Below are 72,089 nucleotides of genomic sequence, written 5' to 3'. Positions count from 1 at the left end.
TTCCACTGTGCCCCCTCATGGCCAGGGGTGGACTCTGCAGCAGTTCTGCCTCAGTTTCCTCTCCTAGACTTAACCCTTCAGCCATTCCATTAACAAGAAGTCCATCCCTTCCAGTCCATACAAGTCCAAAACAAGCACAAGACACAGAGTCTTTGCCCCAGTCTCAAACTGGGCCCTTCTTACCAAGGGCTCTGTCTTCTCTTCTCCAGTTCACATGCTCGTCTGCCCAGTCTCTGGGCTCCACTTTCAACCTTTCCAGGCTCCTCTTCCTCTCTCTCCTCAGCCCTTCCCTGGCTCCTCTGGGTGGCTCTCTACTCCTTCCCAAGTCTGGAATCATCTATGAGCCACTAGCTCCTCACTGCCTTCTGCTTCCCTCTCCAGGCAGCACTCTATTTCTGGACTTCCTTCCTTATGGCCAACTCTGCACTGGTAGGGCAGGGGCTAATAGACCAGTGCTGACTGGCCCAAGGCCTCTGGCCCTTAAAGGAGCAGGCCACCCTATTACATCCCCTAATATCCTTCTGTAGCGCAGCCCTAGGCCTCCTCTCTGGTCTTTTCTGGCTGCTTACAAAGGGCCCTTCCTGGGCTCCCTCTCAGAGGAAACCACCATTGATCCTTCTCCAGTCTCTGAAAAGCCTCCAAACACAGTGCCAGTCCTTGTGCCAGCTCTCCTTCCTACTAACAGCAGCCTGCCTCTCGGTCACTTGCTCTCTCAGTCATACAATCCAAGGCGGGGGGGAGATGGGTCATGGACTAGGCCTAGGACCCTTAGAAAAACATGCTCAGCCTGTGACAATCCACAATATGTACTAGTACAAAATGTAAAGATTTTACAAAGCACACGGGGGGAGGGAATGGGGCACAATACATAGAGTCCAAAAGAGACAAAGTTAAAGGGACAAGCACAGCAAACTGTTCAAACTGTAAGCATATTCTCAAGGAAAACAAAATAAACAAAACCAAAACAAAAAATGTACAAAAGTGCCCAAACATGAATATGCCTAACCTCAGTAATCATGTGATCCTATTGCTGTAACCCTCATCCCATCTCCAGGGCTGACAATCCCAAACATTCAAAAATCATGAGATTGGCCCCAAAAACCATGAGTGTTTTTTTTTTTAAAGACATCACTTGGCAGCTGACATTTGATTTTTGAACTCCCCCTCTATCCATCCCCAACGGATGTGACATTTAGTGTCGCCCACTCTCCCAAGTGTATGGAGCAAGGTGATTTTTGTCCCCAAATCTGCAGGAGTTCTCCCTGCCTGCCTGAGCCCGCCAGATGTAAGGAGCTCCAAGCTTCTCCACAAACCCCCAAATTCTAATTAATTAATTTTTCCCCTCAGCCCTCCAATTAATTATTCACCCTCCAGTTCCCACATTAATTATGCACCCCCTCAGTCCCTATATCTGCACTTCCCCCAGCTTCCCCTCTGGTTCTTTGCTCTCCCAGGCCTGGGGGCAGCAACTCCTGGGGGTCTTCACTCCCCTCTTCTCCTCTCCATGTTGCCAGTTGTTGCCAGGACAGACAGGGAGAAGCAAAGGAGCCATCCTGGTGCTTGTAGAGGGAATGGAGAGGAACAAAGAGCAGAATGATCCACTGTTCACATGAGGGGAGTACAGTGGAGGGAGCAGAGCCACTTGGAGCTGCTAGATTCTTTCTGCTCCCTCCTAACCACCACCATGAGAATGGTGTGGGCTTCTCCCTTCCCCTAACCCAAAACTTCTTTCGGCTCCTGAGGGGATGGGGAAAGCTCAGCCTACTTGCTGCAGCAGCTCTGATTGGCTGCTATGCCCCAGGTGCTGAACAGGTACGGCAGGCAGCCAGTCAGAAAGATCTTTTTCCCCCAGACAGGGTTGAAACTTCTAGTGTCATTGTGAGACTGGCTCCAACCTTGGCCAAACTCAGCAACGCTGTATCCTGTCCCTCATATCTGTCATCCTTGATTGCTGTGTCAAGTACAACATTTGAAAGCTGTTAGGGACAGGGTTTGTGTCTACCTATGGCTTTTTTGAGTGTCCATCACACTTCCTGACACATGAAATAATGAGGGATCTGAAAAAAAGAAAACCAAAATTAAATTGATTAAAGGAAATTCTGTCATTGTTTCATCTACTGAATTCAAGTTCTGCTACCATGCTCTTGTATAACTTGCTTATGGAGGTGAAAATGAAGATAAAAAAATAAATAACATTTACCTATGGAAGGCAGCCAGTTCTGTTTAATTTACAGACAGTGTATAAGGAGCTATGAATCATGTCAGAGATTTAAAGGGATTACTGACAGAAAAGAGTGCAACCTTTCTTCTGATACAACAGCTGCACTAAGAAATTTCCATAATAACAGTTGCTTTTAATTACATAAAGAACTGCAAAGCCCTTTTAGCTTCATATCAATAATGCAGCTTTGATTCTAAAGTTGCTAAAGAGATAATCCTGGGCCCTTTTGTCAAGGCCATCTTGTGAATAATGATTATTTAAATCCTAGTGTCTTAAATCTCTTGAAATGGAAAAAAAAGTAGGTTTCTCTTCCCCCCCCTCCCCGCCCCATATGGAGAGCATAATTATAAATAATGGCTAGGAGGCATATTTTTTGTATATGAGACCTCAAAAAAAAAATACTACGGATGCCTAAATAAATACAGTAAAAATAAAAAACCAAACACTCCATAGGCACCAGGCAATTTTAACCTAAACCATCTATTTTAAATCCTCTGACAAGAAATATGTGTATGTGTAAAATTGGTGCAATTTGTTAGTAAAAATGAGCGGTGGTTGTTTTAGGGGGGGGTCCTTTTGTTCGTTTGTTTGGGTTTTTTGTTTTTAGTAATTTGAGATCCAAAAAGTCAGTGAAAAACCTGCTTGCTTATCTTCCATTCTTCTAGCTCCTCTCTGTGATTGAACAGTGCCCTCTGACTGCCTATTACCTTATTCATTCCTCATTTTCTGGGCAGATCACTAGTTCGTGAAGATAATTATGGACCCCTGCTATTCCATCTAAGCCTTAAATCTTGAGGCTAATTAAAATAGAGTGCTGCACACATGCAGGCAGCTGATAAAGGCTTGTAGCAAGGACCGAGAACCAGAATATTCATATAACAGAGAGGCAAAAAGAAGATGTATATGCTAACCCAGAAATTCCTATGGCCTTATGGGCAGCGGGTATAACAGGCCAGGGGAGATGCCTGGGACATGGTGGTGCCGCCTTTTCTCCTCCTTGCTCCTCCCATTCCCGAAGGTCCCCAACGGCTGCTGCTGCCTGTCTGCTCCTATCCAGCTCTCCTCCACTCCACCCCCCTCTCCAGAGGTTCCCACTGCCCCTTGCTGCTTCCCTCCTCTCCCCACCCTGCTCCACCCCCTCCCTGCTTGTCCCCCGCTGCAGCATTTGCTGCATCCGTCCTCTTTCCCCCCTCCCTCTCTGCTCAGTCCCCTTGCTGCCACTCGCCCTGTCCCTCCTCTCCTCCTCACTCGACCCCCCTGCCGCCACTCACTGCTTGCATCCCGTAATGGCAGCTCCTGGTGCCAGCTATGGGGCCAGAGATGGTTATGATGGGCCTTGCCCAAAGTTGTTCAGGAAGCGCATTTCTGAGTGATGGGGCTCTGGGGCAGCAGGGTCCCTGGGCTGGCCAGTCAAAGACATGCCCTGATAGTGCACTGGAGGGTATTGCAGGAGTCACAGCTCTGGTGGATCTGGAGTGAATCCTGTCAGCTTTCCCTCAACCCAGACTCACAGCAGGCTCAGCAGCTTCACTTCCTCCATTACTGGGTCCAAATGTTAGGCCTAAGCCAGGCTCCTGCCCCCAGAGAGAAGCACCAGTCAATGGCCCTGGCTTGCAGAGCTGGGCAACAAGCCTCCGCCAGTATCAAGCCCCTCAGAAATCCAGTCCCAGTGCCCAGCCCTAGGCTGCCCAGTTGGAAAGCAAGACCCCCTGCTGCCACCAGAACAAGAGGAAAGGAGGGACACACACAGCGAGCGGTGGGGGGGGGGGCAGGGGCAGGGGAGGGGCCAGAGCCTGGGACAGAGTGTAGAGGGAGTGTGGGTGGGGCCGCGGGCAGAAAAGGCGGGATCAGGAGCTAGCCTGCCCCAAGAGAAGCTTCACCCCCCACCCATGATGGACCTCCTTGTTTGTATTTTGCAAGTAATAAAGCTCTATTATTAAAGTTTTTTGGATCTTATAATATATTTGTGCTGTTACTTTCAATATATGCTTTTCCCCCTGGTTTTTCTGGTGAGTCTTAAAGCCCAACCTTTCTATTCCAAGTAGAAACAGTGGATTCTTCATCCAAAGTTCTCCTTCTCCCATCTCTTTGTATTTTCTCTAGAGGATGTTAACCCTCTGACATAGAACATTCAAGATAAGTGAACCCAGCTCAGTACAGCACTATCATTCACCTGGAATGGTTTGAATACTATGCAAGTATGCTGCATAGAGTGGTTGCTCTCTGTTTCTGCATCTCTCCAGTTAGCAAAGACTCATTTTTCTATATACTGTCTCTTTCAGCATGCAGATAGCCTGGAGGAGCTGCTTCTGGCTTACTATTTTATCCTCTGAATTAAATTATTCCTGTGTTGATTTTAGGTGATGGGCTTTTTTTCCAAACACAGGGTATAACTCTTAGTTAATTTGGGTGGTGCTATTGGCTGCATCCCTGATTTGTTGACATACAGCACTGGATTGGGCCTCAGGATGCATCAGAAAGTCAGGACGCTGCTCACAAAGCTATTCTGTGTGGTTTGTCCATTTGTACCCTGTGGATCCTCAGTTTCAATAATTCTGCTGATTGCACCCCGAGGCAGTTGCTCATCAATGTCAGCTTTCCTTCTCCAAATGAATTTACATTGTGACTCTGAATTAGACTATGGCACTGTGAACAGGTGGAGGGATCTGTGCTAATGGGCCTGTGGTGAGTCAGATCCCCATCCCAGTCAGAAAGGAGTTAATGAGATCCTTTGGGCACAGTGAGCACCAACCCCCGGGCACCTGTGAGGCCTGTCAAGCCTGGAAGAGTCCAGGTCCTTAAAAGGGAGGTCCTGCGCAATTGCACGTGATATGCTAACGAAGCAAGACTGTAACTCAGAGCTTCCTGCCCTCTAGAAGATGAGTAGATTAGGGAAATGGCTGGAAGGCCTTGACCCTCTCGGAAAGGAGAAGAGCTTGTACTTCTCTTCCCCCCCCCCGCCCCACCCTTTAGCTCCTGAAATCCTAGGACTCTGCTTTTTTGTGGGCCATGTGTAAGGGGACGGATGCCCTGACCATCACAGTTTCAAACAAGATGGATACAGATATTCTATCTGAGTGTTTTCCTAATGAAATACAAAATGGTAAGGATACAATCAAGCCAGGTTTCAGATCTAATATCCGAAAAGCACTCAATCTCTTGGGGTTCATACATAACCAAAGTGTGCCAGACTGAATGAACATTGGTTCAGATATCCTAGTTCAGCAAGGGGACAAAAGGAGGTTTACATAGCACAGAGGTTCTTTAGGAAATAAATATGATTCTCAGTGTTTGAAAGATAATTCACTGCTAATTTACTATGCCAGTTTTAGAGTAACAGCCGTGTTAGTCTGTATCCGCAAAAAGAAGAACAGGAGTACTTGTGGCACCTTAGAGACTAACAAATTTATTAGAGCATAAGCTTTCGTGGACTACAGCCCACTTCTTCGGATGCATATAGAATGGAACATATAATGAGGAGATATATATACACACATACAGAGAGCATAAACAGGTGGGAGTTGTCTTACCAACTCTGAGAGGCCAATTAATTAAGAGAAAAAAAACTTTTGAAGTGATAATCAAGCTAGCCGAGTACAGACAGTGTGATAAGAAGTGTGAGAGTACTTACAAGGGGAGATAGAGTCAACGTTTGTAATGGCTCAGCCATTCCCAGTCCTAATCACATCAGCCATACCATCAGGGGCTCGTTCACCTGCACATCTACCAATGTGATATATGCCATCATGTGCCAGCAATGCCCCTCTGCCATGTACATTGGCCAAACCGGACAGTCTCTACGCAAAAGAATTAATGGACACAAATCTGACATCAGGAATCAAAATACTCAAAAACCAGTGGGAGAACACTTTAACCTGTCTGGTCATTCAGTGACAGACCTGCGGGTGGCTATATTACAACAGAAAAACTTCAAAAACAGACTCCAAAGAGAGACTGCAGAGCTAGAATTGATATGCAAACTAGACACAATCAACTCCGGTTTGAATAAGGACTGGGAATGGCTGAGCCATTACAAACGTTGACTATCTCCCCTTGTAAGTACTCTCACACTTCTTATCACACTGTCTGTACTCGGCTAGCTTGATTATCACTTCAAAAGTTTTTTTTCTCTTAATTAATTGGCCTCTCAGAGTTGGTAAGACAACTCCCACCTGTTTATGCTCTCTGTATGTGTGTATATATATCTCCTCATTATATGTTCCATTCTATATGCATCCGAAGAAGTGGGCTGTAGTCCACGAAAGCTTATGCTCTAATAAATTTGTTAGTCTCTAAGGTGCCACAAGTACTCCTGTTCTTCTTTATGCCAGTTTTATATGCTAAGGTTACCATACTGAGAACTAACTTATGAAACAAGCATTGATAAGGATTGCCAGGGATGATTATTGATTTAGTAAAGAAAAGACAGAAGCTGAGGTAGAGACCTGACTTATAGCTATAAATATGATTAACCCTTTACTTAATATAATAAATTAACATTACATTACTGACATGTCAATATTTAGGGGTTTGAACAATATACTTACTACTGGTGAATAAGAAGATTTTTCATTCCAAGTGCAGTATCTCTATCCCTGCAAAATTTTCGCAAAGTTTAAGATCACACTTTAAAAAAAAAAGTTCCTGGTTCTCATAATTGACTCATCCATAGGGCCCTACCAAATTCATGTCCAGGAAAAACACATCACAGACTGTGAAATTTGGTCTCCCCCTCCACCCATGAAATCTGATCTTTTGTGTGTTTTTACCCTATACTATACTATTTCATGGGGGAGACCAGCGTTTCTCAAATTGGGGGTCCTGACCCAAATGGGAGAGGGGGGAGGTTGCAAGGTTATTTTAGGTGGGGGTCTTGGTATTGCCACCCTTACTTTTGCACTGCTACCTTCAGAGTTGGGTGGCCGGAGAGCAGCGGTTGCTGAGTGAGGGCCCAGCTCTGCAGGCAGCAGTGCAGAAGTAACACTGGCAATACCATACCATGCCATCCTTATTTCTGCGCTGCTGCTGGCAGTGACTCTGCCTTCAGAGCTGCGTTCCCGGCCAGCAGTCACCATTCTCCAGCTGCCCTGCTTTGAAGGTAGTGCTGTCACCAGCAACAGTGCAGAAGTAAGAGTACAGTACTGCAACCCCCCCTACAATAACCATGTAACCCCCAAAAAACTCCTTTTTGGGTCAGGACACCTACAATTACAACATCATGAAATTTCAAATTTAAATAGCTGAAATAATGGAATTTATGATTTTTTAAATCCTATGACCGTGAAATTGAGCAAAATAGACCCTGAATTTGGTAGGACCCTACTCATCTGCATCTCTTCTTCTCCTTCATTTTTTCCTAAAATAGTATATATCACTATAGAAGACAATACACACAATTTTTATAAATAAATCTTTTCAAAGTGTTTTAGTGGACCCATTGAATTTTGGTATTATTTAACATGTAAAGTTTGATATGTTGCAATCAAGCTTTTTTAAAAGATGTGAAAATACAGTTAGTGAGAATTTTTGTTAAACTTTCATTTTTAAGCATCAAATAATTTGAATAAAATTTGCCTGGAGGGTTAAAAAAACTAAAAATTCTTCTGTACTATAATAAATGTATTCAGAAAATAGTTTAGTTAAAAACATTTTTTCAGTGCACCTGTCAGGGGTTTGAAGACATAGTCTATCATAAAACTGTGGCTGCAATATGAATTATGGAGCCATTACTGAGTGGTTCCATAATCAGGGTAATTTTTAGACACCTGTAATTCAGCAACAGTTTGACTAGTTTTCTACATATGTAAAGGAACAGTAGGTGCCTTTCTGTAATTAATCAGTGCTAAAAATTAAAAGAAAAACAGCACTATTACTAAATAAACCATACAGCCCTGTTTGGTTGTGACTAGAACCTTGAGCCGCTGGCTCCAAAACAAGACATTATGATATGAGCTATTGTTTATTATTTCTTTTACCATAGTGCCCATGAATGCCAGCTGTGGACCAGGATGCTATTGTGCTATCATCATCATGGCAAATGACAAAGGGATGTAGCTTCCTTGCAGTTCAAGTGCCATCCAGTTTGATCTTTATCTGTGTCTGTCATCTGCAATCTTATTATGTCACCAAAGGTATGTGATCGCCAACCATATGGTCACATTCCTTGGTAAATGCTCTTTCATAATTAGTTCATCTTCCATCCTAATAATATATTCAAATCAAGAAAGCCACCAAAACCAAACCACTGCTGATGGAGGTTGCTGATGGGTTCAGCTACAAATATCCTCATTGTTGATATTATCCTGGCACTTAATATGAAGCAGCTGCTGAAGATGACAAGAATTGAAAAGGTCAATCCAGTGTTCTTTAGCCTTCCTCAGTGTCCACATTTCACTGCCATACAATAGAGCTGTTATAACTGTAATCTAGCTTTGTAGTAAGCTTGATGTCCTGATGCCTCCACAGAGCCTGCTGAAGGGCCCAGAACATGGTGCTGGCTGCTGCTAAACCACTGTCCACATCTTCTGAATATTGTGCTAGGCACTGTGCAAATGACATATCCTATCAGCTACAGGAGGACCAAAAGTAGGTTTTGTTAAAACTCTTTGGGTGAAATCCTGGCTTCATTGAATTCAATAACAAAACTCCCATAGACTTCAATGGAGCCAGGATTTCACCCTAGATATTTAGTAATAATCTAAACCCCTTGCATATACTGGTTTACTTCTTCAAAACACTGTACAAACATAAACTAATTAATACTCTTTAAGGAAGGTAAATAAATATGATCCCTATGTTACACATGGGGACTTCTATGGGGGAAAGATTTTACCTAAAGAGCAATAAGTGACTTGATCAAGGCCACACAGGGAATCACTGTCAGCAGAGATTAGTCCTGCACTGCATCTCAAGTGTTATATTGTTAATCATGAGCCCATAGCTCAAGGAGGTGGTTATGAGAACCTAAAAATAGGAGTAACTTTGTATTACATAACTGAATGCTTATTTATATTGTATGGGTTTCCCTGTGGGCCCTTGATCAAGGTGGATATATAAACCATGACTTTTAAAATTAAATGAGAAAGTTCTGGTCTTTAATTTATCAATTAGAATCCTAAAATTATGTTAATCTGGGGCCAGATCTTCAGCGGGTGTAAATTGTGATAATCCATTGATGCAAATGAGTTTTATTACTATCAGTATAAAGTCATATTGATGATATCATATCAGTTACAATTACATTTTATCTTGACTGCAACATTTAAAAAATACAAACTAGCCCACACTGAGCTTGAAAATCACAACACAGTTAAACTCTCTATTTCAGCCATAGAGATTTTACTGTGGTTTAGTCGGAATCTCCTATCTCCACTTTTTTTTAAATTTACTTTACAATAACTACTGTATTATCCTTCAACAACAGAATAAGTCAGAATAGTATAGTTTGTGTAATAGAATAAATTGGCTTTCCACAAACAGAGGTTCATACCATACATGCTGTCATTTATATTATGGGCTAATAACCAAAGAGTGATTTAACTTTGCATCTCTGTGGACTGTACATAACCTTCAGCCAAGACGGGCAGGTTCATGGCTCCATGAACAGGGTAAACTGCTTTAACACCACAACTTTGGATTAATTGCATTAACAGACTTCATTTAGAAGGATTTGGGAATGTTTTTACAAGGTTTAGAAAGGATTTCATTAGGATTACGTGGTATGCAATTCTGTGTGTGTTTCACCCCTCTCATAAGCTCCCTAGGCAACCATGTAATGGATCATGTCAGCCTTGCTTATGCATTCTTACCTAACATTTTTTTCACCCACATGATTGCCTGCTCTGACTATATACTTTCACCATCCCAGAAGAAAAAAGGTTATGGCCATATGAAGGCTCTCACTGTTAAAATTGCCTTTATGACTATTAGGTTTGGAAAAGTCAATTCTGTGTGTGTGTTGTTTTCAGAGAAATAGAAGAGATTATACATTATTTTAAAATTATATTAATTTAGATTTCTCTGTTTCAACATGTCCCTTTGCTTCTCATTACTTCTTTTTAAACTTTTGATAAATTGTACTTTTTATGGATTTTTAATTGTTTTGTTCTTAGGACATTGATGAACTAGAGAAAATCAAAGTAAGGCAGTGGAAATGATTTCAAGGTTAGAGGAATTAGCTGGCTTTATTCTCCACTATGTTACACGAGTTTTATGCCCGTGCTATACCAACATAAAACTTTTACAATAGAGCGGAGAATCAGGCCTCATGTACAAATCTTGGGAAACAGACAACAAAAAGGGATACATACATTTTCTATATAACTCTGGGAAACTTGATTTTCAAAAAGAAAAAATGTCATTCTATTGTGTTTTTTCCCAGTGAGCTCATAAATGGGATAACATATTCACGGTTTGTTTTCAAAAACCATATGCATGCAATTGTGTGTACAAAAATGTTTGTGCAGTGTATGCACAATTATTACAAATGCCTACACAAATTAGGTAACTGCATCCAATTTCCAGTTAGATACATACATGAGCATTTGCACAGTTGCACAATTTTCACACACAGTTACAATAATTGTGTGGAACTGTATGCACATTTGTGGAATTCCTCACTTGCAGATTTAAAAAGTAGGTCCTAAAAGTAGGTTTACTGAAATAGTAAACATTTAGGTTTGCCACCAGTTTCCACATCTGTTATCACAGTACCTCTGAATGATGTGGTCCTGCTGATGTAACAGCAGAAAGGAAGGATATCATTATGTGAAATGGCCAAACAATTAAACTTGTTCGTTAAATTCTGCAAGTAGACTTACCCTTGGGAAGGGCTGTTTTTCTTTGCCACTGGATTTTGCAGAGCCAAAATACAGTGCCCTATCTCTGTTCACAACAATAATCTACATTTTAACAATGGACCACAGAAAAAGTTGTCAAAGATATTTTATTTGTGTTCTGATAATACTAACAATTTGGAAAAAAATACCCCCCCCCCTTCCCCTGTAGCCCAAGTAAATGCCAAGTACATGGTTAAAACTTGAGGACCACAATTTTGAATTTCCTAACATTCAAAAGTATTGCAGTTATCACAGCAGCTAGGATGATTCTACTTATCACTCTGTAAAACACAAACAGTTTTACATGTTTGATCTTCACTACACCTCCAATGTAATTAGAAAACTGTATGACCACTATTTTCACTCAGCTGCTGTTGTTTATAAAACTGCTGTCATTGATGTACTTGTACTTTTCACCGTGGAACAAAAACAGAGATTTACAAAGTTCAATATTTGGCATTTGTTTTAAAGTATAAAAGTGTCAACCCAGTGTGTCTGTTGCAGTGCTTTTCATTGCATCCTTTCCCTTTAAGGTATTTGTATCCTTAAATGTTTCTCTTAATGAGACAAACTCCAGACTGTTTACAAAGTATCACCAAATAATATAATGCTCACTAATAATGGTTTGGATACAACTAGAGTTCAATCAGAAAGGGAATGAAAGTGTATGTGAAGGGAGGGTCACTACAGATCACCTAGTTAAAATAAAATTAATTAGTGTATGTGAGAAGAGTAAGAAAGTAAAGATATCCTTATTAAATGGTTCTTATTGAAGCCATGGATACACCTCCTTCCCTGTAATTGGATGTGACCATTAAAACCTGATCTGTTGTAACATGTCATAACAGGACAGTTATTGCCATTTATAAAATGTCCAATAATAAACTATTTTTTCGGGGGGGGGGGGAGGAAATTACATTTTGATTAGCAAGTAAATGGGAGCTGCTGGTCTCAATACTTCTTAAGATGCTTAAATATGAATTTAGGAACCTAACTTTAGGCACCCATTTTTTTTTGTAAATCTTGGCTGGAGCCCCAAAGTAGGGTGCAGGGAAAGCAGAGAGAGAGAGAGAGAGAGAGAGGGCTGAGATTCACACATTGCCCCTGAATATTGGTGGTTGCTTCCTCTGGCTAGTGAGTTTAATTCTTTGGCCAATAATTGTCAATTTGTCAAACCTTGTTTTTTCAAGTACTAGTTAATCTCAATAGCTTCTGAATCAGCATGTTTAATAAACAACCAGCTATAGATATACATAGTGATGTACACCACATTATACACTTTTTAATTTTCTGGGCAACATGTTGTATGCTTTATTTATAGGGAATATTTTGCATCTTCAGTTGGGTTTTGTATAATAGCTGACTATGATATAATGCTGCCTACAATGGCTACATAACCTTGAAATAGAAGAAAACAGACAGCATAAGCAAAATTATCCATATACTATCTTTTCTGACCTGCTTCTTTTGGAAAGTACTGTATTTAGCAATTTATTCACACATCCTTGAAAATTATAGGTATATGCAGGGGTATGGAGAGGGTCAACAAGTCTCCTAAGGTATGCACAAATGCATGAGCAGTGTTGCCCTGTGTTTAGCATAGGGGACTAGAAGTCAGAATTCTTTGGTTCTGTTCCCAGTTCTTGTGCCAGGTCACATACAGTCCAAATCATGTTAATAATTTCTAAAGTATATTTTCCCTTAGTGATTATTAAAACATATATGGTGATGCTCCTGAAATTGCCAGGGATTTTTTTTTTAAATACACATTTAAAGTTTGCCTGTTAACACTCTTGATTTGGCTATGAAATTCGCTGTTCCATGCAGGTGTCTCCTCTTCTTTTCAGAGGGCCCTGAGATTGTGTGGATAAATGCGTGCAATAGCAGTGCTTATGTCACCATTCAGGGATTCATATGATAATATCTGGGAATAATTATCTAGGATACAGCATTACAATGAAAATAGGAAAGAATTCATGAGTGAGCCACAGGACCTGGGGGGGAGGAGGAGGAAATGATGTGTTAGGACAGTAGCTCCAGTCCTTTTTTCTGGAACCTTTCATTGTGACAGATCAGCAAAACGCCTGTATGGATGTGCCTTCCTCACCATGTCCCACTACAGTTTCCACCTTTTCTCATGCTAATGGGACCAAGACCCAAAAGCTGGATGCTGGCTGACATGAAGTTCTGATGGTGGGAAATTCAGATCCTGCATTTTGCTTTGTTCCTTTACAGAGACGGACCATTTATGACATTTGAACAGTAGCCTAGATCCCAGCTGAGGCTGAGGGTGTGCAGACTGGGTTAGGCTCAGGTTTGGGGTTGAAGCCCATTAGGCCACTTCATGGGTGATAGGGATGGAGAGAAAGGGATCCCATTTGGTCCCTGTGCACTGATCCAGGGCAGGAAGCCACCTTTGACCGTTGCACAAAGATTACGGTTTCCAGGTGTCCAGTTTGGGACTGGAATGCCTGGTTGAAAAGGGATCCTGGCGGCTCTGGTCAACACCAGTGACCGGACCATTAAAAGTCTGGTCGGTGGTGCAGAACCTAAAGCAGGCTCCTTGCCTGCCGTTGCTCCACGTGGCTCCCGGAAGCAGCAGCAGCAGCATGTCCCCCCTCTGGCTTCTACGCATAGGAGTAACCAGGGGACTCTGCATTCTGCCCCTCCCCAAGTGCCAGCTCTGCAGCTCTCATTGGCTGGGAACCATGGCCAATAGGAGCTGCGGGGGCAGCACCTGTGGATGGGGCAGTGTTCAGAGCCCTGACCATGCCTCCATGTAGGAGCCAGAAGGGGACATGCTGCTGCTTCTGGGAACTGCTTGAGGTAATCACTGCCTGGAGCCTGCACCCCCTCCTGTGCCCCTGATCCCCCTCTGAACCCCCCATCCCCTGCATCCCAAATCCCGCACCCCCAGCTGGAGCCCTGGCACCCCAACACCCTGCCAGAGCCATGGGAGGGAATGGAGTGAGTAGGGGGTGGAGCCTGGGAGGAGGGCCGGGGCAAGGGTATTTGGTTTAGGGGCAGTAGAAAGCTGGCAAGTTCCCTAACACAGATGGGGGTTCTATCTAGACCCTGGACACAGAGAGATCGGGCGGGCCTCCAGTTTGCCCCACCCCAGTCCTAGGCTACGGGCCTCCTCCTCCTGCAGGGCGCTGCGAAGACAGGGGCGGAGCAGACACCGAGCGGGAGACTTGAGCGGCTCCGGGATGGTGGAAGGTCCCGGCTGCGCCCTGCACGGGGAGAGGATCCGGGCCCGGGTGCGCCGGGGCCAGGCGGTGCGGGGCGTGCGGGGCAGCGCGCTGCTGCCAGCCCGACCTGGGGGCCCGGGGCTCGCCGCCTGCACCGGGGTGAGCAGCAACTGCGGCGGGAGCAGCTCGGACGGCGTGCGCCGGACGGTAACAGCCGCCCCATGGCCGGCGGGACAGGAGAGTTGCTCGGGCCCGTCTGGGGCCACGGGGGGCGGCAGCGACACGCTGCTGGTATCCCCAGGTTGTAAAGGGGGCTGGCGTAGGGGCGACCCCCTGCTGAGCCCCGCAGCGTGGGAGCAGCTGAAAGGGGAAAGACGCGATGTTTATAGACACGCGAGGGGTGGGGGGAGCTCCTGCCAATCCTTCCGGCCCCCCATGTAAATAAAGTGCAGGGGGAGAGCTTGTCCCTTGCTGCACTCCTGCCTGGCTCTGGCGCTTTTCAGTGTCGTCATTCATTTCCCTTGTCTCTTTCAAGCGCCGAGCCCAAGCGCTGGGCATTTTAGGACACTTACACTAGAGAGCGTTACACAAGTTTCTGAATTTTGTCATGAAACGCTGAGCCCTGTTGCAAGGTGTCAGGACCTGATGCTCCGTGGCAGTTGAGGAAAATGTGGCGGGATGTGCACAATCTCCTTTGGTGCTTATGCAAGAAAGCCACTCTCCTACTGTGCAGATAGCCTGACTTCATTCCCCCAAGTGTAAATATTCTCTGTCTGCTCAAAACAGGCATTCTTTTGATAGCGCCCTCCTCCTGTCTTTGGGCACAGAGAAGAAAACGATTGCACTGTAATCTTTCAAGTAGGCCGATACAAGGGCTAATTATTTCGCTGCTTCCCCACTAATTCCATTCAGGGTAAAGTTTTCAAAAGTACATGTTCATTTTCAGAAGAGATGTAGGCACTTAGAGGGCCAGATTCTTAAAAGAATTCTGGTATCTAGAGATGCATCTAATGGGGTTTTAAAAAGTGCCTAGACCCTGATGGCCCATCAAAAGTATTTCAGTGGGAATTACATTCCTAGGTGTGTGTGTGTGTGTTTTTTTTTTTTTTTTAATTCCACTGGGTGCCTATCTGCATCTTTAGGTACCTAAATACTTTTTTAAAATCTTGCCCTAAATATTTTTAAAATGACATTCAGGCTCCTAAGCCACTTAGTATTTTTGAAAACTTTACCTTCTCTGTTTAATGCTAGGAAACCAGAATAAGTGCACTGAATTTTAAATAAATGTTGAGAAGGCATTTGTTGCACTGGTGAGCTGTATCTGATATAAAGGTTTTACACCAGTACAAGTGATGCAGTTGACACTCCTTTTAAGTTTTGAAAGAATGCAAGAAAGCTTTACTAGATTTGTAAAAATTCTGTTGTAGTTTTGGGGATGATAAAATGTGCCTGACTGATCTGAACTTCAAACAAGATCATCAATGTGACTGACATAATTTGTTTCTGCAAAAATCATGGTAGAGTTAACTACAGCAGAGGTTTCTGGCAGTTTTGAGATTTTTCACATTTTTTTTTAAATCAGTGTACCATAACATATTCTTGTCATCAACATAATAAATCAGCCATAGCAAATCTGATGAATTTGAAGAGATAGAGCTGGAGAAACATGAACCCAGGTAGGAAATAATGAAGGAAATCTTTTCAAGTCATTTTTTTGTCTAATCAAACAGATGGTAATTTTTTTAATATCATTTGAGTTCAGGAACCCTGTAAGGAAAATCATAGAAGTTGTTGCTGGCATTAGTTGCTTTTTAATTATATAGGGTTCAGAAGTGTACAATACAAAGCCTACAAGGAGAATGATACACATTAGCCCACAGAAAAGGATTTTTTACTTCCAGAATTACTTTGTTTTTTTAAAAAAAACACATTAACCAGACAAATTATTTAACCAAATAAAGATTGGGGTATCTGCTTTCCACGTACTCTGTATGTAATGTCTTGGCTAATTTTTACCCATTTTTGTTGCCAATATAAAACTATTCAACAGCGTACAACTTTTGGGGCTTGTGGGACCTTTTTGTAGAAAAAGTTAAAATATACATGAGCAGGTCTGGTTACTGAGCTGTGAAGATTCAGTACTCCATTCCTGATTGTTGAATTGGCTTTTTTTTTTTGTCAGTTTCTGCACTAGTGTGGGAAACTTGGTGCATACCTTATGTTCTAAGCAACAGGAAAGTCACAGAAGGATTTTTTCTTATGTTTGATATGTAAGTCTAGACACAGATTAATGTTTTGCCATAAGTCTGTAAAAGGTTCTACAGCAGTGCCCTTGCCCACAACTTTAAAAAGAATGTAGTGCAAGAGATTGTGTCATAAATTAATTCTCATAACCTTCTGGTTTCAGGACTTAAATAGTATTTTTACTTTTTATGCTCTCATGAATTTAGCAAAGGGGAAAAGATAGTAAGAATCATATTCTCAGCTGGTGAAATTCATCCCAAGATGAATTTTCTCTCTGGACAGAGGATCATGACAAGTGACACATCATGACAAGTGATCCACTTAGTCCTTGTGATGGTCCTCTGCATCATGGCCCATGTAAGGACTTAAGTGGGGCATAAAGGGCCTCTGCTTTGGGAAGAATGCAAGACCTTATCTAAGCACAGAAGTTGAAATGGTTTAATTTAAATCCTTTAAGAAACCCATTTAATTGAACTTTTTTTGTGTGGAAACTCTTGTTCTGATTAAACTGATTGCTAATTGGCTTAAGATAAACTATAATAAACTTTGCCTATCCCAAAATAACTGTCTATAAGATTTGCACGAGTTTAAATATATTGTTTAAAAATCACAGTCTTATATAGGCAAAAGCTCATACATTTTCTTTTCTCTTTGTCAACAGGCAAAGTGATATTGAATATAATAAACAATGGGCTGTCCAACTTATTTTGATTGAATAGGTACTTTATAATTATAGTTAGGAATACTAAGTTACAGGATAATCTATATATAACTTAGTTATTTCACAAAGCTATTTAAAAAGAAAAGATAGTGAGAAATAACAGTCTGTTAATTACTCATAATTTTGACACTTCTGTACATATCTCAAAAATAGAGAGAGGATTTTAAAATAGTATGGCAAATGAATTAACTAAAAATGTCAGCATGGTTTTAACAGAATTTTTTTTGTTAATAAGGAGCAATTGTACCATACTGACAAAACAGCTAGTCATCTAAGGCACAAAATGTAGGTCTAATTGTGTATTCTTTATACAGACTTGAAGTTTTGCCTCAGACCTGTGTCATAACTGTTCACTTGGGCTTCTGCCTGTTACGAATGGAAAAATGTTATAGCACTGGCTTTAGAGGTTTTGCAACAATGATGACAGAAGTCCTGGATACTTGTGAATTACAAATGTAGCTTTGAAACTAGTCTGATTATGCTAATGCTTGATCCATACACCAAAACATAAGCTCTGAAATGCTGTCACTAAAAAGTAGTACCCTGGGCCAAATTAATCATTAGTGTAAGTACTTACGTCTCTATTTGAATAAATGGAGTAACACTTACTATGTGAGTAGTGAATTTTGACTCAGACCTTGAAAATGATCCATTCCCTTCATTCCTTCACCAGTGTCCCCACCCCAACACCTTTGTGTCTTGCTGTTGAAAATCTGATCTTTGAAAGGAAAGGTACTCCTGTGGGGCTGTATGCAGATTTTTGCTGGACACAAGTCTCATCTAGTACATAGAACATATATCATCACTGTCAGTGGCTCCAAACAGTGGCATTTTGAAAAGGTTTTTGCTTTTAAAATAACAAAAAATGGTATCACACACTTGCTCCTACAAAATACTCTTCTCAGAACTCCTGAATGGAGTTGGTGATCTGGCAGGACACTCTGTAAGTGTCTGTTAGAGATTTAAGGTGACATCTTATCTGTCAAATTATGTTTTTACATAAATGATGAATTACTTATATTTTTTTCTAGGATAATATTTTCTGGAAATCAACAGGGCAGAGTAAAATGGGCGAGTGTCTGATGGCCTTAGTTACACTGAATAGCAGCTTACTTTGCAAGTAGTCCCATTGATTTCAGTGGGATGGTTGGAGGAATAAGGTTGTACTCAATATGATTAAGGGTGGCAGATTTTGTCTGTATAGTTGGGTATTAACTGATGACTGCGAGATTTTGAATTCGCTTTAGGACTGTTTCTTTTCTAAATGTGTGTGTGTGTGAATTTATTTTCAGAATGCTGGGACTGGGAATAAAACCTCCTGTCAGGATTTCCTGAGATTGCTGAAAGGATGTGTGTATACTGGTGTAGAAACTTTGGGGAAGGAGCTTTTTATGTATTTTGGACAGAAAGCGTTGAGGTAAGAGAAATTTCAGTATTCCCTCCGTATATATTCTCTATCCATTTTCAGTTTTTTTTTCTCTCGGTACTATCATTTTAAATTATGTTAAAGTTAATTAGTATTGTAGAGAAGTTTCTCTGTGCAGTTTGCATCTAGGTGCTGTATATACTAGACCAGCGGTTCTCAAACTTTTGTAGTGGTGACTCCTTTCACACACTAAGCCTCTGAGTGTGACCCCCCCCCTTATAAATTAAAAACACTTTTAAAATATTTAACACTATTATAAATGCTGGAGGTGAAGCAAGGTTTTGGGGTGGAGGCTGACAGCTCACGACCTCCCCCTCCCCCGGTCATAACCTCGTGACCCTATGTTTTTAACCAGTTACCAATCCTTCGCTTTTATCCCATGACAGCTTACTTTGCTTAAGAGCCTTTGATGAGGGACCTTGTCAAAGGCTTTCTGAAAATCTAAGTATTCTATATCCACTTGACCTTGTCCACATGCCTGTTGACTCCCTCAAAGAATTCTGGTAGATTGGTGAGGCATGATTTCCCTTTACAAAAATCATGTTGACTCTTCCCAAACAAATTATATTCATCTATGTGTCTGACAATTTTGTTCTTTACTATAGTTTCAACTAGTTTACCTGGAACTGAAGTCAGGCTTACCAACTTGTAATTGCCAGGATCACCCCTGGAGCCCTTTTTAAAACTTGGCATGACATTAGCTATCCAACACTTCTAGTCATTGGCAAACCGTGTCAGATTCCCTTCTAGTGGCTGGTCCACATACAAGGCAACAGCATACTGTTGCACCCAGTTCTCTTAGCTCAAGTAGTTGAGTTCTGTGCTGTGGATCTAAAAGTCTTGAGTTCCATCCACACTGATAGACTTTCTGTTTGCTTAAAAAAAAAAAAAAACTAGAAAAATCACATACAAAAACATTAAAAGAATACTTAGGTGGTAGAGTAAAGCACTCAAAAGTTAGGAAATAAATTACAGAATTGAGGCAGAGGGTTGTAAGATGAGAAAGAATATTTTCTTGTTGCAACGTCTGAGAGTTGGCAGAGCTGGGTCCTATTCCTTGCTTTGCTCCAGATTTTCTATTTGACGTTAGGCAAGACTGGATGATATTACTTATGCACAAGGAGGTCAAATCAAGTTTGCATAGTCAGTGTTAATTCTGGTACTTCTTAAATGATGCGTGTTTGGTTTTGCATTCTTAACATTCCTTTTTTGTGTAATAACCAAATACATTATAGTAGTCCCATGGGATGGTAACCAAAATGAGCCCACCCAATTTTTAATAAAAAGTCCTCCACAGACTTCACAGCACAAAAGTCAGACCTCTAAAATTGGTAACACTTACATGACATTTGTTGTAATTTTCTAAACTTAAATGGTTTGTTCATAATCAATATACTGAAGAGTCTAAAAATACCTTATGTAGATAACTCCCAATGATTTCCATTCAAATAGTGGCTACTCAGCACCTCTGAAACTTGGGCTCATACTGTCTAAGGATCTAATTATACTTCCTTTTTCCAACGTAGCATGCGGTATGTGTATTGCAAATGTCTACTGCAATGCAAGTGAAATGTGTCAAACCTAAACTAAAACGTTTGGGATGACTCATTTGAAAAACAAACAGAAAACCTAGTTTATATGGTCCGTAGTGTAATATAAACAGGTAGAGTTCTCAGATATTTAACATGAATATGAAGCATGCATTAACTAAAATTTTCTTTGTCAACGATACCATTTTGCAAAAGTTATTTTCATTGTATGTCCATTAAAAAAAGAGAGGGTATGTGCCCTCATTGTAGTATTGGACTACAATCCTATGGCACTGCAGGATTTTAAGTAATCTTCATTTTTAAACTACCTTTTAAATTAGTTACTGAAAGTATGTGATCAAAGCTGTAAGTATAACAACAATTAAAATTATGTAGATGCTTCATTTAACCCCATCTGTTACTTTTGAATCCTGATCTGAAAATTAAAGGATGTCTAACAAGGGAAACTGTTGTCCCTTGTTGTTGTTGGTTTTTTTTTTTTTTAATGTTGGTCCACTCAATCACATCACTAACTGCTCTGAAATGCCTTTATAAATTGCACCTATGAAATTCACCCTGTAGCTAGCAGGCAGAAGTTCCTTATTACCATGGAAAAATGACCTTAAAATTGTTCTCTTAAAGCTGGACTGTGTACAGCTCTAACACAAGTGAGTGTGCAAGGAAGGAGCTGGGAAAGGGCCCAAGGAAACACTTGCTCTTTGGCCAAAGAGCCAAACACTGTAGATTTCTGTCCCCCTGGCTAGCATCACTTCAGAGAAAAGGAAGATCTGGCCATCCTGGAAATCCTTTATGCTGATTGAATGACTTATAGATGAACGTGGTTCATCATGGATAACAAGTAGCACATGAGGGAAGTCCCATTTTTTGCTGAATTTGAGATCCATCTATCACTGATAAATGGGACAGTATGATCCACTTTCTGATTAATGAACAATAATGTCAGGGAATAATTCTTTTGAGAAATTTCTTTCATCTGAGAACAAGCATCCAATAGTAGTAGTAATAGAACAGGTGCAGTGAATTCACCGAAGGCCACAGTGTAAGCAGCAGCCTGGAGAATTTGAACTTATCTCCTATGTTTTCCTTGATTTTTGTATTTCCTCTTAGTTGATTTTTGAGGATTACCACTAGTTATCTTTGTGTTTATGGTAGTCTCTTAAAACTAAAAAAAATGAATCAGTTAAAACCTGAAGAGGTGAGTGGTGGGGAATCTTGTAAATCTAGCACAGTTTGTAGTTGCATTTTACCAGAGACTAGAGAATAATTTGCTCTAGAGTGAAGGAAATGACAATTAGGGATGTGAGAGATACTATATAGAAGATATTCCGACAATCTATTTTCTTCAGAATAACTATAAATGTACCCTTGGACCTCGGCTGAATAATTCCACCTGGAAATCTTCAAGAACCTATAACAATTCATATATTTTTATTTTCTTTAAAAAAGGCAAAACTTAGACACATTCCACATGGAAAGGATTCTCATTTGTAGAGCCCAAATAAAATGCTATTAAAAGTAGTGGAAAGATTCCCAGTGATTTCATTGGGAGTTAGATCTAGGACTTTACTGCACCCTTCTAATAAAATTCTGTTACCAATTTTTTTTCTTATGCCTATAATATAGTTTGTGCTGTTATTGAGCAACTATTTTCTAGGAACTAATGAGAGCTTTGCAATTAAAAAACAAACAAAATCCCCAAGAACTTAAGTCTTGTACATAACTGAACAGTTACAACAGCTCAGTTTTTTTCTGTTAAAAATATTGAGCTTTTTAACACAAGCTGTCATCAGACAGCAGAACCAAGATTTCAATTAAAGTAGCTTCCATCCTACTTTCTCCTTAATTAAAATGACAAGAATGCTATTTTTCATTGTTTCAGCACATAAGGGATAATGAGGTACACTGGAGTGGAATTTGTAAAGTTCTTAAGGCTTTTAATATAAAAGGAATTTATGCATAGAAGTGATTGTGAAATATTCTATTACTGTAGCCATGAACTGAGAAGTAGTTATGACCGCTAATTGTTGTGACAGTAGTGCACCTTTAAACAGGGCACTGGACCTCCTCCATAACTGAGACCATTAATTACAAACATGCACATTATTTTTTTTCTTATCAAGAACTTTTGGGAAATGTTAAATGCATTTATGATTGATAGCACGACACAGAGTTTAAAGCCTACATTTAAAAACCCCCCAAAACTGCTTAATCTTGTGCAATGCTTTAATATCGCACCGGAGAATTGGAAGAATATAGCAGTAACAACTACTGCCAAAATAGTTATATTTATTAACTTAACTGAACAATAAGAAAAATCTTCTGAAAGGCACAATATATTTTTTTGAGAATCAGTTTACAGTACTTCTCTTCTTTTGGATTTGTAATCAATTACTAACAATGTAGTTTGTCAATATTTATTAATTGATACACTGTAGCTTTTAACTGTAAATATTTTTTTAAAACCATCCTTCCAGCACTTATGGAAAAATAAGAGTAAACAGATGTGTGGCATTACAGGGATGGATTAAAAACAAATAAATGTTTGAGGTGCTGTCTTTGTTTTCTGTCATGTGCCAGGCCTTTTTGTTGTTCATCTCCTAAACCACAAAATAATTAACCTTCCTCTGATATAAAATATTTTTTAAAGGAGAAGCTTAGAAATAAGACTTCCCTTTGAGGACATGGGGTATATAAGGTATGTTTGGATTAACTTGTGAAGGAATACTTTAATCAGGGCTGCAAATCAGATTTACTTGTCCTTTGCTCACTACCCTGATATCAGGTAGGATATTGCATCAAATTCAAGATCTCTGTCCTCATCTTAAAAGCATTGAAAGATCTGCACTTAGGGTACCTAAAAGATATATCAAGCTCTGGACAACTCCACTCCTTAGGCATGTTGCCTCAAGAGTAAAGCTCATTAGTGAAGGAGGCAGATCTTTCTATGGGCAGGCTTAAGACTGGAATTTCTGCAGTATCTAACAACCACCTCAAACGTCATCACTTTATATTTTTTGTGCCTTTAGTTTTCAACCTCGCCTGAACTAATAAACACCAGCACTTATGTTTAAATATAATAAATTTTAAAAACCTACACAATCTTTCTCCTGAAGAGAGGTCAGAAAAAGAAAGAACCAGCTACCATACGGCAGATGCTAGTCATATTATTTTGAGGACAGCTGGAAGATGCTCGATACCATGGTGAAAATTGTGGTAGTGAAACAGTTGGCAATTTTGTCTTCTATATTGGATCATTTCCACTTGGCAGAAGAAGAGCTGATGATAGAATATTTTTTGAGAAGAACACTGTTCTTGTTTTAGTGAGTCTTAATTTTAAAATGAATGAGCAAGAAAGAAAACAAATGTATTTTTTTGCCATTGTCCCTGGACTTGCTTGAACTTCCCTAGAGGAGCCTGGCAGGGGCTCTAGGAGGGCAGCAGTACAGGTGAAGAAACTCCCAGGATGTTGCATGTATTATGGCTGCACAAACATGTTTCAAATTTAAATCATTAACTGAATGATTGATTATATAAAGATCTAATAAAGTCACTATATACTTGAGTGCTTCTTAGTTGCTACTAAACACAGTCCTTTGCGGAAGGAAAGAGAGACCATGTAAAGACTCAGACTCATAGACTTTAAGGTCAGAAGGGACCATTATGATCATCTGGTCTGACCCCCTGTATGCTGCAGGCCACAAAGCCGTCCCTACCCCTTCCCTTGACTCTGCTGTTGAAGTCCCCAAATCCTGTGGCCTAGTGACTTCAATTGGCAGAGAACCCTCCTGCTAGCGATCCCTGCCCCATGCTGCGGAGGAAGGCGAAAAACCTCCAGGGCCTCTGCCAATCTACCCTGGAGGAAAATTTCTTCCCGACCCCAAATATGGTGATCAGCAAAACCCCGAGCATGTAGGCAAGAGTCTCCAGCCTGACCCTTGTTATCCATTATACTATTTACCTGCCATGGCACGGTATTCCTTTGGCTAAAATCATGTTTCTCTATTAAACCATTCCCTCCATAAACTTATCTAACTTAATCTTAAAACCAGACAGGTCCTTCGCCCCCATCATTTCCCTCAGAAGGCTGTTCCAATATTTCACCCCTCTGACGGTCAGAAACCTTCATCTAATTTCAAGCCTAAACTTCCCCACGGCCAGTTTATATCCATTCGTTCTCGTGTCCACATTAGTACTGAGCTGGAATAATTCCTCTCCCTCCCTGGTATTTATCCCTCTGATGTATTTAAAGAGAGCAATCATATCTCCCCTCAGCCTTCGTTTGGTCAGACTAAACAACCCGAGCTCCTCTAGTCTCCTTTCATACGACAGGTTTTCCATTCCTCTGATCATCCTAGTGGCCCTTCTCTATACCCGTTCCAGTTTGAGTTCATCCTTTTTAAACGTGGGAGACCAGAACTGCACACAGTACTCCAAATGAGGTCTCACCAGTGCCTTATACAACGGAAGCAGCACCTCCTTATCCCTACTAGATATACCTGGCCTAATGCATCCCAAGACCGCATTGGCTTTTTTCACTGCCACGTCACATTGTCGACTCATAGTCATCCTGCGGTCTACAAGGACCCCGAGGTTTTTCTCCTCCTCCGTTACTTCTAAACGATGCGTCCCCAGCTTGTAACTAAAATTGTTGTTAGTCATCCCTAAATGCATCACCTCTTATCTTATCACTCACCTTTTCAATGTTGGAATCTGGCGTGGAGATTAACTGTACATCTCCCAACCGTCTCCCCAAACTTCCTAGTTTAAAGCTCTTTTGATAAGATGAGCCAGCCTCCCTCCCAGAAGTCTATTTCCTTCCCTACTCAGGTGAAGTCCATCCCGTGAGAACAGCTGTCTGTCCCCGAAAGCCTCCCAGTGGCCATACATCCCAAAGCCCTCTTTATAGCACCACTCCCTTAGCCAACTATTTATCCTCACAATCCTATCAGCCCTTTGCTGCCCTTCCCTCGGAACAGGCAGAATCCCACTAAAGATAATCTGAGCCTCTATCTCCTTGAGAGTCTTCCCCAGCCTGGCATAATCTCCCTTGATTCTCTCTAACGAGAACCTAGCTGTGTCATTTGTTCCTACATGAAGGATTATCAAGGGGTTCTTACCTGCTTCTTTTAGGATCCTTTTCAACCGCAGGTCCACATCGCGTATCTTTGCGACCGGTAGACAGCACACCCTTCTGTTCTCCGGGTCTGCCCTGGTTACAGGCCTGTCCAATCTCCTCAGTAAAGAGTCTCCAATTACATACACCTGCCGTCGCCTGGCAACAGTGCGATCTAGTAATCTAGTCTCCGATCCCTCTAGTCCTGACCTGTGTCTGTTCCTATCTTCTCTTATGCTCCCCCTTATGCCTTCCTGTATCCTCTGGTGGCCCATAATTGGTGCTGTCTCCATTAACTCCTCCCCCCTCTCTCTCGGACTAGCCGCTCTTCTCTTCTTCCTCACCCTCCCACCTTCAGTCACCACCTGCTGCCCCTCTACCTCGTTATCCAAACACTCAAACCTATTCCTGAGTTCTATTCCCCCCTCACTGGCCCTCCTTTTCCTTGGCCTGCTTCTCACGGTCACATGCTTCCACTGCCCTTGTTCTCTCCCTAACATTCCCCCCTCACTGTCCTCTACCTCTGCTTCCACCTGCACCCCTGAGCATTCCCCTTCAGTCCCTCCTTGCCTGTCCTCCATCAGCTGTTCAAACCCCTGTCTAAACTCCACCAGGGTATCTACCTGCATCTGCAACCCCTTAATCTTTTCCTCCAGTAACGCTATAAGGCGACACTTCATGCAAACATACCTCTGTGCTGGCTCACCTGATAGGACTATATACATACCACAGCTTTCACATGCAGCCATCTGCATTCTGTCTGCTGCTGCTTGGCTCATGGCTGCTGCAGTCTCTTCCCACAGCACCTGGAGACACAGAGCACACACCACGCCGCGCCCCCCTGACCTCCGCCTGCAAACTCCCACTCAAACTCCCCTATTAGCCGCCCTGTTTGCTGCCTCCTGTGCCGCTGCCTGGCTGGGCGGCCGCTTTTATGGGCCCCCTACTCAGCCAAGCCTCGCCCCCTAATCAAGGCTCGGCGTCCCTCCCAGCACCCTGCCCCTACAGGCCTCTACAAACACACAAGGACAACAAAGACAGACACAAGTACAGATACCTTCTCCTCCAATGAGAACTCCCACTCAAACTCCCCTGTTAGCCGTCCTGTTTGCTGCCTCCTGTGCCGCTGCACGTCATGTCACCCTGTTGCTGCTAATGATAAGAATTATTATATATACTTTGTGAATTTAATTGCCAAGCTAGAAAATAGACTACTAACATGCCTGGGAGTGTTGTTAAGATGCAGATTTTTTTTTTTCAGAAATGTGTTTCTTGTCTAGGGTTCACTTTGGCATGAATGGTTCCATGTGTATTAATCCAACTGCAAGCAAAGACCGAAATGGAGCACCACCAATTCTGGAAATACACCTCACTGATGATATGGTTTGTTTCTTTGATGCAACAGTAGAGCTTAGGTAAAGTAAAAATTAAAGCATTTCTTCAGTGTTCAATCTGGTTTTTTTTATAAAAATAAGGTTTTCACCATACAGTTGAGGAAATATTATTTTGCATTTATATAGTGGTTTTCATCTGAGAATTTCAAAGCACTTCATAAAAATTAATTAAATATGCCTCCCAGATTTAGGGTAGATAAGTATAACTCATTAACTCATTAAATCTTGTGTATACATAACTTAGGTACAGAAAGTGACTTGCTTAAAGACATCTAGAGAGTCAACAGCAGAGAGTCAACAGTAGATTGGGATTCAAACCCATGACTCTTGATTCTGCTCCCTGCTCTAACAACTGAATGTGCCGCCTGTATTTTGCCCTTTACACTCCCGCTTCTGCAATCAAATCTAGGCAGATGGACTTCTGCTTCTGCATGGATCTGATTGCAGGGTGAGGGTCTAAGCCTTTAGTAGTTACTGTATAGTTCCTGTACTTAAAACATACCATGTACTTCTATCTTGTGCGTCAATATTTCAGAATCTGTCCCAAAAAATGTAGGCAGGTATTTTTTAGCAGTGCTTGTGACACATTTTTTTGGGCATATTCCCAGCCATTGGCACTGTTCTTCTCACCTGTATGGAAGCTAGTGAGGAACAGCATCTTTACAGGCAGAAGCCATTGTCCACATAGTATCTTGTATGTCTCCAGGAAGACTTCTTATGTGGATTGCAGCATTCCAAGATGCATTGTTCCCCAAATGCTTCCTGATCGGGTACTTAACCTTGCGAATTCCTTCCTAAAGAAGGTTTCAGAGTAACAGCCGTGTTAGTCTGTATCCGCAAAAAGAAGAACAGGAGTACTTGTGGCTAAGGTCTCTAAGGTGCCACAAGTACTCCTGTTCTTCTTTTTGCGGATACAGACTAACACGGCTGTTACTCTGAAACCTGTCATTATGCAAGGCACTGCATTTAGCCGTATGGAATGGAAATCCATCAACCTCATGAAAAAACTCGTACAGATACAGACAGACATCATCTTCCTTTCCAAATGCAAGCAGATGGACATCATACCAAAAGGACTAAAGGTAAAATATCCATTACAATCTACATATCACACAGACTATGCTGAGAGACTGTGTCACACACTCTCAAAGAAACTCCGAAACCACCTGATCAGCATCCTATACAGCAAACAGGGAAAGATTAAGAATGAGCTCTCAGAACTGGATACTCTCATAAGAAACCAACCTTCCACACAAACTTCCTCATGGATAGACTTTACAAAAACTAGACAAGCCATTTACAAGACAAACTTTGGCTCTCTACAAAGGAAAAATTTGTTAGTCTCTAAGGTGCCACAAGTACTCCTGTTCTTCTTTTTCCTAAAGAAGCTGATCAAATGCCTCACAAAGCTTACTTAGAAATCAAGCAAGTATACATAACTTTGAACATACAAATGGTGTCGGAATACAACTAGGATGAACATAACCAGTAGATCATAACCTTACATAGATATGTTACATGGCATATGTAGCAAAACCCTATTCCAGTTATATCATATATACATTTATAAGCACCTCCCCCCATAAAGCCTTATAGGGTACACTGTCACAGGCACCTAACTCTAGGAGAGGCTTCATAACTGAGAATCACAAGCAGAGATAGTGCTCTTCTGCAGGTTGTATTTAGGTGCCTATCTCTGTGAGAAGGGTGAGACTTAGGACACACCCATGTCAATGGCATCTCCCATTCACTAGCTTAGGCAGGAAGTCCCTTAGAGTACTGTTTTTTTGTCAATGGCAGTCTAAGGTGCCCCTCTCTCCCCATTCATTTTATAGAGAGCCCAAGCACTTAACTCAGGCTTTGTGAATGGCAGTGTTATTCCTGTGATTTGCTAGGCACCTAAAAGTTAGGCACTGCAACACTCAGCATCAGAATGCTCAACTCCCTTTGTGAATCTAGCCCTTATTTTCTGGGTGTCTCAGTTCCCCATCTGTAGAACTACTAGTGCTGCCCCACATCACAGGGCGTTGTGAGGATCAATAAATTAAAGACTGAGTTTCTATGCTCAGATACTATGGTGACAAGGGAGAAATATGAATGAGATTAGGTATCTGCATTAGGGAAATTTGCCCCAAATCTCTCATGGAAACATGCACTTCTGCAAACTGTGTTTTGTGCTGGAGCTGCAATTTATTTCATTAGCAGGTCCTCAAAAACAGTTTGGGGATATAGAGGAACCATTAGATTCATTTCATTCATGACCTAAATCAGATTTGAATGCCCACCATTCTTATGCATAAACATATCTGTATGGCATCATTTAAAAAGTGTGTGTGTCATTCCAAATGCAAATATTCCTGATGTTCTGAGACAGGATTTTTGTTTTTCATTCTAGCCAAACTGTAAAAAAATAAAATAAAAATACCTATTTACAGTTTAACTTACAAAGAGGGCAGCTGATACTGAATGGAATTAATAAATAAAACAATAAATAAAAAAATTCAGTGTCCAGAAGTGAAAGCTATTGGATTAAGATATCAACACCACATTGCACTGTAAATGCTCAGGAGCCCAGCACCTTATTGTGGGGGAGGAGGAGCAGCTCCCTCATAATCAGAGGTTAAGGTGTCTCCCTCAATCTTGCCTGGAGGTGCTGTTTCACTTATGGATAAATAAATATTATTTGGGCTAGAGAGCGAGTGAGAGTGACTCTGTTGCTTAGGACACTCACCTAGGAGGTGAGAGAGCCAGGGTCTAGTCCTCTTGCTCCAGTGACTTTTTCTTTTTGATTTATCCACCGCAGAACAGCTTCACTGGGAAAGACTGAGGGAGCCCTATTTCCGAATATCCCGTCGTGCAATGTCCCTGAAAGGTGGCAGATCCCTGTTCAAATCCTCTTCTGCCAGAGTGGGACTTGAACTGGTGTCTCCCACATCCCAGTGTTGAGTCAGTTAGGTGAGCACTCTAATCACTGGGCCAAAAGTTATGAGAGAGCACCATTTCTCTTCCCCCTCTCTCCTCCCTCCATGTTTTGTGAAGAGTTAGGTGGCCTCTGAACATGCCTACTAGATCAGGGGCCTGTGTCTGTTAGGTAGATGAACAACCTGTCTTCCCCTAGTTTGTGAATCATTTGGGGGTCAGGCAGGGGATAGGTGCCTGGATGCTTGGAGACAGCAGTATATATGCTCAGAGACAAAAGCTTAGGTACTTAGGGAACTTTTTACTGCAAAAGCTTAGGTGCCGAGCGAGTTCAGGCTTCCCCAGGGTTAGGTTGCAACTGAGAAAGAGTTTTGTGAATTCTAGTGGTGCCTAAAAATGGGATTTAGGTGACTAAGTCTGGGGGTTAGGCACCTAGCATCTTTATGAATCTTGCTTAAAGGGTTTTGCCACACAGGAAGTTTGTGGTGTAGAAAGGGATTGAAATCAAGTCCCAGGCTAGTGCCCTACCCACTGGACCATCCTCCCTTATGGTTAGTTACAACTGAGAGTCTCTGCTTAGGAAATGCATTTAACACTGTAAATGCTAGGCACGGACTGATAATTTATTCTTAGAGCTGACCTGAACAAGGATGGGATGCCTGCCTATGCACATGGCCTGGCACTAGTGTATTCTATGTATGTGTCATTAAACCACCATATTTTTAAAAAAGGGTAAGACTTCTGTGTTTTTCTATGCATGTCATGAGTATCTGCGTGGCTTTTTGATCTGTGTGTAATGTGCTATGGCACTCATAAATAATACACATTGTGTAAGTAGTGTCTAGTTACAATGCAAGATAAAATACAAAATAATCTATCTTGTCTTGCAGGAATGCTGCTGAAAGTGAGCAGAAAGTAAGAATGATGGAAGACTTAGATGTATGCTCTCCAAAATTTAGTTTCTTAAGAGCAGAAAGTGAGATTAAGCAGCAGAAAGGTCGCATGTTATGTGATGTGTTGTTGGATCAGGCAGTGTTACCTGGAGTGGGAAATATCATAAAAAATGAAGCACTCTTTGACAGTGGTCTTCATCCAGCTGTTAAAGTAAGTGAAATTCACAGGGATTCCCTTCTGTATTTATTGCAAACAGCTATTAAGAACATAAACATATATCTACAAGATATTTTGGTCTAGTTTAGATTTTTGTAGGGAGGAGCTTGTAAGGTCTGAATAATATTCTGCTCCCTCCACTTTCCCTAATTGATGCCATCCTGGATTCTGGTGATCTCCCAGACTCTACTGTCATGCTTGACCATCCTGCCCTTGGAGGGTTAGTGTGGCACTCTCTGGAGCCTGTCAATACTGCTCATGGGTTGGATGGGAGACTTGCTGCACATTTCGTTCCCCATAAGGACAGGCATGCTATCTCTTCAATTCACATCCCTTCTTGACCAGAAATTAATTTAATTTTCAGACTTTGACCTGCTGTCTTGAATCATGTTGTGCTACCATGAAATTTCCATGCCAGCCATTATAAAATAATGAATAAGCATATAACAGAATGTTCTGATTTTGCTTGCTAAAATTCCTACACAAAAATCTCTGTGGGCTCTAGATAGTTTAAATTACAACATATTTTCTTCATCATATTCAGTTACTTTAGTCCTTCAGACTCTGCTCTCAAGCTTTTCCCATGCAGTGCATTCACCAAACCTCGTGAGACTCTATCTCAGTGGTCGGCAATCTCTGGCACGCGGCTCGCCAGGGTAAGCACCCTGGCAGGCCGGGCCAGTTTATTTACCTGCTGACGTGGCAGGTTCGGTCGATTGCGGCCCTCACTGGCTGCGGTTCGCCGTCCCGGGCCAATGGGGGTGGCAGGAAGCGGCGTGGGTGAGGGACGTGCTGGCCAGTGGGGGCCCCGATCGGCCGAACCTTTCACGTCAGCAGGTAAATAAACTGGCCCGGCCCTCCAGGGTGCTTACCCTGGTGAGCCGCGTGCCAAACGTTGCCGACCTCTGCTCTATCTGATTTGAGGCTCCAGAGCTTCCTCAGAGTGTGTACGCCTTGTCTTTCATGACAGGTATGAATAAATATTCTCAGAATAATTTAAGATCACCTGGATTCTTAACTAAAACAAGGTTGATCAGAGTGAGTGAGAGAAAATCGTGATAAGTCAATGGAATGAAAACATATCTAGCCTTAGACTGTACGAAAGCTAATCTAGGTGAGTTAGAAATTTAGGCCCTAATCCTACAAAATGAACTCCTGAAGCTAGTGAGGGGACCTCTCATTCTCTTTGCAGGATTGAGGGCTTTTAGGTTAAAAACTTAAGTATTCCTGTAGGAATGGGCTTTAGGCCTTGTCTACACTGGCAAACGTTACCCCAAAATTCCCACTGGTTCTGTCACTGGCTCATCTCAACCAAGGTTAAAACCAGTGGGAACCATAGCTTGGATAAGTCTCCAGCAGTTGGAAACAATTTTACCACTGTTTCAGTTACAGCAAATTTAAGTAAAGTGGTGGTTTAAAAACTGTTTAGCTGCCAGAGTCTTGTCTACACTCTATCTCTCATTGGTTTTAACAGTGATTCAACTGAATTGGTGGCGGGAATCTTTTCATATGCTTCCACAGCTCTAGAGTTCAGGTATTCCTGTCCATTCCTCGGGTATTTTTGTTCACTCCATTGTTAGTTTTGCTCATGGTTTGAACCTTAGTGCCCATGCAGCTTCCACATGATAACTATGTTCACCAGCTAATGAGAGTCACGCTCAGAAATGGAAACCCTTTGACCCTCTCTTCACTTGCTCCCTATGGGTATGACTTTACAGGGTTAAAAGACCCGTGGCACGTCTGTGGCTGGCCTGGGTCAGCTGACTCAGGCTTGCAGGGCTTGGGCTGCAGGGCTAAAAATTGCTGTGTAGATGTTCAGGCTTGGGCTGGAGCCTGAGCTCTGAGACCCTCCACCTCCACAGGATCCAGGCCAAGCCAGAAAGTCTACATACTGATTTTTTTCTGCCCTGGAGCCGGACCCCCGTGAACCTCAGTCAGCTGACCCAGGCCTGCCGTGGGTTATTTTTTTTTATCTCTCTGTAGACCTATCCTAAATTACAGGGGAAACAGAAGTGCTGTGGGGTGTGTCCTGATAGTTAATAAATCTGGGCTCTGGGGGAGAAGTTCATTTCAAAGTTCAGCGACCCATAACAGAAAATGTGTGGCTCTAGACACTCTCCTGATTAAACTGAGGAGCCTTTAACTAGAGGTATGCACTGTTCTTGTAGCTGTGTTGGTCCCGGGATATTAGAGAGACAAAGTGGGTGAGGTAATATCTTTTATTGAACCAACGTCTGTTGGTGAGAGAGAAGTTTTCAAGCTTACACAGAGCTCTTCTTCAGGTCTGGGAAATGTACTCAGTGTCACAGTGGAATACAAGGTGAACAGATTGTTTAGCATAAGTAGTTAACACACAATTCAATGCACCATTCAAAGTGAAGTGGCCTGATAATACTTCTCCTAGTCATAGACGAGAAGGGGTGGGTGGGGGGAGATTGTTGTAATAAGCCATAAATCCAGTGTCTCTATTCATTCCATGATTTTTAGTATCTAGCAAGTTATGAATTTAAGGTCCCAGGCTCGTCTTTTGAAGTTGTTGTGTGGGTTTCCTTTGAGGATGAGGACTGAGAGGACATACATAGAGTAATTGCCTTATGAAAAGTGTTCACCCAAAGGTGATACGTTGTGTTTGTCTTTTATCATTTTTCTGTGTGAGTTCATTTGAGAGCATAGTGATTGTCTCACCACAATTGTTGTTGGAGCATTTAGTGTATTGGATGAGATACCCACATGTAGTGATAGGCACAAGTAGGACCCATGGATCTTGAAGTGTGTGTTGTGGGGATGTTAATCATCATAGCAATGGAGATAGATCTACAGGTTTTGCATTTGTTCTGGTGCCATTTTGGTTGGTGTGTCCTGGTCTGTAGGGAGCTTGCTTCTAATTATGAGGTTAGGGGGTTGTTTGAAGGCCAGAAGTGGGAGTTCAGAAAATATTTCTCTGAAAATGGGGTCCCCATCAATGATGGCTTGTAATTGTTTGCTGATACCCCATATGGGTTCCAGTGTGGGGTGGTAGGTGATAACTAAGGTTATGATTTAGTCATGGGTATTTTTAGTAAAAGTCATGGACAGGTCATGGGCAATAAACCAAAATTCATGGTTGTGACGTATGCATGACTTCAGTATAAATACCCCTGACTAAATCTTGGGGGCTGCTGCTGCAGGGGTGTGTGTGCATTGGAGGGCCACTTCTGCGGGGGGGGGGGGGGGTAGAGACGTGTGCATTGGAGGGCTGCTGTTGTGGGGCTCAGTGTCCTGGGGGGTGGGGCTGCTGCTGCAGGGCACCTGCTGCTAGTGGGGGCCGGGGCCAGTGGCTGCTCCAGCCGCTCCGGGGACTGCTGACCACCCGAGCAGTGGCCAGTGCAGCTGGTTGCAGGGCGGCTCCAGCAGCAGCTGGTGTGGCTGTTCCGGGGGTCACCAGAGCAGCTGGCCCTGGAGCCAGCTGCGTGGGCGGTCCTGGGGTCAGCCACACTGGCTGCTGCAGAAGTCATGGAGGTCATGAAAAGTCATTGAATCTGTGACTTCCATGACCTCCGTCAAAGACCCGGAGCCCTAGTGATAACTAGGGGTATGCGGTTGGAAGGGGTTTTATTTCCGTATTGAAGCAGGTGGTGGAGATGTCACACACAAGAGAATTAAATTCTCTAATACAAGATTCTAAATCATGGAGGTATTGGTGTTAACCTATAAACTCCATCAAGAAACCAAGAGGCAGCTAGTGCAGATTACTACATGAAACTAAAACCCATTCAACTGTCCTACTGGGGATCATTAGGTCAACATTGAAGTAAAACACTGAAAATTTGTAGCTGTTTTGGGGGAAGCAGCACAAAGTTAGACACTGTGGAATAGTAAGTAAGCATATTTGTGTGTCTAAATATACAGCAGAGGAGGCAAAAAAGTATGAGAATATATGAGATCAAGTAGCTATGTAATACCATGGTTGTTGGAGGTATCCATAGAGACACTTTAATTATAAATCTCTTTACTGTAGTTGCTCTAGTGTATTATAATTGTAGAAACCTATTTTTTAAAGCATTTTTGCCTTTTTCACAGGCTTGTCAATTAACAGATGGACAGACACATCACTTAGTGAAAATGACCCGTGATTTTACTCTTCTCTTTTATAAGGTGAGGGCAATAACTTCTAAGAGAGAAAATCCACTGAAATTTTGCACCAAAATGTGTAAGCTGTATGTAGCCATCTAGTGGAAACAATAAAAAGATGCAATAAGTCAACATGCTTGAAGTGGGAAGGACTTTTTGGTTCAGGCACTACTAACTGTTTGAGAAAAAGCAAGCAAATAATGTGAGATATTTGAGGGTAATTGAATCCTCACTGCTTTGTTCATAAAGTTTGATATAAGATGTGTGGAGTTATTTAAATACAAAGAGTAGATTTTGACCTAGCTTTTTAGATTTTTGAACTTAAATTTTGTAGAAATTCACCAAGACAATCTTCTCATTCACCAGGGATGAGTGGGGCTTTAAAACCCTGAATCCATTGAAGTCAGCACGAGGGGGAGGGGGAGAGAGTCTTGTGGTTAAGACACAGAACTGGGAGCTAGGAGATGAGGATTCTGTTCCTGGCTGTGCCAGTGATTTTTAGCATAACATTGGCTAAGTAGCTTACCCTTTCAGTGGCTTGGTTTCTCAATCTTTAAAATAGATGTAATATTCTGCCTTTATACAGCATTTGCGTTGAAGGACCTCAAAATGCTTTTAAAGAATGAAGTAAGCCCCTAAATCCTCTCTGATAGCTCCTTAGCTAACCCATTTTGCAGTGTTATTAGTAAGAGTAGTAACATCTTATCATTGTTTTTAAAATGTTAAATACTGTGGTGTATACAAATTCCAGTTAAACTTTACATAATATTGGCATAGAAAGTACGCTTATTAAGTTTGCCCATGATACCAAACTGGGAGGGATTGCGACTGCTTTGGAGGATAGGGTCAAAATTCAAAGTGATCTGGACAAATTGGAGAAATGGTCTGAGGTAAACAGGATGAAGTTTAATAAAGACAAATGCAAAGTGCTCCACTTAGGAAGGAACAATCAGTTTCACACATACAGAATGGGAGGAAACTGTCTAGGTAGGAGTGTGGCAGAAAGGGATCTAGGGGTTATAGTGGACCACAAGCTAAATATGAGTCAACAGTGTGATGCTGTTGCAAAAAAAGCAAACATGATTCTGGGATGTATTAACAGGTGTGTTGTGAGCAAGACACGAGAAGTCATTCTTCTGCTCTACTCTGCGCTGGTTAGGCCTCAGCTGGAGTATTGTGTCCAGTTCTGGGCACTGCATTTCAAGAAAGATGTGGAGAAACTGGAGAGGGTCTAGAGAAGAGCAACAAGAATGATTAAAGGTCTAGAGAACATGACCTATGAAGGAAGGCTGAAAGAACTGGGTTTGTTTAGTTTGGAAAAGAGAAGACTGAGGGGGGACATGATAGCAGTTTTCAGGTATCTAAAAGGGTGTCATAAGGAGGAGGGAGAAAACGTGTTTATCTTAGCCTCTAAGGATAGAACAAGAAGCAATGGGCTTAAACTGCAGCCAGGGAGGTTTAGGTTGGACATTAGGAAAAACTAACTGTCAGGGTGGTTAAACACTGGAATAAACTGCCTAGGGAGGTTGTGTAATCGCCATCTCTGGAGATATTTAAGAGTAGGTTAGATAAATTTCTATCAGAAATGGTCTAGACAGTATTTGGTCATACCATGAGGGCAGGGGACTTGACTCGATGACCTCTCGAGGTCCCTTCCAGTCCTAGAATCTATGAATCTATGATGCAAATATTTTGGGTCCTGATTTGTGTGTACACACATTGTTGGGTATTCTTAAAAACATTACTAAAATAGAAAGTAGCGCAAGTATTTAAACAAATGCTACAAATTACAGAAAGAACTGGCTGGTCTTCTTGGTAGTCCATCGATCCGATGATGACAAAATCCGTGCAGGTCATCAATTGTTGGTGTCATGGTGTGCCCTCTGATGACTGTACAAGCCAATTCTAGAGGTGGACATTTTGCTGCAGATGGTGCATGGGAAGTTCGCGGTCAATGGATTGTGCGCTGCTGATGCTCTGTGACGTCGTTCGCGTGCCTCTTGTAGACGCCGGCAGCGGTCTTCCTCAATGGCGATGCAGGTATTTCTGACTGTTGCACGCCACTGTGTTCCGTCGCTGGCAGCGTCCTCAAGGTCCTTAGGTTTAATACTGCTGTACTGCAGATTGGTGTTGATGGTGTCCTTGTAATGTTTCCGTGGACAACCTATATGCCGGATGCCCTGGGAGAGCTCACCATACAGAAGCTGACGGGGGATTCTGTTGGCATCCATGCAGCTGACATGACCGGTCCAACGTAGCTGTGACTTCATGATCATCATTTCGATGCTTGTCATCTGGGCTTTCTCAAGGACCTCGAGATTGGGCACTTTGTCTTGCCAGTGGATCTTCATGATGTTGCAGAGGCAGCGCATGTGAAATGCTTCAAGTGGCTTGATGTGACACCTATATAGTGTCCATGTTTCGCACCCGTACAAAAGAGATGAAAGAACAACAGCTCTGTACACAAGCAGTTTTGTTGACATCCGGATGTTGTGGTGATTTAAAACTTTGACACGCAGACAGCAAAGTGCCTGACTTGCTTTGGATATTCGTGCGTTGATCTCATTATCCAGTGATCCATCACTGGATATGACACTACCCAGGTATTTAAAGTTCTCCACTACTTTCAGCTGAGTGCCGTTGATGGAGATACTCGGGACAGAAGCATTTGATCCAGGTGCAGGTTGATGGAGAATTTCTGTCTTTCCAAGGCTGATAGTTAGTCCGAAAAGTTGCGAGGCCTCAGCAAACTTGTTGACAATGTGCTGAAGATCATTTTCAGTGTGAGCCATGAGGGCACAGTCGTCAGCAAAGAGTGCCTCAAGAAGGAGTTTCTGCACTGTCTTAGTCTTTGCATTCAGGCGACGGAGGTCAAAAAGTGAACCATCGTGCCGGTATTTCAAATATAGATCTCGGTCCATATCTTTCGTTGCATGGTTAAGGACACATGCAAAGAACAGGTTAAATAGGACAGGAGTGAGAACACCTCCTTGTTTCATGCCGTTGGTGATGTTAAAGGGGGCTGATGTGGCTCCATCAGACAATACTTCGCCTGTCATGCTGTCGTGAAAAAGGCGTATAATCTGGGCAAATTTTCTTGGCCAGCCAAGTCGTGTTAGAATGGTCCAAAGGGCTTCCCTGTTGACAGTATCAAACGCCTTTGTCAGATCTATGAAGACAGCATACAGGTGCATGTTCTGTTCAATGCACTTCTCTTGTATTTGTCTGACAGCAAACACCATGTCGACTGTTCTCCGGCCAGGTCGAAAACCACATTGACTTTCAGGTAGATTTGCCTCAGAAATACTGGCTATTAGGCAATTCAAGATGATGCGGGCGATGATCTTCCCTCCAGCGGAGAGGAGGGATATGCCTCTATAGTTTCCACATTCTGCTTTGCTGCCTTTGTTCTTGAAAAGAGAGACAATAGTAGCATCGCGGAGGTCCTGTGGTATGTTTTCATCCTCCCAGATGTTGGTGATCACGCTGTGGAACACTGCTAGTGCTGCTGGACCTGCTGCTTTGTATATCTCTGCTCGTATCCCATCTTTTCCAGGAGCTTTCCCTGAACTCATCTGGCTAATAGCTTTCTTAATCTCATCTATAGTAGGTGGAAAGTCAAGATCTGTCAGAGCAGGTTGTTGTGGAATTTCATTGAGGACAATATTATTCACAGTTGATGGTCTATTGAGAAGGTTGCTAAAGTGTTCTCGCCATCTTTCATTGATGCCTTCTTTATCTTTAATCAGCATTGTGTTGTCTAATGAGAGCAATGGGGTGATCCTTGGTTTAGAAGGTCCATAAACAGTCTTAATAGCACTGAAGAACATCTTTAAGTTGTGGGTCTCAGCATAGTGCTCAATTTCTTTGGCTTTGCTCTCCCACCAGTTGTCTTGTATCTGACAGAGGTCTTTCTGTGTTTTGCTCTGAAGGTACTTGAAGTGGTCCCGCTTAGAGACTGAGGAGGGATCATTCTGCCATTCGATAAAAGCTTTTCTCTTTACTTCCAGTGCTGAGCATATTTCTTCTTGGTTCTCATCAAACCAATCCTGATGTATTATTTTCTTTGGTCCAAGAGATGCTATTGCTGTGTCAGTCACTATCTGCTTGAACTGGTCCCACTTTTCGGTTACAGTACCGATCAGTTGTCCATGGGATGTCAGTTTGTCATCAAGACTCTTCTGGAATTTGTTGAAACATTGAGCAGCCTTCAGTTTGGCTATATTGAAAGCAGGTTGCACATGCTTAGAGCGTTTCTGCCGAGAAGGAACGATGTAGAGTTGAAGAGACGTCCTGACTAACCTGTGATCTGTCCAGCACTCTGCACCTCATATTACTCTAGTAATCAGTACGTCTCGGATGTCTCGCCTTCTAACAATGGCATAATCTATCAGATGCCACTGTTTGGACCTATGGTGCATCCACATCGTTTTGTATTTGTCCACTTGTCAGAACAGAGTGTTAGTAATGGTCAGGTCATTTTCAGAACAAAGACTCAAAAGGAGTAGTCCATTGCTGTTCATTTTGCCTACACCAGGTGGTGAACTCCTTTCCAGTTCTCACTGTCAGCCCCAACTCAGGCATTGAAATCTCCAAGTAGGAATAGTTTGTCTGTTACAGGTGTGGCCTTGATCAGTCTGTCGAGATCTTCATAGAATTGTTCCTTTGAGTTGTCAGAGCATGTTAAAGTGGATGCATATGCACTGATGATGGTGACAGACGTTTGGCATTTAGTGGGAAGTGCAGCTTCAGCAATCTTTCATTGATACCCACTGGAAGGTCTGGGAGTTGATGCATCAATAAGGTTTTTATTGCCAGACTAACTCCATGTATTCTGTCCTCTGTCTCAGTCTTACCCTTCCAGAAGAAGGTGTAACCACCTCCTGGTTCACTCAAGAAACCTTCCCCAGGCAATCTTGTTTCACTTAATGCTGCTATATTGATGTTATAATGGACTAGTTCTCGAGCAATGAGAGCGGTCCTTCTCTCAGGTCTTGCAACAGCTTCTCGATCCATGAGGGTTCGAATATTCCATACACCAATGGTAAGTTTTCTCAAATTTTTCTTTTGGTTTCGGCCGCAGATTGGGTTGAACTGCCAGCCGCGGCTTGCTGGCCAGTTGTTGTTGTTGTTGTAGGGCAGGCAATTTTTAGGCCACCTTTTCTAGGCCCATCTCTTACTAGGGTGAGCAGTGCTGTCCTGAAGAGGGTTGCTCAGATGCCTGGGATGCTGCCGGACAACTCTGCTGCCCCAAGTACAGAGCTGGACAGCCACCTATCCACAGACTGCCTGCATGCAGGATTGGGACTACGACTCCCAGTGGTAACCTCCACCTGTCGCTTTGCCCCTCCCCCATCGCCGCAGGACTTGGGTAGTATGATGATCATGTTTGATGATTTGCACAGGACGTGTGCGTGAAGCTTTTTAAGTGGTAGAGCCGTTGCACAGGAGCAATCCCACTCTCTCGACCTTAGAAGCCAGACACCAATGGTATGAAAAATCGTCATGACTGGTAACTTCTTTGGTTGCAATGGATGGCCTTGACGTCTTTCATGCCTCGTCAAGCCCTTCGCTTTCCACAAAGCATTGCAAAACCGCCTTCTTGGCCATTGGATCTTAGGGATCTCTTTTGCCCAGTCCGCCGGAGCTGACGTCGCATGCGGGGTAGGCATATCCCTAATTCACTGAGGGTTTGAATCCTATCAATTACACTCACCTGGTTTGGCCGGCCTGTCAAAGCTGTTTCCCTGTGGTGTGGCTGCTGTGCATGCTGCAGCTACTTGGAGCCACAGGTGAGAGCTGAGTGACAGGTGGGGACCAAAGTGGACGGACTACCCCCGAAGGAGTACGACAAGTCCCCCCATCAGAGGTACTACCCCTCCCTGGCCACCCCATACACCCCAAAGAACATGTCAGGAGTGGGAACTGGCTAGTAATGAGAACATAATTCTAAATGTAGAACAGAAATCCAAGAAGAATTGAATTATGAATATTTGAATGAAGTGGTATTCATGTTTGAATCAGATGCAAAGACAATAGATGAATATGGCCATTCTTAATTATCTGTGTAATTTATTTAGCTGCAAAGTTGTCAGTTTGTGTGTGTGCTCTCTCTCTTTATATTGGAAGATACAGATGTCTTGCACTGGATCAAATCTCTTTCTAATCGCATTATACAAATGTTCTATTTCAGTGCCGCAAAACAGGATCAGCACTCTACAAACATTACAAGGTGTACAAACGCCCTAACTGTGGTCAGTGCAGTGGAAAGATCACGGTTTGTCGTTTAGGAGAGAATAACAGGATGACATACTTCTGTCCTCAGTGTCAAAAGGATAAACCTCAGCTTATTGATGTTAGGTATGGCATTTGCTTTATAACCCTTTAAAGTGTGGCCCTACTCTGAAAAGTGCTGAATAGAACTGCTCCCTGTGTGTATTCAGAACTCTGTATTCTGCCTTTACTGACAAAAAGGAGCTTTTATTGTTTTTTTTCTTGTGAGCACTGCAGCACTAGCTCAGCTAAGAGAGTGAGCTGAATTCAATTCCTATTTGTATGTCAACATAGTTGTTGACTAAATTCCACACCGTTTCAATTATTGGCTAAATTCCAATTCGAAATACCCTATTCAAACCTTTTAAAATTATTTGAACCATCAATGGTTAGCCTACATAATGTGGATTTACATAACTATGTGAATTTATAAGTTTTCCTTACTCTCGCTCTAATTGTCCATCAATCATCTTTTACTCATTTGTGTCATCTTTTCTTAAATTAGATCCAGATCCTGCAAATACATAAGCAGGTGCTTAACTTTATACATATCAGTCCTGTTGATCCCACTGGGGTTACTTGTGTAAAGCTAAGCACTTCTGTAAGTCTTTGAGGATCAGGATTTTAGATCATAAACTCTTCTTGCCAAACTTGACATTTTACAGAGGCTGGATTTCGAGGAAATGCTGAGCATCTACCCTCTGCAATTCGGGCCATTTTTAAAGTGAATCGAGTTGGGCACCCAAAGTTACTCCTCAATTTTGAAAATCCTGGTCCATCTTCTTACTGTTACCAGATAAATGTTCCTAGTTAGCCTTTGCGATTTACATGCTGTTGAGTTGAACTGGATAGAAAGGGAATGAATTCACATCATTGATGTTGCTGTTGGTTGGCTGTGATGCATAAAAGTGAATGAATCGGGCAACAGCATGTCTACGTAATTTGTTTTGGCTTTATAGTTATAATGAATAAAATTATCGAAACTCATATTTTAAATGAAAACTGAATTTGCAACATATTATAATGGAACAAAATTTTGCACTCCTTGTCAAATCATGGGAATCTACTTATTATTTTAATCATACTTTTGATTTTCTCCTCACGAGTTTTGGGAGGATTTTACTCTTTGTGTGCCATTGAGACATTTTCAGGCTTAAACAATTGTGCTAGCCTCAGTCTTTCTGCTTGGAAAGTTGGGAAGGGAGAAAATACATTGATATCACAGAGGAGCAAGGGATACAATTTTCAAGTGCCTCATTTTCATTGAGCCTTCAGTTCCTTAGTGCCTAAGAAACTTTTGAAAATTTTACTCAAGACTTAGCTAAAATTTTTATTTTAATGAAGATTAGAGAACATTTAAATCCCCTCCACCATCATCTTCTTCTCAGGCAATTATAACTCAAATAGCTGAAGGGATTTTGCTAAAGGTGTGTTTGGGTTTTTTTAAACCTTTGATCACAGATCAAACAAAGAAAATTTCAGCCTATAGGATAAATATTTCACATGCTGATAACTTTTCTGAAAATATGGGGGAAGAGGGTTATAATGAGAAGTCACTAGCAGCAGGCTGGGGTGAGAGTGGTCTTCTGTGGTGTCAAGTAAACCGAGAATGATACAGAAAAAAATCTGCTTTTTTCTCACCCCCCTCCTAGAACAGACTGGTAAGCTAGAACTCACAGACAACAGTAAAAGTGAAGCTGTGCAATATCGTGCTTTTAAGGAAACAGTAAAAGAAACAATATAATTTCTCATTTGAAAAAGCTATCTGGTAAAGGTAGCCATAGACCAAAATAATCTCCCTTTTCTCCCAGCACTATTGTTATTCAAGTGTCAGAGCACAGTATGTTCCATTGCTTTGTGTTTTCTATTAGACAATACCTTTCCCAGAATGAAAACGCACCTATTTCAAGTGTCAAGTATTTTATGAAAAGGCTGATTTACTGCTTTAAGATGCTCTGATTTTTAAGACCAGAAGGGAGCATTGTGATTTGTTGCAGGTGACAGTCTGATTAAAGTATCCTAAAGACTTAAAGGAATTCTATTAAATGTTCTTTATGTTATCAAATCCAAGCAAGTCTTCAATCTTTAAGATAATGAAATGACAAAATTCCAGTGAACTAAGAATAAAAATATTTTAGATTACTAAGTAGTCGTTATACCTAGAGCTGTCACAGATCCAGTCAAGCATCTGTCTTGGCCACTCGCCAGACTGCTGTGAGGGGATCCAACTGCTGAATCCCTGGGTGTTTTAAGCCTCAGTAGTCTGAACAGAGTCCAGGCACTGCTCTTGTCTTGGGGTCCTTAGACACACTCTTGGGAGGCACACCTTATGTCCAGCACCCGCTTATGAGAGCCACAATCATACAGCCAGCTGCCCACCCCTGGAAGGGTGCTGACCCTTCAGGCTTCCCCCTGTAGCTTGAACACATCTTCTTCCAGAGCTCCAACTGTGTGGGTGTTCTGGGCCCACAGTTTACCTCTTCAAGGGACACATGAATAGTGTAACACATAACACACTTTGCCCAGGATTCTAAAATCATTGCTCTTTACCTAATTGCACAAGAAATACACAGTTCTGTGCAAAAATAATAAGCCACCACCACTACCAGCACCATTGTTTTTTGCGAGAAAGCAATTAGGTGCCTAACTCCAGGAGAGGGTTCATGGCTGTAAATTCCATGAAGAGATAGGCACCTTCCTCCAACCCAGACATAGGTGCATAAAACTCTTTGAGGGGTGGGACTTAATACCCACTCCTTTCCTTGGCATTTCCTATTGGCTAGGTTAGGCAGCTCCCCACTCATCTGGCTGGTTTTGTGGATGCCATTCCTAGGTGCATGACTCTCTCAATGCATTGTACAGGGAGCATGCCTGCCTCGAGGCCGTGGATTCCACTAGGCAGCAGGGTGCCTAAATGTTAAATATTGCAATGTCGAGTCTAAATCCCCTTTTTGGATCTAGCCCTTTGAGCAGGGATGGGCAAACAACAGCCCGGGGGCCGCATCCAGCCCATCAGACATTTTAATCCAGCCCTCAAGCTCCTGCCAGGGAGCGAGGTCTGGGGGCTTGCCCTGATCTGGTGCTCCAGCTGGGGTCTTGCCCCGCTCTGCATGGCTCCCGGAAGCAGCGGCATGTCTGCCCTCCGGCTCCTACGCGTAGGGGCAGCCAGGGGGCTCCACATGCTGCCCCCACCCCAGGTGCTGTCCCACAGCTCCCATTGGCTGGGAACCACGGCCAGTGGGCACTGCAGGGGCAGCACCTGTGGATGGGGCAGCACGCCGAGCCACCTGGCTGTGCCTCCATATTGGAGCCAGAGGGGGGACATGCCGCTGCTTCCGGGAGCTGCTTGAAGTAAGCGCCACCTGGAGTCTGCACCCCTGACCCCCCCTCCCTCCCTCTGAACCCCTTGGTCCTAGCCCGGAGCACCCTCCTGCACTCACAACCGCTCATCCCCACCCCAGAACCTGTACCCTCAGCTGGAGGCCCCCACACTCCAACTCCCTGCCCCAGCCCAGAGCCCCCTCCCATGCCCTGAACTCATTATTTCTGGCCTCACCCCCTCCAACACCCCAGCCCCCAATTTAGTGAGCATTCATGGCCCGCCATACAATACATAGTTAGGGTGCCTCATGCTTTCATTTTCCTCTATGAACCAGGCTCCTTGGTCTGACTACATGTCCCATGATGCAATATGGTCTTTCCTCTTGGAGAGGAGAGGTGATGCATTAGGGAAGTTCCTGGCCGTGTTGCATCATGGAAAATGTAGTCTGTCCAGGGAGCTGGGCTAACACAGTGGAAAGGGGCATGAAGTAGCTAACGAAAACTTCCAAGTGGCATCTCAGCAACATTTCCAAATTTAAAAAAATCTATTTTTAGATTAAATATTTGTTTTCTGATCAACCTATGATTTTTTTTCTGGAAAGACACTTTTGCAAAAAACTTTTAGCCAAAAACCCAGGGTTTTTTTGTCAGTTTTGATGGAATTTTTTTTAACCAGCATTAATAAAACCTTTAAAAAGAGACTGTGAAACTTTAAAAAAGTAAATAATTCTTACCTCTCACAAAATTGATAAATTTATAAAATACAATCCTAGGCATGCTTAATATGGTAGCAGAGCTCAGAGGGCCTTGCTGCTTGCCACTAGCAAAGCATCGTGAGAGACAGCCCAGGTTGGACAGTTAAGGGGATAGAGCGGTCCCACAGTCCCAGGTTGCACCCCGGGGATCCCATCACGGATACCAATCCTTGAAATCATGTTACTGTTTCACATCCACCACTATAGTGCTGAAGTGTGCCAACAAAAGAGTATAGTAATGTATCATGAAAACAGTTGCATGTCAGATTTCTGGAGATAAATTAAGATCCCTGTACAACTTGGCAGGTTAATCAGGAGTCAGGAATGTGGTATCTGGATTTACAGCTATGACAAAAAAATGGTGGATTTGATTGTTTAATGCTCTGATTCTGAATAGGTTCCTAAATACCAAACCTGTTTCAGCCGTATGCATAAAACTGATATTGTACGAGACTGATTTATATATTTAATATTTTTGTTTCCTTTTCAATGAAAGGTAAGTAGACGCTTATGCTTATTATTTGTAAGTGTTAGATTCCCATTTCAGTGTGAAATCAAGGTTGTATTCCCTATGTTAGTACTGATTCACTATATGATCTTGTTCAAGTCAGCTTCTCTGTGCTTTAATTTCCCCATTTGGTTCATTGTTGATGAATACTGTGGGGGGGAAGGAAAACAATTGGACTACTGGATACTGCCTCCCTATACTCTACTGCTTATTGCTGCTGGTGCACGAGGCTGTAGCATGATATATAACATAGCATATAATAACTTCTGTTAAAGCACTTTGAGATCCTCTGAGATGCCATTTTAGTTTGAACTATTTTTTTTTTTTATTGGCCTATTCAGCATTGAGGAGGATTTGTCCTTTGGGTAAAGGAATCGTCTAACTAATCCAAACTATGATATGCAGCTGTAGCCCTGGGTACCACTTGTTCTCCAGCCCCACATCTCCCAATACATGCTGGATTCAAGGCAATTTGTGGAAGAAACTTCACAAAAGGTTAACTCCGTTTTGTTTTGTTTTGTTTCACAGCAAACTGCCAACTAGAAATAGTCTAATTGGCTGGGCATATGGCAGGGGGTCATGTTCTAATGAACATGTAGCTCAGAAATCTGAAGAAGAGTGGACATGTACTATCTGCACTCTAATAAACAAACCTTCTGCTAAGATCTGTGATGTTTGTTTGACTTCAAGGCCTGAAGGTAATGATGGCTTTTGTGTGCTGCTTTTGTAGTCTGTTTACAGTATTGTCATGTTGTAGAAAATAGTATTGAGAATCTGTTTTTTTTTTGTTTGTTTGTTTGTTTGTTTTTTGTTGCAAACTCCAGTCTTGGTTTTAATTTTAAAACCAAACTTTACGGCCAGATTTTCAGTGAATTTCAATCCAGAATATAACCTTGCAGGTTATTTTTACATGACTAACTGCATATCCGATTATTACCTTGTGTGCACGGGTGTAGATTTTGCACAAGAACACCAAGAGGTAACTTATTTGACCCTTTGAATCCTGTAATATTTGCTCACTAATAGCCTAATTTTACAAAGTGCTGTGCATGCTTAACTCCACTCTGTTCAGAGTAGGGATGACTCTTGGCTCTGCTAGCTCCCTCTTGCAGGCAGGGTGCCTCCTACTAGGCCATGCTGCTTTTGACTAGATCTCCCTGAGACTGCTCAGTAGCAACTGTGGATGGGACCAAGAAAGTGTGGGAAAAGAGCTCTGAACTGTAATACCTCCTGCCTGGATTTGTCTGGAAATCTGTGTACCAGGCAGGGAATGGTGAGGTGGAGAGCAGATATCCCTGGGCTCCATCATTTCCCAGGTCCAACTCAACTGCATAGGCCTGCATAGAGACATTAAGTGGGGCAGGGGCGAGGAGCCCTTCCCAATTCTTCCAGGTGAAAAGGAGATCTGTATACAAAGGGAACTCTGAAAAACAGCCTACGTTAAGAACCCAGCTCAAAAATCCTTTGGTTGCTACATGTATTCTAAGAATCTGCATCATAAGACCAAATGTGTTTTTAAGGAAGACTGCTTACACCACAGGCACATGTGCCTTTTTACCTCAAAAACACTTGCATCTGTTACTCTACACTATGCTTATGCTTCCTATGTATATGTGCAAGAAGTGTAAAGGATCATATAGATTGTCAAAACCAACTAGGGCACTTTAACATACAATTCCCTAGTCGATTTGATAATCTCAAATGATGTTTGTTTCTACTATACTTTTTATTTATTTTTTTTTAACAGAGGCTATTACTTCAGGGTGTCTTTTTGTACTGGGGAGTGAGATGCGTTGACTCCTATGTCATGTTTAGCTGGCACAGATGTCTTTCCCCAGGCCAGGAAGGAAGAAAAGTGTTTATCTCTGCAGCTAGCATAGATTTCTGTTGCCAGGAGAGGCTGAGCTGGCTGGTTCTTTTCCTCCAGAATCCCAGTGTGAGAAACCTGAAACCTGTCTACAAACTCAGATTTGCCAATTAACTTTTTTTTTTTAAATGTATACACCCACCTGATTTTCTAAAACTTACAGCAGTCTTGTACAACAAAGGCATTGTAGCCTAAGGCTTTAGAACAAAATCCTGATTATTCTGTTTCTTTTTCTCCACCTCTTCCCCATTCCAATCATGTAGCACTTAAGCTGTTATCAAAGACTGAGGTCTGGAACTTGAGGATTTGGTTAATTCAGTGAAATATCTTTATCTACAAAATTTCAATTACATATTTTCTGTTTAAATAAAATTTTCTTCATGTTGCAGAAAGTAGTATGTAAAGTGGGTTTTCTTTTCCAATGTAGGGCTTTATCATTCATCTGTCTTTATAGACATTGAGATTCTTGGTCCCCCCTTTTTTTCCCCCCTTTGTTCAATTTTATATAATTAATTTTCCCCTCTAAATTTCAGTTGTGAACAGTATTCTACACTTGTGTAGTACTGTTACCTGCTGTTAAACAGCTGCCATGTTTGACCCCAAAAATGGCTGAACTTCTATGATGGAGGAAAATGAATCCTGTGTATATCTAATCTGTGAAGTAGTCTATATAAATGTATAGCGGATTTTAATACATGCAGTTTATATATGAACTATAGACAAACTTTCACACAAATGGATAACCAAGAATTTTTTCTCCAAGTTTCAAAGGTAGAGAATGATGAAGATTCTACAGCCTCTAATAGCAGCTTAGTCAAGTACCCTTGTAACTGCTTTGGAAAGCCAAACACAGAAATAAAGGTCAATAGGAAAACCACATTTGGAATGACAACTCTAGTTTTGACAGATCTCAGCAGTAAATTCACTCCCTTAAAAAATGACAGAGGTGATAGCCAAACGCCAGATGGAAATTCTCACTGTGACTCTCCAGGAAACTACAACTATTGCCAGAATAACACCTGCCAGAGGAGTGGGGAAAAGTATGAATTACATTCAGCAAACTCACTCACTGCAGTAAATACAGCATCACCCTCCCACCATGAGGCTGATTCTTCTAATCCAGTGAGGAAGAAACAGAAGATTGATCATTCATCCTCAGATTTCAAAAGTAACGTGAGTTTGTCAAATAGGTATGTTATTTTCCAAAACTTAAACAAGCTTTTCATATAAAGTGCATCAGTCTAATATAAAAATAAATTTGCTAACTGGAAATTAATGTAAGTCTGTGTTTGGGGGGAAACTTGGTTTTGGCCTTTGATGTTTTACTTTAGGAACCTAAGCCAGTTCACTTATTTCTTTTGTGCTGGTGTGATTGAGCAACATCAAAACTGCTTGCTGTAACTTCAGAAGGCTCAGAGGCAGAAGGGAGGGAAGCCCGGGGGGAGACATTGGCCTGGAGATGGAACAATGTGTTCCGTGGAAATGAAGCAAGTCAGAGAGTTGAGTGAGAGTCGGGGGTTTGGGGGGGAGAGAACAAAGCCAAAATGAAAAAATTCACAGAAAAGGAAGAAAATAAGAACAGATTAAAAAAACAAAAAGGAGACAGCAAAAGGGGATTAGGGTATGATGAAAGTGTGCCAATCTATTATCATTAAAGGCTGGGAATCACTGAGTTGGCGGATTCTGATACATTTATGTCAAAGCCTGACACAAACATGTTTCACTGTCTGCAGTCTTGTCTCCAAAGAGACAGGCATTAGTGGGCGAGCATTGCAGGAACAATGTGATTGGGTGCCTTGGTGGATGAACCAGTGCTTCCCACATCCAAGAGCCCAGTATGTGATCACACTGTAATGAGAGAACTTTGAACAGTATTTACTTAAGTATTGCTTCCGTTCCACTGACATTTCCAGAAATGATAGTGATAGTAGTTGAAAGAGATGGGATGAAATATCTTCACGTTTTTGGGGACCAGACTATGGGATATTATTATGTAGGTCTCTCTCTCTCGTGAGAGCCATTCCAGAACAATTAAATAATTAAATACTAAGTGGGCCAGAAAGAAAAGCAATCACTATATAGTCCAGTAAAATAGGGAGATTTATTCCCAGTAAAATTGGGAAGAAATCTCCGTATCTCACAAGAGTGTTTCTGGCACTTGGATATTATATATAAGGACCCACACAGGTAAAAATGAATGTAGCTTACAAACACTGTGACTTTAAAAAAAAAAAAAATCATATTCTCTTTCTAATTTTCAGGTTAGGTACACTACATAGTGCTGCTAGACCATCAGTTTAAGGAACATAACTTCAATACTTCAATGCAGCCCCATTCTGATTAGCATCAGCATTCTATTGGGCACAATCAGAACACATTCATCCAATAAAATACATACTTCCAGTGGCACTTCCACTCAATGAATTGTATAAATTTCAAACTCCTTTGGTGTGGTTTGTTTCATTTTCCTTTGACTAGTGGCAGTAATGTATCCTGAACAGCAACTGAAAATGAGCTACTCTAGAAACACTGGAACCAGTCACAAAACTAGCCACCAGTGCTATTTTTCCCTGGTAATCTCTGGTCTCTGTGGTTAATTGGATTGTAATTATATTATTCAGTGCAAACATCCACTGGGACTTGGACCTGACTTTTGTCTAAAATGAAAATATCTTTAATTGCCTTGGGGTGCAGGAATTCATTCATTCTGGATGATTTAAAAAGTATAATGGTTCCAATATTACTTAGATTTAAAAAATGATCATTTAGGCAATGTTTTGTTTTAAAACGAGAACTAATTTTATAGCAAAGATTATCAGGCCACAGCAGTTATTTCGTTATATTTTGCACATTTAAAAGCCAGATTCTCAGTTCTAACTGGTTAGAGAAATCCATCCAGTGATGGGCATGGAAGGGCCTTTTGAGCTCCTTTGTTAAAATTCACTACGAAATTTGAGAAGGTTGGAGTGATAGTTCTTCTTCTCATGGAGTTATTCCATCTTTGATACCTGCTGGAGGTGACTTATTCCTGTGAAAAAACAAAAAACACTACTACTGAAGACCTCTTTTTTCATTTTATTTTTTGGCTGCTGTTGCTGCTGCCGCTGCCTTGGGAATTGGACAAAATTATTATATTATATATTATATTATATTTTATATTACATTCACTTGACAAAAAAATAAATATGGTTCTACAAGGTCATAAACCCTGCTTCAAATTGCACAAGTTAAACATTGGCCTGTTCTGTCACACATATTCAGTTTAATTTTTCCTGGACCGTATATAATAAATACTTTTCAGAACAGCTTCAAGGGATGCAGTCAATTTGAAAATCACACTTGTTTGAAAATTTGTGACCTACTCTAGTTAAGAGAAATATCTACGATTACTAAAATGGAAATGGGTGAATGGGGAAAATATTTCTCTTCCAGTTTGTTTACTTTATGCATTTGACAGCACTTATGTCCAGACTTCAGAGGTGCAGAGCAACCCAGATTCCCACTGGGGAAAAAAAATCAAGCTTTTAGCATCTGGTCAGTTTCATTGCAGCCTGATAATTACCTGAACTCAGCTGTGGTAAATCAGCATGGATGAGTCAGTGGAGCTATGCTGATTTACCCCAGCTGAGGATCAATCCCATGATCTTCTGCACTAGCAATTTACTTCATTCACTTTACCTTGCTGAAAGATCTATAACACATCATCAGAAGGCAGAAAATTCATTATGAAAAGTCAAGTAGATAGAGCGCCTTTTAACTTATTTGTCTGCCACGTGGTGTTTCCTCCTTCCTTGGTTATCTTTGAGTATTTTTTTTAAAATGGGAAAATAAGTTAATGAATTTGTTAGCCTCAGACTTCTCCTATTTGCAAGTACATGTGCACTTAGTACACGGGGCTTATCACCTCCTAAAGGGAGGGGGAAGAAATTTTTCTTGAGAGCTCGTTAAAAAATTGAGCAAATGACAATGAGTTATAGACCAAATACCAAAGGTAAATTCTGCCTTTTGCTTAAATATGTATATTCCCATTACCTTAATATTGCAAAGTAATTGGCCAACAGTCATATTTTAAATGGGGTTAGATCAGAGGTTCTTCTGTACTACTGTGATTGTATCCAAAGAGACCATTAGGCTCACCAGTGATCTTCACCAGTCTTCCAAACCAGAGGTTCCAACATGACCCTCTGTTGGAAGGTGAATGTTTGTAGACGTTCCCCACATTTAAAAATAAATATGGTGGGCTGAGCTCTGAACAAACACAGACCCTGATAGGACAAAATGCAACCAGGTTGGAAGCAACTGAGGTGGTCAAGGGAGAGAAGGGAGACATGGTAACAGTAATGGGAACACAAGGTTACGCAGATAACTTGTGTTGTGCATAAAATGCTTGAAATTTCCTGGTCAGATTTTTGCTCTTTAAGGTAGAGATGAATGAATCTCTTACATTTTCACTAGTGGAAGGCTGTTCCACTCCGGAAACATGACATGTAACCTGTACCTGTTAAAACAGATTCCTTTTTTCTCTAAAACACTTTTTAAAGAAAACTCACCTAATTTAAACTGTAGGTAACTAAGAAATATGCCCTTCTGTGTTGAATTCAGATACAATCTCCAACTATTCTTAATAACAGTAGGGGAGAACAAAGCTTCCCTACCAGCTTTATAAGAGAAGTTTCCGCTCAGTCAGCTAGACAGTTCCTTGTTGGAATATGATTGGGATCATTACAGTAGATTTGATCAGAGTGTGGAAAATTTTCTCTAAAGTGAACAAGTAGGTAAAGATCCTTGTCTAAGCTATTTGTGATGGTTTTCCATTGCATGAGAGACTGAGAGAAGATGGTAACTGTAATCTTTCTTGCTGCTGAAATTCAGGATGTTTTAAACTAGATAAAATCCGACCCATAGTGGGAAAACTGGTATATATGTAAAAGGCCTGAGGTAAGACAGCTTCTAGATGTAGATTGGAATTTACTACATTTTTTTTTTTTAGAAGTTTAAATTTAGCATTCAATGTCAGTGAAATCCATCCATTTTATATATAAAGAACCAAAGGGGTGGATTAGAAAAATTCTATCCAGCTGTCACTCTGTGCAAAGGTACATTATTGACAATCCTGTTTTACAAGCAGGAGTGTGTGTGGGGGTTTTTGGTGGTGTAATCCCTTTAATATTATGCAGGAGTTATTTTGTAACCTGTCATTACAGTGAACATCGTGTTAACATGACAGATGGTATTTGTACCTTAAATGCGGTCAGTCCTCGCTGCAGTAAACACAACCGCCTCTGCAGTCTCAGAGTTGTGAGAAAGGAGGGAGAAAACAAGGGCAGACAATTTTATACTTGTCCTCTACCCAGAGGGACTCAATGTGACTATTTCAAAGTAAGTACAAGATCTCGGGCCTTAATTTTAAGCTTCCCAATGAAACTATTATTCATCAGTCAAAACCCCCTTTTTTGCTTTAACTAAGTCCTTTTTTCTCAAATATTTTTATGTTTTAGAAAGTATGAATAATACTTACATTAATACCTAATGTTCACAAATTCATATACTTTCCTATTTATTAAATAGAAAAAAAACACCATGGAAAATGGATGCGATTCTGGCCAATTGTTTTGTTTTGTACCTGAGGAAGGTTGGATTGTTGTAGACTTTAACATTACTATTATTCAAAAGTAATGTCTGAGGGAGATCCCACTTTGGCTACATCTATGCTATCTGCTAGGCGTGTTTCTCCTGCTCGCATACATATACTCATGCTGGCTCTCATCAAGTTAGTGCAAGTATAAATAGCAGTGTAGCCGCGGTGGCAGCAGAGGGTATGTGCTCGGTCTGGTTTAGCCATATCTCTGCAGCCACCACCCATACCATCACAGCTACACTGCTATTTATACTTGTGATGGCTCAATGAGAGCAGGGGAATCACACCCCTAGCTTGGAGTGTAAACCTTGCCTGTACACATTTCAATTACTACTGAATTATTAGTAGTAGTGAAGAATCAGAGTATAACTGTGTATGCATATTTGCAATCTTCTACATCTGAGCACTATAGGAAAATGAAATTTTATCTTAGATACAATTTCAAAAGTACCCAGGTCCCACTAACTTTCAGCGTGACTTAGGCGCCTAAGAGCCAGAATTTCAAAAGTATTTAGGTGAGGTGCAGATAGTTACCTAATGGGATTTTCAAAAGTGCCTTAGCAGGGTAGGCACATAACTCCCAGTTCACATGCTCAGTTCTTGAGGCTATCACTCGGGTAAAGAAAATGTGTGTACCACCTCCGGAGTGTGGTGAATTTAGACCCATTGTTCTATTGCACTTTGTACATGGGGTGGGGCAGACTGGTGCATTTAAGTCAGTGGCTTTAGGACCATGTGACCAAGAAAGATTCCCCCTCAAATGCCACAAGTCTAATTAGTAACAGCAGTTGCTTCCCTTCGTTATTCTTAGTAAAATGAGGGAATTGCAACTTAGACCTATTGATCTACGCATGTGACTGTCAGGCCACTGAGAAGAACTTATAACACAATAATTCATTTGCAACACTCATCATTCAGAAGAAAGGTGCATTTTAATACCAAGTTGAAGTAATTTACTGTAACTTCAGTTATAGCTATGGAAGTCAAACTACCTGACTCTAAGAAATGAAACCTGCAGTTTTAAGGGGAGCTTTTTTTTTTGATTGCCACTTGCATGGCTGAATCGAGTGGGAGGGCTTATTCTGTAGGTCTGAATTTTTGTCATTGGTCCATAAAAAGGAATTTAACCATTAGACACAGTAACACCCATGGTAAATTAATAATTTCTCTTTACAGTGGGCAGACTTACAGTTTCCATTCTGCAATCATGGGAAACACTGCATTATGAGGACAGTGTTGAAGATTGGGCCTAATAATGGAAAGAACTTTTTTGTGTGTCCCCTTGGTAAGGATAAACAGTGTGATTTCTTCAAGTGGACAGAAAATGGACCAGGAATGAAGATTATTCCAGGATGTTGAGATTTTCATCTATAGTGACATTGTACTTTTCATACTATGTGTACTATAGTTCTCTGCTCCAAAGGATATTATTTTAGGAGATTCATTCTCAGGTGACATTTCACAATAAAATTTTTGCCTAGATGGTGTTTGGAAAGGAGAAGTGTGAGGTAGGGGTTAGAGAAAATTTTATTTTTTGTTCATTCCTTGTCATTGTAGCTGTTTTATCTAACTGTAACATCTTTCAGAATTAGCAGTTAATGTATCTGGCATTCTGAAAGTTAAACAATGGTAACATATCATTAGCATGCTAGTTTCCTGGGAGAAGACCTAGTCTGAAGGGGGAATAATGTATCTGTAATTAAAATGTAGCTGTCACTTGCAGTTTGTGATGTATTGTAATATTCTGTCAGTGCAGTATTTTTGGTTTTGATTGGAGTCTGTCTGTTCCTTATATAGGTGTCGCGTTAGTTCCTCAGCATAGCAGGTGTTCAAATATTTATTGTTATATGTGAACTTCTCATATAATGGAAGGTGAAAATTTGGCGTTCAATAAAATTTAAGAAAAAAATCACTCTTTAAATTTATTTATACAGATCCATGTTTAATAGTTCGTTATGAGGATCACTATTTGTACACTTAAATCTTGTCATACTTAATGAGTTCACTATTGTTGGCTAGACTTGTAATAGAAGACACTAACATTTGTTTTATAATTTTACAAATCTCTCTAATGGATATTTTAATCTGTCTTAATGCCTCTAGTGCCACTTAATAGACCCCTGAAAGGATGTTACTAGTGTGCTATTGTATAACAATACTAAAGACCCTAATTCTGTTGTGATTCACAATCAGTGTAAATCCGTTAAGCAGCCGTGCTATTTATTCTTAACAGCTTCTGGAAATTTATGTTTGCATATGTCATGTCTGTGTGGCTGTTGTTCAGGATCATGGAAAAGAGGAAGAAATGGAGGGAGTAATCAAAAAACCTTACGCTTCCTCACTAAAATATAATCTGCTCAAAGTAGTAAGCAAACTAAAATCTAACTAAAGCCTCAATTATAAAACCCTGTGACCTTTGTTCCACAAAGCACTAATGCATCTTTATAATACAATGAAAATATTAAATTACATAGAAAATAAGAACACGAGTAAAAGGTTTATTTAGGTGACAGACTACTAAAGGGACAATGCCTTCATTTTACAGAGTCTCCCTTACCTCTTACAACACTCAGATCGTAAAAATTAAAGCCTTTAAATTTTGTTCAACCTGTGTTGTCAATTTTACTTTGTGAAACCTGACTGAAGTGCAAAATGAAAACAAGTCATTTGTCACTTTCTTGGTTCTCCTGCACAGGCATAATTCTGCAGTGCTTGAGTTGTAAACACTTCAAGGAAATGACTAAAGTCAAAATAAACATTTTTCAGATTTTTTTTAAAATAGTAGCTTAACACTAGCTTATATTAAATTCTTTTTAAAAAAAAACAGTAATTTTTGGCACAGTCCATCTTGCTAACAGGGTCAACCTTGAAACTAGAACTGGATGAAACTTTTCAAATTTTGACATTTCAAAAAAAGGACGAATTCTTGAATATTGACAAAAGGGCAAATTCTTGAATTCTTTTTAGTCAGTTGTTAAAGCCAAACTAGTTGTTAAATGCTATGCTATACAAACTGAAACAAATGCATCTCACTATTTTTAGGTTAAAGGATTATAGTTGTTTGCAGATTTTTTTTCGTGCCCTATTCCAGCAATTTGGGAATCCATATAGAAAAATATCAGACTTGAAAGGCTAACAATCTGATCAAAGAGCAGTGAGCTACAGAAAGCAATCAAATATTAATTTGCTTTTTAATCAGAATTCCCCATTGAAACAAGTGGTCAGTCCTGCGTAAACTGAAGGCATGATTTGCACCATGCATAACATCAGCAGATCAGAAAAGGGGCTTCTACTCTTTAAAATGTCTGCTTTTAGGATCTGATCCAACATCCAGTGAAGTCAATGAATAGACTCCTAATGATTTCAGTAGGTTTTGGATTAGGCATTTAATACTGCTATTTGGGCAACATTTGAAAAAAGTCTCTCGCTATAAATTGCAGAAAGCAATTTAGAAATTGGAGCAAGAAATATGTTAAACTAAATATTTTTTCATGGTTATTGACTCATCTCTTTAATAATGAATGTTCACGAAGCCTGAATAATTTAAATGTATTAGAAATAAGTTACTGCATTAAAAAACTGCATTATTTTAAAATGGTACATGTTGTATCAAAGCTTGCAGTTAATTTTTTTTATTATTGTAAAAAAGCAAGCTCTGCTGAAAGTTTATTTCCAGGACTTTCCTATTAATAGCCAGCAGTGAGTATAACAATTAAACATATTAGCACATTAAAGCCTAAAGCATAGACTCAAACATAGCATCAAAGGGATGTCCTAGGATAGCCTACTAAGTAATGAGAAGTGACTGCAGATAAGTAGCTTGTGAACAGCTGCATAAACTCAAGTTTTGTTTTAAATCTGAGGCTTCACACCAACCAACTCTGTGGTTCTACTGGGGGAGTGATTGGGCAGAATGGCCTCCCTGGCCTGGACCCGAGAGGTGAGTTGTTATTGGACTTCTGTGCTAGTCATGGATTGTTCATAATGAATACCATCTCAGAACACAAGGTTGCTCATAAATGTACTTGGTACCAGAGCACCTTGGGCCAAAGATCGAGGATTGACTTCATAGTCATCTTGTCAGACCTAAGGCCATATGTTCTGGACACTCAGGTGAAGAGGGGCAGAGCTGGCAACTGATCACCACTTGGTGGTGAGGTGGATTTGACGCATGGGACACTGGGCGGATAGACACAGGAGGCTCAAATGATCCGTATGGGTCACCGGGAATGTCTGATGAAAGACCTTGTGCGGAAAGACTTCAATTCCCACCGCTGGAAGAACTTCTGCATTCTGGGTGAGGTCTTGGACATCGAGTCTGAGTGGACCATGTTCAGGGCCTCAATCGTTGAGGCAGCCACGAAAAGCTGTGACCTGAAGGCGATTGGTCGCTGTCATGGTGGCAACACTAGAACCTGCTGGTGGACTCAAGTGGTGAGGAAATCTCTCAAGTCAAAAGAGGCCTTCCGAGCAATGCTTGTGAACTGGACTCCTGATACAGTTGAGAGGTACCAGTTGACTAAGAGGGCTGCGCCTGTGGCAGTTGAAGCAAAAGCCGCTTCCCATAGCCCCCATTGGCCTGGAATGGCAAACCACGGCCAGTGGGAGCTGCGATTGGTCAAGCCTGTGGATGCTGCAGGTAAACAAACCATCCCGGCCTGCCAGCAGATTTCCCCGACAGGCCACGTGCCAAAGGTTGCCGATCCCTGGTCTACATGCTTGGCAATGCTCTCTGAAACCACTAAAGTGAGGTCTTCTAGGGTTCATACCCTGCTGACAGATCATTTGGGGGATTCTTACATTTGCATTAGTGTGTTTCTGGTTTTTAACCTGGTTTATTGTATTTCTTAAACAGATTTTCACTATGAAACCTATTACACATGAAAACAAAACAGGTTTTTTAGATTTCAGTACTTTATCAGAAATGTTGATGGCTTAGGTTACATGCTGGTTTGAAGGTAGCAGACTATGATAGCAAAGCTTTGAGTGAAAAGGGAGCCATCTTTCCCAAGGATAGTTTGGAACTTAAATCCCACTGAAAAAATGAGAAGGGGTAGCCATCTTCACTAGGAGTCCCTGAGGAAACTGTTTCAACTTGTATCTGTACACAGATAGGAAAAATGGGGTATGCTGAAACTGGTATATCAAGTTGTTATAACTACAAGCCCATTATACAAGCTCCTCTTTAAATAAACATTTTCTTTTCAATGGATGTGATCGTCTAGTGCAGTAATACTGTAAACAGAAGTGTAACTAATTTTTCAAATTATCTGACCTGCAGCATCACTCTTAAAGGCCAGTCATTCAGCCTTGTGCAGGAACTAGTACTATTTCACATTTTAATAACCACACAGATTTCCTTGTAAAGCAGTGTGAACTTTGCTAAGATGCTGGGTAAAATTGTTTGAGGATAAGAGCAAGGTCATATTAGAAATGAGAAGTAGAATATTTAAATCCAGAAAATGCTAATGTCATACCCAGTCAGTTTTATGTTAGCACGTTCTCTATTATTTCATGTTGAATGTACAAGGGAGTAAGTCTTTGGCTTTGAAAGGAATACTTGTTTTCCAGTGTATGACATACTGGTTATAGTCAACACATTTTATACTTTAGCCTCAGGCCTTTATCCTCTTTATTTGGATTGATTTTATTACCATTTATTTTCTAAGGGCCATGTACTGTTCTCAGACCATACACATAACTCCCCTTTGATGTTAATAGGCATTCCACAACTGGATCGAGGGTAGTCAATGGCCTTTAAGTTCATAATTCACGAGAGAAAAAAGAGGCAACTCATAAGATACCCACAGTATATATTCAAAATTTAAGAAACTATTAAGGCATAATTGTGACAAAAGGTTTTTTCCCATTCTACTGCAGAGAGATTCAAGTTTGAGCTACATATTTAAAAAAAATGCCTTTGCATGCAAAATGCAAGTTGCTCATAATGTTTTCCTGTAGCTATAAAAAATGTACATGAGAACTCAACATGTAAACCCTAGTATGAGAAAAATTGTGGGTGAAATTTCAAGGCTAGGCTTAAGACCCTTGAAAGAGGGCATGCTTTTATCTATCTGTTGGCTGCCCATCCCCATAACATCCAAGCACCTTTCAATTAAAATCAAAAGTGGGAGCTAAGTCCCTGTTTCACTTCATGGAGTCTCTGGCCCATCTCCCTTTTTCAGGTGAAAACTCTGCCTGGGGTAAGGATTTTGATTTTGTAGACTTTATGTCAGTCACTTGCCTTACAATTAGAGGTGTTTTAAATAAAACCTTTGTGTAACTTGTTCTGTAGGAAGCAAGAGATTAAAAAACCATAAACCCAACAACACTAAATCAAAAGCAATTTTAATATTTTCCACTGTTGGAAATATATTTACTTTGCTCTAAAAAAACAAAAGCAATTGACTGCTGCCATATTTTTGCTTATGAATTTTTGCTTATGACCTCTCCTATAACCTCCAAAACACTATCCCAAACAAGAATTACTATATAATGGTAGCTAATAGGCTTCTCGGTGGCTTATAGTCATCACCATTTTGCCTTCTATTCTGGATCTTACCTGTACTCACCTACACTTTTATGCATTTAAACTGACATTTGGCCTGTGCTCTTGATGCCAGCAATCAATGTTCAGCATCCAGTTTGAATTTACACATTGTACCTGCCTTCCCTTTCATTCCTCTAATACCTCAAAGCTTATTTCCATTTTTTTTTCACTTGAGCATTCAGGATATAAACTAAAAATCCAGTCAGACCATTGTAGAAATACAGTATAACCAATTTTTTGTAGCATGCAACATAACAAAATGTATAAAAATCCAATCAAAAGCAGAAAGAGAAGGCTGAAGTTTTTTTTATTATAGTTGGAACAGAAGGTGATAAGAGCAGACATTCAAGGAAATAAATGGGTAAGAATAGATCCTCACACTTAAATAAAAACCTAATTTAAAATTCCATGGACACACAAGCTCCCTGCTCAGTTCTACCTCTGCAAAGTTATGAGGTGGTGGAACTTGGAAATGTACAGACATCTAAATGTAACTGGTGCTTTGGTTGTTTTACTGGCTGCAAGACGACCTCGTCTCTTGGCTGCCAATAGTCACTTCTCCATGATGTGCAAATCTCCTTGGACCCAGATTTTATCATTTTCATTGTGAAAGCAGGTTCAAATAACATAGCCATTTTCTAGCTCTTAGGGTTGTGGGTGTGAGCCAGTAATTTAGTATTTGTTTTTAGTAGGAAGGCTTAAGATGAATGACACCTTGGCGCAGATAGCTGGGTGTACAATTGAAAGTAAGGCCCTAGCTATCGAGAGACAAGGAAAGAGACAAAAGAAGCCAAGATTAGAAGTGCAAAATGAAAGTCTAAGTGGATAAGAGTGAGGGAAAGTTTTAAAAAACAAGAGGATTGTTCCTAGTTATATTTGGATATGGTTAGCACACCAATGATGGTGGAAGTGATATGGCCCTGCTCTTTGAGTGACATCTGACTGCAGCATTTTGCAAGCTTTTTTGCTTCACAAATACAAATTGGTAAACAGACTTGCACTACTTTATAAGGAATGTGATTAAAGCATGGAAAAGAACTACAGCAGAGGAAGAATCAAGGAATGATATCAAGATGGTAACAGACTTCTACATAGGATTGAGGTGGAACAGTGTTCAACATTAAGGATGACCAAGATTTTTGGACTTAGGAAAAATTTGAAGTCTGATATTAAGAAGAATGACAGCATAGATATGTACCAAACAAAGAGGACTCTTTACCTTGGATAATGTCTTCACTCTGAAGAATTTAGAAGAAGAAAATCAGAATGCACCCAAAAGCTGACAGAATCCAGATAGATAAGATTCACGGGAAAAAGAATGAGACAAGAAAAATATGAAGTAGCAAGGTGTCTCCTCCAGATTCAAACACGTATCTGAGAGTTATTTTAATCAAGAAATCAGATCTCTAGTTGGCACACTTTTGGTAAATGATATCCATGTATTAAAGAGTATTTATTCTGAGATTAAACTGCCAAATATGATAATCAACTCTGTTTTCTCACATCACCCAGGCCTTAGAATATGACAATCATGCTCATTTAATTGCCCCACGTGCACTTTGTCCATTAAGCCATCTCCACTGGCATCTATTCTAGAATTCCAGTACCATTCAGACAGTGGCCATTTAAAACGTTTCCTTTCCTCCCAATGTAGCATTTCTTCCACCAGAAATCCACTGGTTCAGGAAATAGTCAGTCCTAATCCAGTGCCAGAGTTATGGTTGATAGCTAGCAGACTTGCAGTGTTAAAGACAGGCACCACATCCATTGGTCCATCCTGGGCTAGAAGCAAATACTGTAAATTCTGAGATATTGGACTTTAGTGTCATGACATTTAGCTAAAAAAAAGTTTTTAGTGGTTTTATTTAAATTTAGTTAATTTTGTTCTCCCTTGGTTCCTTACAGTTGGGACCATTGCTACTACAGAGGGTCAGAAGTGAAGGAATACACTTAGCTTATTTTTGTATTTGACATTTCTTAAATACTTTGTCAAATGTATGACAATGTGTATGGTGGCAGATTTTATTTACCCTAATGTGAGATAACCCACATAATTGATTAATGGCTTTGCAATTACTGAGTAATGCAACCATCTGCTATTCATGCTGATGTAAACGTTACACCACTCTACTAGGAGTTCTCTATATACATAACAGGTATTTCCAAAGTGAAGAACTACATAATATTTTGGCCTTCGATTAAAATTCAGAAGAGAAATGCAAATACATGTGGTAGTTGTGCTTAACTTTTACACTTACTGCGCACTGCAATATTTTCCCATACCGTGAAATCTTCTCTATGTAAAAAGTATACTTCAAAGTAGTGTGACTTACCATAGTGAACCCTGGTAAAAACATTGATGTTGAGTGTGCTTTATATTTAATTTTAAATTGAAAAAGTAGTAACTAAACTTCCAATGTAATAATTTTAATTGAAAACCAAAGTTAAAAGCAGTTTCCAAAGAAGCTAGTGACAGACATGCACAACTCAATGCTTGGTGCATAGGACAGAAAAACAGGTTCAGAAAGATAAACCAAAATAGGACTTAGATTAAAACATAGTTCTAAATACTAAACTAGATTAAAAACAAGACAAAAGTTGTGTTTAAGAATGTAAGATTATAGTGTTTCAGTTGTCCTCTTCCCTGTTTTTAGTTAGCCTTCTACAATTACATATTTTTCATAAGTGAAGGATTCATTCAAAGGTTAGCTTGATTTCCTAATAATAATAAAACATATTATATATTCTCAACCTCTTGTGGTTTACAATTTAGCCTGATGTATAGTGTAATATCCTACAATGACATCCTGTTATGTTTATTTACAAAGAGTGATTAGTCACTAGTAATTGTGTATTGTAATCTTCTCTTCTCCCATTCTCCTCGTGTGAACCTTAACACACCTTCATCTATCTCAAAACAAGAGGCAAAGATCAGTCAGTCATAGGTGGAATACTAGCCCCAATTTGCCCCATTTTAGAACTTTCAAAGCAAGAAACAAAACTGTAGAAGGAAAGTGATAGGTAAGGATAGTGGCACTTCTTAAGCAGGGAAACCAAAGAGATGGGAAAATGGGAGAACAGGACGAAAAATTCATGGTAAATAATATTCCCTTGTTTTAGCTATGACTCTCTTCTGTTGTAATCCACCAGTGTTTATTATTAGTAGATGTTGCAAGTAACATTACCCTACAGGAAGTTTTGAGTATAAATCTGTACAATAGATCACTGACAGAGAGCTCTAAATCTGCAGTAAAAAGGCAGGGCCAAACTAAAAAACTGTCTTGGAAATAGGAAATGGATATCTCAGCCTACCAAGTTTTAGATGTTGCCATACTTTGAGAAGGCTACATTATAATTCTGGTTTAAAATATCTTATCTTGGTCATAAGAAGGCAGCATACAGTCACTTAGTGGGCAATTGTTTTAAACGTTTTCTAACTGGGAAGGAAAGGATAGATGAATTTATATACTACCTATCATTGACAGATCTTTGCTTCCCACTTCTTGGCAGAGCCACAATGCTGTGTTTAAGGCAATCACCAGGAAGGATGAGAGTTTGTAAGAATATTTCCATTCTGTTCTATGTGATTTTCTTTAATATTCTGGGATTCAAGTACAAAGCAGAAAAGCAATCTCTTAGTGCCTACCTTCAATCTCAGGAGAAGGCACCTCTTCCCCAGGGTTTTTGTATCAAAGCTCCTAGCTATCCTTGCACCACAGGATCAGAGTCATGAGATCTGCAATCAATCTGGGCCCACTCCTTAAGATTCACATCCAGAATGGCCAAGTGCAAAGGAAGTAACTTACCTGAGGGTCTGTTGAGGTTTTTTTATACAGTGGGTGGGAGATAATGGAGGTTGAGTTTGAGAAGGTCTTTTAGAAGACTCCATCTCCCTAGGCAAATATTGAAGTCACTACCCGGCAAAGCTAGGCTTCAGTGGGTAAGAGTCTACAGTTAAGTTGTCTTCATATTCAAGAGTTGGCCAGAGCACTGAAGATGAAGAGCTTTTGTTGTCTTGACGATGAAATGTAGGGAGCTCTATGCTCAGTGGTAAGATGAGGGTAGGAGGAAGCTGTGTGGAAAAAAGAACCCAAGGCTGTAATACCTCATGGAAGGACTGCTTTTACTGAGCCTAAGGTAAAGAACTGGGAAGAAGGAGGCAAACTGCAAGTTATACACCATCTATGACTGGTATATCTTTGCCTCCTGCTCCCTAACAGATAATGCTGTATTTCCTGCATAGGAAGTTGCCAGGTACAACTGGAGAAAAGGGATGAACAACAAAACCACCTTGCATATAGAGTAATTCAGTTCACTGTACCTTGTACATAATGAGTACTTTTCCACCATCAAATAATGTCATTAAGTTATTTTAAAAGAACTGAATTAGGAAAACTATGATGTAAATTCAAACACAGTTTTTTGAATAAGACAGGACTAAATCTTTTGCTATTACATATTAGTACTTACTTTTACATGATCTCACACATACAAATGGAAATGATTGCTCACTGTGCTTTACAATAAATATTCAAGCAACGTAAGCTGTAAAATACAACCTTGCAATTTAAGTGACATTAATTTAACATTATGCTTTAGTCATTCTATAGACACTGAAAAACTAATTATTTCAAGTGGAATTTTGAAGGTAAAGGTGGTGGGTTTCAACTTCTTAGAGTACTTCCAGCTGAAACAGTCTTGAATGCAAAGGTATAATTTACTCTGATCAGAACCATAAAAAACTCCTTATGCATGTTCTGTGCTTAGTCTATGAACAGTATGAAAGTGATTTTAAAATGCTGTATGCTCAATAGGAAAGGAAGCTGAAAGAACTGAATGAGAAACCAATAGTTCATTGAACTATTTTAAATATCCCCATGAACAGAAATTTGACATCCACCCTCATATGGGTTGTGTTATTGCAAGGCTGTTTTTAAGTTGTATTCATGTTACTTTAAATACTTCAAAAGAAAGTATAGAGTTCAGAGAGAGAACTGAAGCTTACTGGAAATAGGAAGGAACACAGCCACATTTAGGCAAACTTTAAAACGTTTATTACAGTATATTCATGTGTAAACAGTATCTTTTCCCTTCTATTCTCCACCTGCCTACATTTCCCTCTTCTCTTTTTCCAAATCACTTGGTCAAGATCCAGTGTTTTGATACTGCAGCTCTTCACCATAGAAGCACTTGTATCAAGCACTGCACTTTTGTATGAATAGGCTTGTCTTCACTAGAAAATTAGGTTGGGGTAGAACATAACCTCAAGGAGTTTGGTTTTTTTAATACTGTTACTTAATATGACTTTGCCATCAGAATAGACAGGAACAAGTCACGTGCAGTTAACATGACATCTCATGGTTGTGTGCTACCACAACTTAATTTTCTAGTGAAAAGAATCATGCCGGAAGGTAAAAGTTGCTAATCCAAAAAGACCCAAAAAACAAAAACAAAAACCAAAGTGTTTGTCTACTTCTATGTTTTGTGGATAAACAGCAGTGGGAAACATAGGCTCATTCAGCTTTCAGAAAAATGTCATTTTAAAAGTTTATCCATGTGTGATATTTTAAACACAATTACCATAAGTCAAAAAGAAACTAAGAATGTAAAACATAGAAGGTTATGAGGTGCTCAGATAGGTGTTGGTGGTTCAGATAAGTATATAGGAAGAACTTGGAACTTTTAAAATTAGACATGACATGTTTGTATTTTCATTGTTCTGCTTATGTCAGTGTACCCTGACTTTAGAAGGCTGTCATTCCTTTGCAGCAGTAGAGCTCTAAAAGACATGCAATTTTCTTTTCTTTTCAAATTCTCCACTGGAAGTCTTTTGACCTTTATATACATATTAATCCAATATAAATCCTGTGGTGCATTGCATGTGGTAGATTACCTTATTTTTAATTGCTTTCATGAGATTCTTCACTTATTTTTATATCAATTGGTATTTTTACACATACCACATTAAATCAATTAAAAGGCATATTTTACATACATCCATTTTTGCCGTAACTACCTTCAGAGAAACTCTCTTAACAATAATGGAGAATGCAGCATTGACAGCTTTTCTGATAGAGATTTCTTATCATCAGAGATCAGTCCCTGTGAGGTTACTATTAATCAAGCAAAACTAAGTTGCTTTGATCAAAATAGTAATCACAGGGTTCATGGCAATGTTTCAGTGACCACCATCAAGCAGGCTTTGATAGGGAAGAATCTTTGAATGACAGTTTAGGTGAGTGAGTATAATCCCTGTTTACTGACAGTGTAAACCAACAGACTGAAGAATTTTTTATCAGGAACTTGCAGCGAAAGGTGAGATTCTTCACTGGGAATGGTAATGCCAACAGCCTCAAATAGCTCACTGTCCTCAGGGTTCCTTCCCCCCTGCTGCCCATTTTATAGTGTGCTATAGCCTTAGCAACCAATGGAAACTGATTGTGAGCACGCGGCATTTAATGAGTTAGGCAGAGCCTGACCATACTCAATGTTCAGGTGCCTAAATGGTAGGTTTAGCCTCACCTCTTGAAAATCCCATTTGCTGCATAAACCCTTGGCCACAGCTAGAACACCTAAAAACTTTGTGTATCCAGAAATCTCCAGGTATACCTAGTGCCCTTACCCTGTTTTTGAAAATAGCATAGATACTGGAGCACTCATGGAAAAAAATTAGGGGGTGCTTAGCACCCACCAGCAGCCAGCTCCTCCTCCTCCCCCCAGGACCTCCCATCCACCAAGATCAGCTGTTCCATGGTGTGCTGCAGGTGCTGGGGGGAGGGAGGGAGAGAAGCTGGGTTGGGGTGCACTCTGGGTAAGGGATGGATCTGGGTGGGAAGAGGTGGGGCAGAGCAGGGGCCGTGAAGGAAGGGGTGGAGTAGGGGCCTGGAGTGGAGCTGGGGTTGAGCACCCCCGGGGAAAGGAGGAAGCTGGTGCCTGTGATATAAAGTCACATGAAAACACATTAGCATGGGTTTGGTCTCTCACAATTAGTAGAAAATCCAGCTCTAGACAGCGGGCTTATTCTCCTTCCCCAACCCTGTAGGAAACATGAGAATTATTTGCATGTAAAACATACCATTCTTAAGGGAAATATTTCTCGTTTATTTGCATATGAAACATATAGTTTATGTAGGGAGATTAAAGGGAGAGACAATACACCTCAGTTGAAAGGATGAACCTGCTTGTGGCCTTTTATAGACCCCAACATTTGCCAACCTTGTTCCAGGACAATTTCATCCGGGGGGGGGGGGGGGGAGCAGAGAAGGGAGCAGAAGAACTACCAGCTGGTCCAAAGACCTGCTCTGACAAAGGAGCAATTAAGTCAAGCTATTTTTCCTCTGTTTTCTTCTTCCAGAACTGGAGATATGAAAGGCTTTTTTACTTAATATATTTTATTGATAGCGTCCCCTAGTACTAGTGAGGGATTTGTGGTGTTCTTAGCTCACCAGATTTAAATCACATTAATAATGCAAAGAAAGTATTTATTCAAAGATTACAAGAGAGGAAGTAAATAGATAAAAACATTTAAAGGACATTTGTTCCCTATGGTAGAGGTTAGTGAATCTACCTCTGCTAGGGGGAAAAAATACATCATGACATCTACAAATCTCCCACTCTCTCTAGCCCCTCACCACTTTCCTCCAGCCCACAGCAGACGCAGCCTCTGACCCTCAGCAAATATTACTAACACGGCCGCTACTCTGAAACCTATCAGCAAATATTGTCTTTACTATAGTTTAGAGATGTCTGATTTGACAGCTACTTGTATTTCCTTTTCACCTACAATACTTCAAAAAACAGTGATTCTGGCTAAGAGTAGACAGCAATGGTGAATTCTGGATCAGACACAATATAGGTCCACTAACTACACTTTGAGATGTGTAGTAGTTACACCTCAACTGAAATGCCACCACCAATATGGGCTAGACCAGTCACCTAAAATAAAGACTGTAGCCCAGAGCCTCAAAAAGGTACTTAGGCTCCTAAGTTCCATTTATTTAATGGAATTTAGTAAGCTAAATTTACCTTTGAGAATCTGGGCCTGTGTACCTGCCAGCCTCTTCCCCATGGAAAGGGTAGCCCTCCGCTCTGGTGCTCCATCTACCCAGGGATGAGCATTCAAATAGTTTCTTTCTGTGTTTTATACCAAACTTAGACTTGAAACAGTGCCTTTTCCACCACTTCTTACAAGCACTGCAGGAATCTACATAGCTTTTGTAATTGCAGTTATCTTATCTGGAACTCCATATGATTTTGCTACCTTTCATTGGCTTCATGAAGGCATTTGATTCAGTTTGGAGGGAAGCATTACAGAAACAGCCAACATCTTTACTCTCCATTCTTGTTTTCTCTCGACCACTACCCCCCACCCCCAAATCAACCAAAGTGTAAATATCTGACCAATGCAACTTCAGCTTGCTCTAAAGTTGCACTGTTCCTTGCCTACTACTTCCTTTAAAACTGGCCTTAATCTGTTAATTACTTTCATCATGATTTTTCCCAGTACTGACAAAAAGCTTATGCCTCTATTATTATTTAGATCAGCAGGATTTCTTTTCTTCAAGATTGGTACAACTATTGCCTTTAGCCAGTCATCTGGTGCCTCCTGTTGCTCCCATATCTTCTTATATATATTTTTTATAATACTTTGATAGAGGTTGGTCTGCTGGTGTTTAGCAGCTCCGCTGTTACAGTGTCTGTTCCTGCAGCTTTCCTATTTTTTAAACTGCTTCACTGCTCTTTCAGTCTTTTTTGATGGTGGTTCAGTGCTCATACCCATTCTGCCTTGCAAGCTGCCCTATTTATCTACCATGTCTAAAATGCTTGCATTTGGACAAATACAGGATTCAACACTTTGTCAACATGTTCCTTCTATACTTTACCACTTGCATCATTGACCTGATATTGTTTCAATACAACTTAATCTTTTGGTATATAATTTTCTGACTTTTTTATTAATTATTATTATTATTAAAGGTGTTGAGCCTTTCCTTTCCAAAACTTTTGCTCATCTAGTCTTTGTGATTTCTTCTCTGCTTTGCATAATGCTTTTACTTCTTAAGCTATCCCAGCAGTCTTAGTTTGTTTACACTTTTCCTGTAGTGTTTGTCCTGCTTTTCCTTGATTGCTTATGCTTCCCACTAATTTCCTCCACTATGTTTTGTATCACTTCCTTGAATATTTCCCTTCTGATCTTTAGTGATATTTCTTCATCACCACAAATTAAAGGCCTGAACACTCTCCAAGTGTCACCTTGCATGCCTCCCTCACACAGCTATACCTGAACTTATCAAGATCGAATTTGACTCCATTTGCACCCATCTTTTTCATCAACTTTAAGTTAATCTTTCCTATTAGTAGTTCATGATCACTGTCCCATTAAGCAATTCTATAGATCTGAACAGCCAACACTGAACATTTATGCATCTAGGATTTTTATAAGATCAAAGTTTAACTTTCAGTCTCCGTTTTGAAAAGGATTTCATTCTTACGAGTATGAAACACTACAGAAACCTAACTGAAAAGCAATAAGTGCTATAAACTATAGAAATAATACAAATTGTCACAAGACTTGTTTGAAACAGAAAATTTAAGACCTTCCATGCTGACAAGTTCATATTAATTACAAATAATTAAATTCAAATAGCATTATAGTTCATTGACACCACCGTGTATTAACAAATCTCAGACTTCACTTCATGCTCCTAAGAATTACTCCAAACTTTCATAATTACAAAAGCTGAATTCTACCATAACATTTCAGGTTATTTTCATGAGTAAAGCAGATGTCACCCAGTTATAGTTATACCAGTGTGTTGCTCAGTATTGACTTTTAATACTTAAATTTCATTTTGTTCTTTATTGTGAACCTTTATTACCAGTATTTCTTTAGAGACTGATCATCCAGCCATTACACAAGGAAAACTTCTACTAACAGCATATAGACAAAGGATTGTCTTATTTTCACACCATTCTACTAAAACAAAAAAAATAATCATTTTCTTTAGAAAGTGTCAGATTGTACAATTCTTTGGTGATCATCAAGACTCCCATTTTACTGTTGTTTAATGAGATAGGTATTTGTTTTCTGTACAGCTGACCTCTGATTGTTCCCCAGGCTGTATCTTTTTTTTATTGCATCACTGCAGGATTGCTCTATTTAATTGTAACAATGGCTGGCAGAGCAGTAGGAAACTCTGCTAGAGACATGGCATTCTTGGCAGAAAATATGTGACAAAAAGAAACTGTCAATTCTATATTGCTCCTCGGTGTTACAAAAATGACTGTTGCAGATAGAAGTGTTTAGTTAGGGAAAGTTTTTGTCTGTTCAAGCTACAGTATATATCCACCTGCCAAGCTTAGACTCATTTCTCAGAGGCTATATATGATAATTTGCTTTGGAATTTTTCCCATTAGAGTGAATATCCAGGAACAAGACTAAGCCAGCAGTGTACTGTTGTAGTTTAAAATAGCATCTTCCTGTCGGTCTATTTTTTGGGATGACAGCATAATTATTTGAAACTAGAACAGCCATTTTGTTTTCAAGTAGCGTACCACACACTGTAACAACCACCATACCAACAAAGCATGTGTTATAAACAATACGCATGACATTGCCAAGTTAAAGTAAATCTATATAGGCAAGTGTAGTATTGCTTCTAACAAGTTAAAATATACACCAGAACAATGTAGCTGTATGACCAGTTGCACCCTTGTATTCATATGCTACACACTATTGTAATAATCTTTGTACAAAATATGCCATATAAGGTGTCATTTGAAAACAAATAACTTGCTGGTCTATAATATCATGATGAAATATGTTTAGCAACATTATATGTAAATGTATGAATATAAGTTGAAATCATGACTGAAGTGTGTTCACCAGGCAAGTCTGGGAAGTGGGTAAGCCTGTCTCTCAAAGGTAAAAGGATAAGCTGATGCCTCTAGCCAACTTTCAAAGTTGATGGGCTATCATCTATCAAGTGGCCATTCTTTGGCAAGTAACTTAGCAAACAAGAACTCCTTGTCTCTATCCTCACAGTGGGAATGAAGGTTATCTAGGGGTAACTCCCAGGAAAAAAATGCATTTCAAAAGGGGACAACTATAAAAATGAGGGAAATCACCCTAAGTTCTCTCTCCCTATCCATCTCTCTCACTTAAGAAGATTACTTCTGGGGGAATTCTGCACCAAAAAATTAAAAATTCTGCAAAATGTTGCATATTTTATTTGATAAAATAATGCAATACAATCACACTGGTTTCAATTATTTTGGTAATTTATTTAAACTACAATACAATGGATGGAGAATAGGAGTGGGGAGCACTGGAGGAAATCCCCCCAACCCCCTCTGTCTACTAGCAATGTAGCTAGTATTGACCCTTTACTTCTAGTTATTATTCAACAAATATATGCAGCCATATGCTCAATGTTACATCATAGGCAACTGAAGAGCAAGCGGGGGCTGGGAACTCAAACTCACAATTTATATTGGCTATTGACCATCTCCAGAAAGGTCAGCAACAAACAGCTCACAGAGCACATTTTGATAGGAAATATTTTCAGTCCAAAAATTTAGAGCAGTTCTAATCAGTAAAGCACCATAAGCATTTATAAGACCATACTGTCCTTTACAAAAGGACTCCTTTACATGACTCTGGCAATGTATAGGAGCCTTAAAATTTTTACACCTGTTTTATACTCCTGGGGGAATTCACTAAGAACAATGGGAACATTTCACTAAGCAGGCAGGCTGCTACATTCTGCTCTGCCTGAGGGGACAGAGCCTGCCTCACGCATACCTCCTTAGAACTCCCCCACCCCCCAAAAGCCCTGCCCCTCCACATTGAGAGTGTTGCAATAGCGAGCGAGAGGGGCAGAGTGTCTTTCTCACACACTCAACTGCCCAGCCCACTCCTCCGTTGATGCTTTGTCTCTCTACCGGCAGTTCTGGGCACCCAAACTGTTCTGCCTGCACTGCCGGGGAGAGGTGCATGACTGCTCTTGTGGCTTCCCTTTGCTTCCCCAACAGAAGTCATTTTTCTGCATGGAAACAAAGAAATCTGCAGAGGCCATGAATTCTGCACACATGCAGTGGCACACAATTCCCCCAGGAGTAGAAGATAAAAGAAACAGCTGTTGGACTTTAGGAGCGGATCCTGACCTGATAATTTGGTCAGCAATGTTACTGGGACCATGCATGGAAGTCAACCAGATCCCAACGTAGACCTTCACCAATTAACAGTATTACACCCAATTTACACCACCCATTCAATCCAAGCAGAATGATCAACACTAAAAGCAAAGTAAATACAGAATATAGTAGGAACTCTATCAAGG

The 72,089-nt window shown here is 40.7% G+C and overlaps 1 protein-coding gene across 3 annotated transcripts; it reads left to right on the top strand.

The window, feature by feature from the left end:
• The first annotated feature begins 14,215 nt into the window (after positions 1 to 14,215).
• Positions 14,216 to 55,852, top strand: NEIL3 (nei like DNA glycosylase 3). 3 transcript variants are annotated; one of them, XM_054028796.1, is made up of 10 exons: positions 14,216 to 14,408; positions 18,507 to 18,631; positions 26,584 to 26,718; positions 30,507 to 30,720; positions 34,786 to 34,860; positions 41,030 to 41,196; positions 46,222 to 46,391; positions 48,324 to 48,750; positions 52,765 to 52,939; positions 54,375 to 55,852. In XM_054028796.1, the coding sequence occupies exons 1-10, from the start codon at positions 14,268 to 14,270 to the stop codon at positions 54,555 to 54,557; spliced, it is 1,812 nt and encodes a 603-aa protein (XP_053884771.1). In that variant the 5' UTR covers positions 14,216 to 14,267; the 3' UTR covers positions 54,558 to 55,852. The 3 variants fall into 3 exon arrangements, with proteins under 3 accessions (XP_053884771.1, XP_053884773.1, XP_053884772.1); XM_054028798.1 differs by lacking the exon at positions 14,216 to 14,408 and having other exon boundaries at positions 18,544 to 18,631; positions 26,565 to 26,686; XM_054028797.1 differs by lacking the exon at positions 14,216 to 14,408 and having other exon boundaries at positions 18,544 to 18,631; positions 26,565 to 26,718.
• Positions 55,853 to 72,089: the final 16,237 nt, after the last annotated feature.

This window comes from Malaclemys terrapin, chromosome 5 (assembly GCF_027887155.1).
Source record: "Malaclemys terrapin pileata isolate rMalTer1 chromosome 5, rMalTer1.hap1, whole genome shotgun sequence".
NCBI classification, from domain to species: domain Eukaryota; kingdom Metazoa; phylum Chordata; order Testudines; family Emydidae; genus Malaclemys; species Malaclemys terrapin.
This window is presented reverse-complemented; position numbering and strand designations above follow the sequence as displayed.

Bases quoted from the DNA above. Each gene is read 5' to 3' on its own strand.
- NEIL3 (XM_054028796.1), top strand. From the start codon at position 14,268: ATGGTGGAAGGTCCCGGCTGCGCCCTGCACGGGGAGAGGATCCGGGCC. The intron at 34,861-41,029 runs GTGAGGGCAATA...GTTCTATTTCAG, and splicing joins TTACTCTTCTCTTTTATAAG to TGCCGCAAAACAGGATCAGC. The intron at 48,751-52,764 runs GTATGTTATTTT...CTGTCATTACAG, and splicing joins AACGTGAGTTTGTCAAATAG to TGAACATCGTGTTAACATGA.